We start from the raw sequence: 51,301 nt of genomic DNA on the forward strand, positions 1-51,301 counted from the left end.
TTTGATTGTTTCTTTCCCCTATTGATGGAAGCACTAAAGGTGCGAGGCTGAAGTAATATTGCATTCTTTTATATTTTTATTGTGCCAACAGGGATACTCAGACATTAATTATGTATTTTATTTATATTTTTTTAATTTTATTTTCCTTACTCTTAGAAAAACAAAAAAAAACAGTCTAGTGAAATCTTATCACATTGTTTTTAACTTCTTTTTTTTTAATAAGATGTGCAGCTTAAAGATGAAAATACTTCCACCCAAAATAATTTTTGGATACATTTAAGTGCATTTTATAAGATCAACCAAACATTAAATGAGAAACTTAAATTGTTTACAAAACAGCAATAAGGGCTTTGCTAGCATAAACCCATTGTGGGACAAAACTTTCATAAACACGTCATAAAAGTTCAGACACATAAAAATATTGAAAAATAATATTGGGATATGGTCCTTAAATTCCAGACTAAGTACTTTCCCTCGAAGAAGTTCACAGAAGTTTCATGCCACTGCAGGTTTGCTATATTATGTTCCTAGCAATAAATGATGAACAGTTCAGCCAAACATTGCCAATCTCTCTCTCTCTCTCTCTCTAATTTTCTATAGGAAAAGGGGAAGAGGGAAACCCCTGAACTGTTACAGATGCTGCCCTTATTGCTCCATGCCCATGACCCCCTCGGAAAAATAATAAACTGTTCAACTAACATTGCCAATGTTACTTTTTTACACCTAAGAATCTTATATAGGAAAGAAAGAAGGAAAGAGGGGGTTAACCCTCCTGAACTATTACAAATGCTACCCTCACAATTCCAAGCCCTTTCCTCCCCATAGAAGGATCCAAAAGATGGTAGATTAAATTAATTGAACAGTTAAGATCAATAATTAGATGAAAGGCATGTCTAAAATAATACCTTCTTTATTTAAAGGTTCAAATGGGCAAATGTGTTGGGTGGTCTCCTTTTGTCTTGTACGTTGTTCCACTCCCACACAACCTTTTCTTAATCAACCAAGTAAAATAGTAAATTAAAGCATAGAGTTGAGAAAGAGTGACTGTAATAAAAAAATAATAACAAATTTAAAAGAAATACAAATTATAAAATGGATTTGTTTAAGGTGAGAAAGGTTTCTTTAACAGCCAGGAATTGACATTGATGGGTCGATGAATGGAGCCAAGGTGGTGGAGTGCTTCTGTTTGAGCTGTATTTTTTAAAGGAAAAAAAAATTGCATTTTCTTACTGGTGGGTATATAAAAATGTGGAGATTAAAATATGAGACAGTCGGTGTCGGCTGCAAAAACCAGTGGAGTTTGTAAAACTGACGGCCTAAGGTTCCCAAACCGCTTGGTGATGAGTAGGATATGGTAAGATTGCGGAGTTGTTTCTCTCTCTCTCTCTCTCTCTCTCTCTCTTGTCTCTCTCTCTCTTAATATGAAGAATAGATGAAAGTGAGGCATTCCTTCAGCTCCAATCATATTTAAAATAATAAGAAATCCCTTAGAAGTGGGGTTTACATGCATGCAAGGTCTGTCTCTCTCTCTCTCATAAAGAAAAAAAATAAGAGCCCATGATAATAATCCCCGGGTTCGTCCAATTTGTGAGTGTGGGCTTCTGGGTAGGCAGTTTTGTTGTTATGTGTTTAACAAGACAAGTTGTACTGTACCTTATGTGCTATTGAAGGTGACAACCACACTAATTTCCTCTGGTCCTTGGGTACTCATCTCTACCAAAAGTCTTGTGTCATACTACTATTGCAATGCATGCGTACGTACCTATTTGCATGGTATACAACCCCACCCTTTCTCTTTCATAACAAGAATCCAAATACAAGTACTTTCCAATATTTTATTTATTTATTTATTTAACCAAACTAACCTTATAGGAATATATTTTTTAATGCGACAAAGCTCTTCAACATGCAACCGATCAACTGGTGATAATTGATAAATACATAGTTTGGGTCGAGTTTTATTATGAAATTACTTGAAATTTCTCTCCATCCAAATATGAGAAACTATCTTATACAAAACAAGCTTGGTTGTACTAAGTACCAACCAGTAAAATCCGACCCCACTAAATCTCTTTGCAACCCGATTCGCCTCATCCACAATGGATTTTGGGGTAGAATCAAATTTTTCCAATTGAATCCTAGCCTCTTTATCTACAACATGGCTGCTTCTCCATAGCAAAAAGAAGATAGTGACCCAAAGAAAAGGGTTGGGTTACAAGGGATCACTAGGCTTCTCAGTGAAATGACTTAGTTGGATCAAATTCACAAGTTGGGTTCTCAATAACAATTATCTTCAAGGAATAGGAAATAGGATGAATTATGTCTATTCATAGCTAAAAAAGTTTTGACAAGTTGGATCATCAATGGCTATGCAGAATTTGAGTATTTTCATGCTTGCGAGTCAGCATAAATTGACATGACTGGTTAACAACATAAATCACTTATCTCAACACCATTTGTAAAACAAAATTCTAATCAGCCTAACTGTGACAAAATAAAAAGACGTCCTATTTTGATTGAAGTTGATCGATAAGGATTTGGCTCCAAGAACGCTTTCTAAATCCAGTGAATATTTTGTTTGAGTAGACGAGGCCAAAAACTAGGATTAATGAACTTCAATGCCAACAAAGAAGTTGGATCTTCAAGATATTTGCGTTGAAATCTCACACTTAACCAACCAATATGAGACGAGATAATGAAAGAGAAAGACTTGTAAGTTTTCATCAACACATACTAACAAAATTCTAGCTCTATGGATCAACTCAATTGGATCCATGGTTTTTACCATAAATTTAAAAATAATAAAACTGGGTCCATGACAGCCAGGCATTTTTTTTTTTAATAGGTAATATCAAATTTATTGAAAAAAAAAAAAAGAGAAAAATAATTTACAAATAAGAATGGAGATTCTCCCTAAGTCACTCAAAGACATGCCTTAATTACAAGAGTTAGGAGAATCCAATCCAAAACCAAATCGTACATGGGAACAAAAGGGGACCCACAACAATCTTGATTATTTTGTGCCCCAAGGGATTCACCCTATTCCTTGGTGTGGCAAAAGTGTTGAACTTCAGAGATAAGGATGAATCATATGTGCAATTTTTAGTTGGGAGTGGACTTCAGACTCGTCTATGGATCGATTCTTGGCATCCTATAAAAATTGTAATCAGGGAGCCTTCGATCTGAGTCTGGGTCAGGTTCCCTCTTCGAGGGGTTGTGCATTCCTCCCTCTCTTTTTTTTTTGCTAAAAGGGTCAAAAATTCATTAAGAGAAAACAAGATTTACACAAAAGAAAGAAGCATGATTTTTAAACTCCACCTTCAGCATTGCCATCAGCAGGGAAAAAATCAGCAGACACAGAAACAGTACCTAGGTCTAGTATGAGCATCAAGATTAATCTCTTCCCTTATATAATTGGGAAAGATAACATCTCTCTCCGATGTACTAGATTTAGCCGCTTCCTTCGCTAAGAAGTCAACTATACAATTTACCTCTCGAAAGCAATGTGAAATTTCCCAAGATATTGAGTTCAAATAAGACTGCAGAGATGTCCATTTTTGAACAAAATGCCAAGGAATACTACAAGCTTGGACAGCAGTCACCATCGAAGCTAAATCAGATTCTATCCATAGAGAGCTCACCTCTAAATCTTTAGCCATTTGGATACCTTCTATTAAAGCTTTAAATTCAGCGAAGTAATTGGTCTGAATTTCAAGAAAAACTTTGAACGACCCCACAACTACTCCATTATTGTCACAAATAATACCACCTGCCCCTGCCCTTCCAAGGTTTCCAATAGAGCTTCCACCCACATTGAGCTTCGCCCATCCCATCATAGGTTTACACCAAAAAATTTCTAGGATCTCAGGGGCACGACTAGGAGCAATATTTAAGCCAAGACGACGACCGCAAATAAGGTCTATTGGGTGCTTCACCTGTCCTTGCAAGGTGGCTTTGGCGTCTAGGAAATCATGTCTAATCTTCCCAAAAATGCAAAAACAATCAAGCTTTTTGTCTTCAGATCTTCGAGCATTCATTTCTTTCCATAAGTTATCAGCCATGATGATCAAACCCATGGACCAAGGATCTTTCATAGAGATCACCCTATGCTTCCTTAGCCACCATTGAACTAGAAGGCTGAAGTTTGCAATGTGAGTCCATGACAAGGCAAAGCAATCCAGGAATTTTATCCATATCATCACTACGACCCTGCAGCTCATGAATAAGTGATCAAAGGTCGTAAACTCCATTTTGACACTAATAAGACTCCCTTGGCAGAAACATCCCTCCTGCTCGAGGGGTATTATCTTCTTTCTCCCTTCTTAGCTCTAACTACTTGAGGTCATGTCCCATTTTCTTTCTTAACGATAGAGGAAGATGGGAAAAACATGATTCTTTGAAGCCACCATCTAGAATTGAGGGCCTAGAATTCTATTAGGGAGCCCAAATCTGGTTAGGGGATCGAGCTTGATTTTGAATGCTTCATATATGGTCTTTACCAAAGGTACAGGTTTGTGTCAAGTTGCGGGGGTGGGAAGATGTTAGGCACCCAACCTGCTCAAAAAACCGAACTATCTACTAGATGCTCAGATTTCGAATATTCTCCCCAAAATTTAGCAAAGTCCTAAACCCAGATGTATGGCTATATTTGATTGATCATGCTGGCATGCTTCATGCAAAAAATTATAAATAATAACAATTTATACTACTTTATTTTAACATATGGCATTTAGTGAATTCTACATTATACCTACTAGGATTGAAAAACTTACCTGAGTTCAATTGTTGATGATGGCTAGAAAAGGGGAGACCCCTTTGCTCAAAACGATCTTTTAGCGACTTTTTCAACTCAGGAGCAAAGGCGTAGCCTTCTTCTCTCTTTCTGGAGAAATCGAATTTTCGGGACTTCAACAAAATTTCTAGGATTTTTTGAATTTTGGCGATTTTCAAGATTTCTACAGAGGTTCGGCACTTTCTGGGATTCTTTGACGATTTCTACTAAAATTTTGGACTTTCTAGGGTTCTGGGATTGAGAATTTTGGGGACTTCCACAAAACTTCAGGATTTATGGAATTTCTAAGAAAATAAGGATATCTGGGATTTTCTAGGATTTTTTGGGATTTTCTCTCGATTTTTTTCTCATATTTTCTTAAGAAAATAATCCTTATTTATAATGTTGCAAGGGACAAAAATCCTGAGCCGATTTTGCTAAGGCTCTAGGTGTATCTGCCTAGGTCTAGGCGGATTTGCCCATAAACTTGGTGAGTTGGCACTTTTTCCACGGGGAATTTTATAGGTTGGCCAGTTTTGAGACTTCCAGGAGGTATTACAGGTTATCCAGCAGTCCAACTTCAACATCTAATATATTGATGGAATAGTCTCACCGAGTACTATCCCATAATGTGGAATTGATCTCATTCTTAGCTTGAAAGTTTCCATTAAACATGAAACAAGTGATTTTTCCGTATTCTGGTAGAGGAGGGATCAACTATTGTTTTCTAGGTCATCCCCACATCATTGGCTAATATTCCGCTCGAAATGTCAATCATCGACACGCCAACATCGGACCTCATGGATTCAATGGTTTGGATAGGCTAGGGGTAATTAGGTTCTACCTGAAAATCGGATCCTCCTTGTGAGAAAGAGAGAGAGAGAGAGTGCAAGTTTCGTCCTCGCCCGATATTCATTATCGTCTAGAGTGGACAAAATTATGTGTCTATAGAATCTCACTCTTTGGCCGAGCCTATGCAACAACCAAAGGACAAAGAAAAGATCACTATATTTTGTCGTGCAGAGCATATGGTGCCGACATCTTACTCAAGAATGGGGAAGGTGTAATGCAAAAAACGAGCAATAGATAAATCTAAGATGATAAAATCAGTCAAAACAATAAATTGATATGAGGGTACTTCCAATTGACTGGTATATGTATGTCTCAACATCAGAATGGATCATACGCAAATGTCCCAGATGTAGTTAGAGATCTAAGGGAGACAAACACAATGGAATGTGAGTGTGCTCATCAGTACTTCTGATCTATAAATCACATTGGTGAGTTTTTTAAACACAACTGCAACAAAGGTACAAAATGTGCTTCACTAGGGAGAAATAAGGGGATACAAGTGCAATAATGTGCAAAGTATACTCAGCTGGCATCGGTACTTCTAACTGGGAAATTTGGTAACACAACTGCAACGAAGGTGTAAAGTTTACTCGGCTGGGAGAAACAAAGTGAACACAAGTGCAACAAAGGGGCAAAGTGTGCTCGACTAGCCTTGGTGCTTCTAACTGGGAAATCTTGGGAACACAGATGCAACGAGGTGCAAAATGTACTCTAATCTAATGGGGAATTTATAAAAGAAGTTACCCACTTGAGGTTGGCGTCTCACTGAGGATATGGCACTTTCTAGACCAAGTGGTGAAAATTATAGAAACTAAAAAGATTAATTACCAGCATTTGAAGGAAATTTGGAACTACAATTGGGCACAACCAACAATTGAGTTTTAAGGTTTATGTTACTCCAAGATGCCTGTGATTCTTTTCCTTACGTTAACTAATTTTGATTTAAGTACCACCTAACTAATTAAATAGTATTATTATTAAAGTGATGTGACTAAAGCTTGGACAGACAACCTTTAAATCATCTAAAAGCTTATAAAGTAATGACCTAGACCTAAACCCCCATGGTTAGAGATTCTCTCTCTCTCTCTCTCTCTTTCTCTTAAAACTCTTTAGGAATTATTACAGTTGTACTTTCGTCTGTTTTGTTGATCAGATACATTTTACGCCCAATCGAGGCATGGAGGGCGCAACTAAACAACAGGATTAAGAACAAGAGTGTGAGATCACTTTGCCCTGAATGAATTTTTAACCCATCACCATCAACAAATAATTCCCTTATACATAATGAAAAATTGTAGATGTCATTGACTCACCCATGACTCATGAGTTAACATAATCCAATTCCCACCTCATATATTGTGAGAATAATCATGCATGTCATCAAACTTTCTTAATGATTAGTGATCACTTTTTATTTATTAATTTACTCAACAAACCACATACTATACACTCCTCTCTTTTTGTAGAAATAAAACCCTAAAATGATGCCTGAAATGAATAGAAAATCACGAATAACAATCACATGCATAATCACACAAAGATTTACATGCGGTTCAATTAGATTGTCTACTTCCACAATGAAGTGAGATCCTGCTTCACTATAAATGAAATATGGTTACAGTTGCTCGTTCTTATATCTCTCAGATTACTCACAAAGAAAGAATCATTGCTACAAATATAATGAACCATATACAAGAAATTTACCGATATACCCATATAGTCCCTTCAGACCTTTGGCTTCTTAGTGGCTCTTCAGAATAAACCCACTTTTACAAGCGACGAAATATAAGACACCATACCCCTTACACTCCCAACCTTGTAAAAGAGTTGGGGGGGGGGGGGGGGGAGGGATTAGGGTCACAAGACACATACATATACGCTCACTATTTAATTGGGGAATTTTCACCCAAAAAATTTTTTTTATTTAATTCAAGAATGATAAGAATTTATCATGGAATATAAATTAAGTCTAAATCCATGGACCTAACCATACGCTTCAAGCCTTAAATGAGGCCATTTGCCAATTTTTTTTTTTTTTCAGCCTTCCTATTACTACTTTGTTTGAATATAGGTTAGAGAGGAAGACATTCCCCAAAACTGGCACACACTTACCCAGAATGGAGGCACAACCGTACTCTTTTTCTAAGGGTCTATAGAACGTAGTAAGCAAAGATATAAGGACCATAGAGTGAGAAGGCTCCACATCTCCACTTGATAAGTAAGCAAAAAACTTCCCCTTTTGCAAAGTTAGGTCTATTGCAGTTTGGTTTCTCCCATTATCCAAGCACATCCCCTCAATGTCTCAACAGTTTCAGGGCATTAGAATATGAACATGCAAGAAATAATGAAAGAGAATCCAATTGAAGGCGCCCTTGAGGGGTCATTGGCTTGATCTTGGACCCAATTGAGATCTATATGATTTAACCTTTTTTTTTCCCCCTTAACCCATTAAAGGATTGGTTACCTCAAAATACCCATAATGTTTGTCAACCCAATAATGCAAACAAACAAGGGGAAGTTTTTCTTTTCACCCACGGTGAAGAGTTCAACACGAATCTATTGTCATCATTAATCTTCCTGATAAGTTGTATGTCTAAAATGTACTTCACTATTCATCTTCAAGTGCAATGATGGTCATCGATGAAAGATTTTCTTGCTTTTTCACCGTGACTTAGAGAAAACTCTGTCCCACAACCCCCAACACACACACAATAATGTTATGGGAGTATGTTTTATATACGATTATATTCATATGGTATCTATGGACAATCCACTTATTTTACCACATCAATCAAAGTTGGTCAAGTGAAAAACTTAAAGGACAACTAAGAGAGTGCATGATAATGCTTAAACTACCAAGTAGACGCATAAATAGGACAGTATATGATTGAATTTAAGTATAGAATTTAATAAGTGATCAATCCAGGCTATTCTCTAAATATCTAATGGTTGAAATTGCCGCATCTCTACATATACCACAACTAAGTGGGTCATCAATATATACTTTATGGACAAGCGGGACCATCCACAAAACCATTTGCCTTTACTTATTTGAATCAACCAAGGAATGGTTATGGGGGAGGTCTCACCTGCTATTAATATTTTATTTTATTTTTTTCTTTTAAGATAAACTATTGATATCTTTGTTTGAAGAGCAGATGATAGATCCATGCAAGGAAAGACAGAATAGAAAGTTTTATACTGAATTTCTTGAATACAGCCATTGTGGTTTAGGATTATTAATTAGCAAATAATAATAAGTAGTTGCTTGTTAAAATAGTGAAGTTTTTTGCATTGATGCATTGGATGGTGACCTAGAGATACGTGCTCCTTTAATTTAAAGATTTAGAATCAACTTATATTAAAATATATATTGATATTGAATTTAAAAGGTCATTATCATTATTTATTATCTATATATGTTAAAATCTGAGGTATGTGGAAGGTGACTTTGAGGGGATAGTTTTATTTTTATTTTTATTAAATTAGTATTATCTTTGCTTTGTTTTAAAAGAAAAACACGAGAAAGCAGGGAGGTTTGCCGGTTACATGCTTCCCTATAAGCTTGTCTGGAAGCCACCCCGGAATATTCCAACTACTTTGAATGAAATATGGGACAAACGTCCTCTTTTCTCCTCCTCCTCTTTATACCTCTCTCTCTCTCTCTCTCTCTCTCTCGCACACACAAAGGAGGAAGCAATACGTAACGTAGTTTCTAAGACCAATATATGGGGAGTTGGAAGTACCCTCATGCCTCTTATGTTAACTTGTAGCATAATTATATAATAAACTTAATCCAAATGAGGAGGAGACATGGATTATGTGGCACACTACTACACGTAAAACTAAATACACAAAGATATCTAGAGAGAGAGAGAGAGAGAGATAATCCAACTACTACGCATGTTGCTCTATCAAATACGTCCATTTGTCAAGATCAAAACAAGCCACATATCAGTTCCCAATGTCTTACCTGGCCTTACATGGTCATAAGGTTTTGTATGTGTGTGTTTGAGAGAGAGAGAGAGAGGCACCAGCTGGGCCCTAACTTATGGCCCAAATGCCTACTCCAAGGTACTTCATGGGGCCTAAATAAATAATCCAAACAGTCAAAAGCCCATTCACAAGCGTATACCCATAAAGACAGGTGTGGGACCTTATAGATCTTTCGGAGAAATATGGTTACGATTTTTGGGATCCTCCTCAAAACAACTGGCATAACCCCTTTTTTATCTTTCCTAATGAAGAAGGATCCTTGATACAAGATCTAAAAGGAAAAGGAAAAAATAAATAAATAAAGAATGAATGAAAGGATAATAACTTCACTTATAATTAGGGATGTAAATAGATAGTTGAAAATCTGAATTTGATTTCTATCTGTATTTTATTAGTGATATTCATATTAGGTCAAAGGTTATTTGGATCCGAATTTAAATTATCTGAAAAATAACGATTTAATTTGATTAGATAATTAATTAATGATTTTGAGGATTCATAAAGTTTAGAAAGGTTCTAGAGAATGAGAATGAGAGCTGCGACAACTTAAAAAGATGGATTGAATGCAAATTGTATTTAATCTAGGAAGAAAGGTCCTAATTACACAAATCAGAGATTTAAACAGATAATCGAAAATCTAAATTCTATTCGCGTATATATATATATATATATATATTCGTTTAGAAGTATTCATATTTGATCAAGGAATTATATCTAAATCCGATCCATATTTAATCCGTTTACAACGCATGCGAACTCCGAATACAATCTGAGTTTTATTAGCATCCGTTTGGTTAGAAGCAAAATGAGTGACAATGAACTCTTTCCACTGTACTTCCTTCCTACAAACAGTCATTTTCTCTCTTCCATTTAATTTTATGTTATTTTATTTTTCTTCCATTCCTCTAACCTAACCAATAGGGTCTTAAGCAGGTCATTCTGAGGATGTTTGAGCCCCATACACATTCCTGAAGTTGAACCATAGTTGGACCTGGGCCAAGACAATAATCTCAAGCTCATCAACCCAGCTTTAACTTCATCCCTCCACCTACGGCATTGCCATCAGCATAGAGAAAGAATACACCCAATGGAGAACCTAAATGGGCAATCAATCAAGAAACCAATATCTGAGTCTTTCTTCTAGATCCCATCTAGAAATCAATCATGACAAAAATAGGAGGCACATGCCATTCTTTTGACAACTTAGACAAAGCACCCTTCTTAGACAAAGAATTCGATACCATATTATCTTCATGGTAGCAATGTGTGATTCCCCATGGATTCGAGTCTAAGAAAAGCTTATAAGAAAACCATTTTTCCCAAAAACCCTATGCGAAAATTAAATTAGTGACGCAAGTAACTACCGCTGTCGAATCGCATTCCATCCAAACATTAGTCAATCCAAGCTCCTGTACCAGTTTAAGTCTATCAGAAAAGGCCAAAAAAATTGCAGTGAAATTAGTACGATGCCCACATAAGGTAACTCAATTTCTGTTACAAGTGGAAATAATATGGAAATTAAACCCATCATCCTTTTTGTTCCTAATTTTTTAATCAAAATATTATTTATCTATATAAATAAATAAATAAAAAGAAGAAGAAATTACAACAACAGACTGAACAAAGCCAGACACTGCAACAACTAAGTCAAACTAAACTCTCACAGCTTTTTGTTACATAATTAATAAGTTTGAACATAATTGTGCATATACTAAGCGTGAGCCACTGAAGATCACTTGCAGCTGGAAGAAATTTCCACTCATCTTAGTCAAAGAAGAAGAGGAAACCCAAAAGGAAGGAGATAGCAATTATGAGCAATCAAGTGATCCACAACTTTATTCATCCCCCAAAAAAAAAGGTGATGCATAACCAATCATCCAAAGAAAGAGAGAGATCCCATAAGTCCCAAAACCACAAACCCTAAAAGTTTTATCAAGTGGAATGCTAACTCAACAAGCACTAGAAGGGGACTGATCATACAAAGCTTCCATCCCCCCTTAACAATGGGAGTTTTGGGCCCATTCCCCTCCCGGGTTTGGAATCAATCCAGGTGTCTTTTTTACACGTGCATCTTGTGAGTAACCACTTCTTTTGTTTTTGGTAGACTTGTGGGTAACCACTTCATTAAGAGAAAATACATTGATCTTAATAGAGTAATGAATCCATTTTTTCTTAAAACAATTCATTCACCACAGGGCTTTAGATGCACATAGGAGGATATTGGGAAGGTATTTTGAATAACATACTAAAACCCTATAGGGGTTTTTGAACCCTTGAATGATATGTTGAACCTTCCCGCAAAGTGAAGAAAAACGTTTTCCTAAAAGAATAATATCCTAAAATCAGAATCTGAAAGAAAAAAAAATAATAAATAAATAAATAATAACAATGATCTCTGTTAAGACTAAGACTGACCTCTTGACGGGTTCTTGAAATAGTTTGATTTTTCTAATTTTTTTTAGGATACAAGTATTCAAATCAAAATTTGAAGTGTCAAAAAGATCTGAAAAAAAGTATAGCACTTGGGCCTTCTTATTATTTTAGGATTTTATTTGCATGTTTGATTGTTTGGCTACAAATCTTGAAGTTGCTTCTCTACCAACTCTAATTCCCTCCCCCACCCAAGGCCAATAATGTTGTGTTTGGATCTTCAGAATCAGGTAGATAATACCATATCATATCATATGTATTAACAAATAGGAATTCAAGTCTCCACCTAAACTCTTTATGAAATTTGAATTCTTTTATGGAGTGCAGGACTTGCCTGACAGCTAAAACACACCTTAATTGGAACTGGAGTTGGGTTTTTTTTTTTAATGGATTTAATTGGGAGAAAAACTAAGTACAGTGTAAAAAACTAGCTAGTTAAAAGGTTTTCCTACCGAATTAAGTTTCATTTGGATTTTTCTTTTTTTCCACTTTTGGTAGAAAATCAATTGTAGTACAAAGCAAGATTAATGGCCTATTGATTTGAGTGGCTAAGTAAACTTTTACATTCTTTCACTGCCTAATTGGTTCTCTCATTCCAACAAAAGAGGTCATTGACTATGAACCTCAACTTTAACCTGGTTTTTCTATTAAACCCAGACAAAGTAATTATGATTGAAACTACCACTCACCATCTTTACTTGAGATAAGAGTCCAAAGCTATGATCAACAGATCATCAAGTACCTTTCCACCAACACCATGAGCACTGTGTTGGTTGTTTATGAGGCAAACAAAACCTAATTTGAAGGGTAATGTTGTGTCTATATATATATGTTAAAGATTTATATATGTAGACAAAATGAAACATAATCAAGTATTAAACGCGTTTCTTTACCGCTGTTTTATGTAGACAAGGCTTATATATATATATATATATATATATATGTATGTATATATAACCAAATCCTCCATGAACCCAAACTAGATCTTTGTTAAAAGTCTTGGGTTAGCCTCAGCAGATCTACCATATATCAAACTCAGAATCAACTGCTCTCACCTACCAAATGGAAAAGAGAAAGCAATTTCAAGACCCTACTCTTCATGTCTTTATTCAGTAAGTGATTTAGAATATAAGATCTTTTGAGATCAATAATAGAGAGAGAGAGAGAGAGAGATGTCACTTTCTTCACACACCTTCCATGTATGATCTCAAAGACACTAAGGCATTTGGTATAGGGAGTAATAAGTTCTTAAACACAGATGTGTCCTTCAGATCTTCTTTCCAACTCATCAAAGTCAAGGGGTTGTCTCATTACTAACACCTTTGGGTCCATCAGATCTCGTTAATTAAAGGAGGTTAAAGGTGGCAAAATCTGACCTGATAACAACTGCCAACCGAACTGGCTAGGTGTTAGCATCATTCTACATACTAATATTAGTGATCAATAGATTAAAGAAAAACATATCAACCCAACCACTTAAAATCCATTAACTGTTGCTTTTGAGGGGGGGGGGGAGAGGAAGAGGGAGGGAGGGAGGGAGGGTCAAAATACATCACAGAGGATCTACATGCAAAATACACATCAATCTTCAGGGGGACCAAATCTCTCAACTCGTTGGGTCTCATTATACTTTCCTTGTTGCTGATTTATATTTGCATACAAGTCCGGATCATCTCCTTGGCCCAAGAGAATATTTACTCTCCTCCAACCCTGGAGATTTTAAACGTGGCAAGGGAGAGACCGGAAACCTCTTCCTTCCTAGGCCTTCGGTTTTGTTTTGTTTTGTTTTTGTTTTTCTTCTTTTTTTTTTTTGGTCTTTTACCCACAACTAAGTGGGTCCCACTTTTTCTTCCTATGAACACCCTCACCCATCTCATCTTCTGCTGGGTGGGAAGGTACGATGTCTTGTATTCCATTTGTGGCAAAAAGAATATGATTCGTTGGATTGGTTCGTGAGTTGAGATTAGAGCAAGGTACGGTGTTACATTGTGACAATCGAAGTGTCATACATCTTACAAAGTTTCCATTGTTTTATGAAAGAACAAAGCATATTAATATAAGGTTTCACAAGATTAGGGAATTTGTATCAGAAAACAGTATTCATTTCAGGAAAATTCATACATATTGTAATCCTGCAAATATTTTTGCTAAGCTAGTCACATAGAGAACTTTGATTCCTAGTTGGACTTGATTAATGTTATACGTTGTTGAAGGTAAGTGACGCACCAGGCAGGTGCGAGCTCGTATATTTATGAAGGTACGGGGAGGAAGGCATATACAAGTTATTTTTATAGGAGACTCAATAGAATTCAAGCCAAGATGAAAAATTGTTTTCCTTTGATGTTTTGTATTCCATCTGTGGCAAAAGTGGGTTGATTCCGAAGGGTTATGAAGAAGATGAAAGCTTCGAGGCCTGGAGGAATTGGCCCACCCTACGTGTTATCATTGTTATTGGATTGGTGTGGCCTCAACAAACTGGCAGGTCCATGCGGGGTTTCAGGGGTGATCCTTGAGAAAGGTTTTTTAGGGTCCATATGGGTATTTCGGTAAATTATCGAGGATTTAGCTATTTATTTGTACAAAGATTCTTTCTCTATAAACAATATAAAAGAGGTGTGAGGACAAGCGTTGTAACCCTATTCGACATTGATAGTGAAGCAAGTCTCACCTCACCGTGAACATAAGCAATCCTGCTGAATGACATAAAACTTGTATGCGATTGTGATTGTTGTTTATGTTTTCCAATTGTTTTCTACATCTTTTTAGGGTTGCATTTCAAAATCTTCTTCCTTCCACTTCCCTCCATTCCACTGTGAATATCTTCCACCCCACCCCCACCCCACCCCACAAGCCAACCCAACCCTCCCCTCCCCTGCCCTTCCCTCCGCCCACGAGGCCACGACCCAATACCCTCCCTTTAATACCTGTCCCACCCCACAACTGCCCCACTATAACATGTTGACCTCCAAGCCCGCGGACACTAGCCCACACCCATCGCTGCCTCTATTCAACCATTTCATTTTTTATTTCTTACTTCTTATTTTTATTCTGCTTCTTCCTTGCAACCCTGTCCACCGTCTACTCGCCTCACCCCTTCTTGTGTGCTCACTTAGCTCGCATAAGGCCTTTGACCTTGCAATTTTTGTGTAATGTAAATTAGGGGTGTCAATCGGTCGGGCCAAGCCGTTCACAATCAAGCCTAGCAGGGCATAGCAGGCATGTACCTTTGCACTCTTACCTACCTATTTAAGAAATGAGTCGGTCTTAGTCAGGCCCGGTCAAGTTCAAATCTTTAACCGGGTTTCTACTAATCAGGCTAATCAAGCCGTAACTAAGCCCTTAAACAGGCTTTAATTGTCTTAGATTTCAAAAAATTTAATATATTAATTTGTTATATCATCAACAACTTAGAAAAGACTTTACACTTAATTACATTCAACAATTGATAAAAGTATCAATATACACCTTATTCTACCCACAAAAAAAAAAATCAAAATCAAAATCAAAATATACATAGAAACGGCCAGGCTAAATGTATCGGGTTTGCAATCTATTGTTTCACTTTTGAGGACCCGTACGCCATCTGCAATGATGATGCATACTGCATCAAATACAAAGTAGTGAATAAGGTTTCGACCTGTTAACTAACTACACTTGTTGTCTCAAAACATGTCTATTGTTTAATCAATGTTTGGACTGCTTGTGTTAAGCATATAGATGATTGGTCTTTCAAAAGAAAGAATTGATACTTGTGGATTCTTTCTCAGTCGGCGTGCTTTCAACTGAGCCACGGGTACCGATCAGGCTTACACCATGCACTGAGAACAACCAATTATAAATAGAACGGGCTTGAGCCCAAGACATTTATTGATTGGTTTGGTCTCTGTCAAACTTTAATTGGGCAAGTTTGATCAGACTTGTTAGGCCTACCCTAAAATTGACACCCCTAGTGTAAACAATGGTTCTGAGTACTTATTACTCATTTTATCGTAGCGAATCCTTTTTGTTCTATTGTTGTGGGGGTTGCAAAAGGAGAATAAAAACTGAAAAATGAAAGCGATTTAACAAAGGCAATATGTGTGTGGGCTGGTCTCCGCAGGGCTAGGGGTCTACATGCTGCAACAATGCAACGGTAGGTGTGGGGTAGGATTTCAAGCGAGGGCAAGGTGTTGGGGTGGAACAAAGGTAAGGGAAGGGGCGAGGACAGGGGAGGGTTGGGTTGTGCGGTGGGTTGGGGATTGGGGGCGGAATAGAGGAAAGAGAAGTATTATGTTAAATAAAAATAAAGCTTGATTTTTGCCCTCCAATCAACTCTATTCAAACTCATACTTGATACAAAGCATAAGTTATGCATGTCTTGCCTCACCACTTATCCTAAGGTCATTTTGTGTTTGCCTCTAGCTCTCTTAGATCCTTTAATTTGAAATCACTCCTCCATACTAGAGAATCCAAGAGCCCCAACTGAACATAACCATGTCACCTCAAACAACTTTTTCGTAACTTATCATATATTGGAACTATTCCCAAATCAGATCTAATATGATCATTCCATACTTTCAAGGACTAGTCTCTATAAGGTGAAATGTAATACCTCTGATTCCAGTTTCCTTTCTGAAGCTCAAAACTTTTGGATCTGGTGGCAAGGGTTTTGGTGGTAGCATCTGGTTATTACGCAGTCCTTACATTATTATAAATCATGTTATCACTAGATCAGATAGGTTTGTTCCAGTTTTGTTAGTGACAATGGAATCTGTAATCAATGTAGTTAAAACCCATGAAGTAATTCATTATCTCAACAATAAGAAAAAGGAGCTACATGGCTTTAAAAGTTGATACGTCCAAAAAAAACTTATAAGACATTGGAATGTGGAATGGGGTTTACTTAGGCTATCTTCAAATTTTAGGTTTCAGTACTTGATTGTGTGATTTAATGGGCTACCTCTTCTCATCATGTTCTTACTCTATAAGCATGAGGGAAGTTGCTTTGAGACTATCGACCCATCACTTGGAATTAGACAATGATGTCCTCTAAGCCCATACATTTTCATTACTGCAATGAAAACCCTTTCATGATTCATCCGTGTCTACCATGATCTTAATCTTTTTTGTGGAATCAAAGTGGCTAGAGCAGCCCATGAAATCACCCACCTGCTCTTTGTAGATGGCACATTCATCTTTTATCTAGCCACTAAAGAAGTAGCAACCATTATGGCTATTCTAGAACTTCTTTGAAGACATTTCAGGGGTGGGGAGAAAAATTTATCTAAATGTGGTATTTACTTTAGTCAGAACACCAACGATTCTATTAAAAAAATATATTAATGATCTCTTGAGGATTGACAATATGGAAGCAGATGCCTCATAACTAAGGGACAGTTATTTCTACCCAAATTAAAAGTCAAACCGTTTCTAATATTATATGCAAAGTTAAAAATAGACTGATTAATGAAGATTGATCTTCTAAGTCAAGCAGGTAGAACAGTTTTGATTAAGTGCATACTATGTTCCACACCCTCCTACCTCATGTTATGTTTTTTGTTTCCAACAAAGACTTGTAAACAACTTTATTCAATTTGTGTTCAACTCTGTGGGAATAATTCTAAAGACAATAAGAAGCCAAAAAGTGCAGGTGGCCTAGGACTTCGATCTACTCAAATACATAATAGAGCCCTCTTATTGAAATTAGGATGGAGATTATTGTCGTATCCCAGAAAATTTTGGGCCAGGTTGGTAAAATCCAAATTCTTTCATTGCCGAACCTTTTCCACTTATCTCACAAGGAGGGGTCATTTTAGTTTTCTACCAAGTTAGAAGCCTTATTTCTTCTGTAACTACATCTTGTGTCTACCTCTACACAAGCTACCAAGTTTTGGAAAGAACTTTGGAAGCTTAGTATCCATCCTAAGTTTAAGAAAAAAAAAAAAAAAAAATTGGAACTCAGCCACTTTCTTACTTTGGACAATACCTGTCTTTTGTCACAATGACTTGAGACAATCTGACGTTTCTTGTTTTTCTGTAGTTTCTCTAAAAGAATAAGGGCAGCAGGGCCATTGGGATTAAGAAGAATACTAGCCTCCGACTTCATTATTTACAGAATTCAAGCATAACTACTCAGTTGAGAGAATTGGATTGGCTGTATTCATGTCCATTCTTTCTTATCATTAATATTTTTTTTGTGGCAATGCTTTAAATTTCATGTCCCAAAACCTAGACCCAAAAAATATTATGTACAGCATTTCCAAATGGATTTCTGAACTTAATATCATGCCTACATCATAAGAGTCATCAGTCCATGTGGAATCCCAATCCAAACAATACTTGCTGCACCCTGTATAACATACCAGCAATCATCCACTTATAATTTCTTATGGTAGTTTCAATTCAGTATCTAATGAGACAGGTACGTCCCAAGCCAAGAGGACAACAAGAAGGAATCCCAATCCAAACAGTACCTGTTGCACCCTGTATAACATACCAGCAATCATCCACTTATAATTTCTTATAGTAGTTTCAATTCAGTATCTAATGAAGCAGGCTACGTTTATGTACTTTATTGTAAATACAAGATTATTTTTGCATTTGCAGACTGTAGGTATGCAGGTAGTCCACAAGAAGCCAAGGCAAGAGGACAAGAAGAAGGATCCAGCGAGTAATGTTGTTGGGAAGCGACTCCATAGTAGCGTAGACAAATTCAAAGGAACCGGTGCAGTCGCTGTCAAGATGAGGGACTGGTGCATGGCCATGGGAGTACTTTTCCTTTTTGCTGGATATTTTTACTTCTTTGAAACATTTTCAGAATGTTAAGCTTTTAAAACAGTATAGAACTTATGTGAGTGAGGCTCATTATCTAGCCAATCATGCCAGAGTCAACCAATTTTATGGTTCTGTAACAGCAAGTATGTTGGACACTTTAATTATGGGATTTGTAATTAATTTTCTTTTCATAAAAGAAGTCCATAACCTACAAACTATGTTAGTGGGTTTTGTAGAGAAGTGAACCCTAAATCAAGATTCAAGCATAACCCAAAAAACTTCCTCGTCTTTAGCTATTTAGTTCACATGTATTGTATTTTTTATAAGAGTTATCATAAATGTCCTCCAATGACCTACAATTTATTTGAGAAGTGTGCCACAGTAGAGATATATTTCTATATTAACCCAATTGAGAACCATCCCCATCACCTACCAAACACATTTTTAAGGTAAGTTTCAAGCTCCTGCTTCCATGTCCTTTCCAGAGACTTACAATATGCATGACCTTTTAAGAGCAATCATAAAATTCCCTTCATACCAACTTTACTGTCTATAAATCACAAGTTCAGTTCAGTCTGAATGAGATATTGTATACTTCTTGCATTAGCAACTCTCATATGGAGATTTGTAATCATGATTGTAATCTAAAACCCTTACCATATTGGGTAAATATACTTTTCAATATAAAATTATTTTATTTTTCAAATCAAACGAATTTGATTGCAAAGTAAAGTAAAATTCAATAGTCAAATTTAATATGTTTTGGAGTTAGTTACACCGTGTGATTATATTAAATCTAAGTGGGGAGTACAAACTAACCTGTGATGAAGTGGAAAATCTGGGCCTTCCGTGTGATTATATTAAATCTAAGTGGGGAGTACAAACTATTTTACCTTTTAAGTCATGGGGTAACCTTATTATTTTTATAGAAAGTCTAGTTTCTGTTTTTAGACAAGTAGAAGTATTTGTAGAAGTTTATATTTCAAGGAAGTCTTTTGAGAATACAACATAGGAATCCTAAAGTTTGTAATAAAGCCACTATCTTTTGTATTTTCTATTTTTTCTGCATGAGTCTATAAATGGGATGTATCCCTTAAAAAAAGAAGAACGAGATGAGGAAACTTTGTAGAGGGAAATCGTTATTCATAAAATCTGTGGTCTTCCCAAAATTTCAGCTTGATGGAACTTCTAAGAACCCGACTATAAGAGAAGATAGAGGGAGGTACCCAAATTATTTCATGAAATATGGTGGAGGTTGGGGATGCCGCTAGCTTTCCTGGAGCTAGCAACTCAACCAATTTGGTGGGGGGGGTGTTGGATGGGAGGGGCAAGGGGGAGTTTTCCAAAGGGGCAACGAGAGAGGCCATCACAATGCTGGGCGCAGCGCTAGTGTGCCCAGCCTTTACCCTAATAATATCCATAACTAAGAAGTCTTTGGAGCATTGATTTTTTTGATTTTTTCTCACAGCACTGATGTGCCTGCAGTGTGAACACCCTAGTTTCAGTTGTATAAGAATAAGTGTACAGCTAGGCCCCACTACTTGTTTCACTCAAACTACAGTTGGCAACAATCCTTCGGTGGGGAAAGGGAACATTCCACAAGACCACCACTCTTAATTCTTAAAAGAATGAGCATAAATGCTCAAATTTATCATATTCACTTATCACTTGCATTTTTATGGGCAACTTCTTATAATTAATCTTTGGTGATTGCTAATGTTGCTAGAATAAGATAATTTCTACATTAGGTACTTATTAAATCTATTATTTTCAATCATATAATACTTGTATACTCGCTATAACACCATAATAATCCAAGTTTGAGGAATGAAAAGCAGCGGGAAATGATCAAACAGAAAATGATAGAAAACGAACTTGAGGTTACCTTGAAACAATTGATATCAAATGATGCCCATTAAGTTCAAACTTGCTGATAAAGTACAGCATAGATAATGATTACTTTGCTGACAAAGAGATAAAGTTGCATAATTGGATAAAAAGAACTTAGGACAGATGTTATTTCTGTTTAATGCCATAAGGAATCAACTCATATTTTCATGTCATATAATATGGCGACTAGATTTTAAAAACTGGTAGGCGTAGCCCCTCCCCATGACTTCCCCCCTCTGACCTCCGCCGGCTGCTAACTCCATGGCCGGCTGACACCCTCCGCCTGCAACTAACATTGATAGAGCCCTAATGCCCCCTCCACCTCCGACGGTTCCTGCCATCGTCACCTCCCCTGCTCCATCCAGGAACCTTCTGTCCCCTCTGAATCACTTACAGCCTTGCCCCAACCCAACTCCTACCACTCCTTCCTCCTTCCCCTCTCCAATCGAACCTTCTCCCCCTCTCCTTCGTTCCTGGTGCTCTATCGTCTCCACACCCTTCCCTCCCATTGTCCCTTCTTCCTCCTCCTCCACTCCACTTTCTGCTGGACATTCACTCTACTTCCAGCCCCCTATTATTAGAAATTCATCCCCTGTTGGCCTTTGTCCACCTGGTTTTCTAGAGTCTGAGATATCAAAATGGAAAAATTGTGTGATTTGTTCGTTTCTAGGCAGCTGACCTCCTTTCTCTATTGTGAAAGCATCCTTACTGAATCAATAGAAGCCTGTCTGTTCCTTGAACACGTTCATGCTGAAGAATGGTACATTCATCTTCAAGTTCGATGCGGATTCTGACAAAGCAACCGCCATTGCTAGAGAGCTAAATCAAATGATCCTGGATGGAAATATGGGTATTGGCCTGACGTATCAGATAGAAATTGGATTAAGTGTACCCTTTGTGCGAAGGATGTCAAGGGAGGAATAAAACGATTGAAGCAACATCTTATTGGTGGCTATGGAGATGTAGCCAAGTGTGTGAAAACAACAGAAGCAATTGCTAAAGAGATGAGAGATGCAATCTTGAAGAACCAGAGGAAGAGGAACCTTGATTGTTTGAATGATTTGGATGTTAGTGATGGACCTACAGAAGTAACGAGACCACAACAGAATATAGTATCCAATTTGGGGGTCTCATTTCCTATCCCTAGCCCTGGGACAACTTCAAGAAAATATAAATCTATCATTCAAACACAATCCAAACAACAAGTAAGGGGTCCCATGGATAAGCATGTGAGGAGGACTCCTGAAGAAGTGGTTGCAGATAGGCGGGATAAAGGTTCATATCAGACAACAATGGAGAACCGAGTAAGAGGAGAAGAAGAAAGAGATAAACTTCGTTCTTACTGTGCAAGGTGGGCTTATGAGAGTGGTGTTCCATTTAATGCTTTGAAGTTAAGGAGTTTTGAGGAATTGGTAGAGGCTATTGGTCAATATGGACCAAGTTTCAAGCCCCCTTCAATTCATGACTATAGGGGGCCTCTATTGAAGTCTGAAAAAGATAAAATTGATGAGTTAAAGGTGAAATATCAAGGATATTGGAGGAAATATGGGTGCACACTCATGTTTGATGGGTGGACAGACAAGAGAGAAAGGCACCTAATTAATTTTCTTGTCAGCTGTCCGGAGGGGACTTTTTTTTTGGAGTCTGTGGATGCATCTAACCAATCACAAATAGCTGAAATGTTATTTAAGCTACTTGATAGTAATGTTGAAGAGATTGGTGAAGATAATGTGGTTCAAGTAGTCTCTGATAATGCTGCCAACTATATTGCAACGGGTCGACTACTAATGGAGAAAAGGAAGAGGTTATTTTGGAGTCCATGTGTAGCTCATTGCATAGACCTTATGATGGAGGAAGTAGGCAAATTAGCTCTTATATGTCTGTTATATCGAAGGGCAGGAAATTAACTGCATTCATCTAAAGGCACACTCGTCTTCTTGAAGCCATGAGGCAAAAAACAGGAGGAGACTTAGTGAGGGCTGGAGTGACTAGATTTGCCTCTTCCTTTTTAACACTCCAGAGCTTATACAAGCACAAAGATTCTTTGAAAAAATTATTTGTTGATGATGAATGGTCCCGTTCTAAGCTTGCATCTACAGAGGCAGGGAAAAAAGCTTCTGAGACTGTATTTGCTACAACATTCTGGAATGCTGTGATGGATTGTATAAGAGCATCACAACCTCTTCTTCAACTCTTGAGGATTGTAGATGGTGATGAGTTGTCTGCTATGCCTGAAGTATATATGGCAATACAAGTGGCAAAGAAGAACATCAAAAAAAATTTTGGAGATGATGAAAGGAAATGGAAGAAAATCATTGCGATTGTTGATCACCGTTGTGAGACTATGATGAATGGATCAATATATTTAGCTGTCTTTTTCCTCAATCCAAACAAGTTCTTTAAGGCAATAGCAGATAATCCAGATAATGAGTTGGACTTAGCTCAAAAAGCAAGTGATGCCTTCAATAATGTTCTTACAAAGTTGGTGCCTGATGAGACCTTGCAAGATAAGATCATTGTCCAAGTTGACAAGTATACCACTGTTCAAGGAAGTTTTGCAAAGGATATGGCGATTAGACAAAGGGACAAGTTGAATCCTAGTAAGTATATTTCCTTTTAAAGTTCTAATTAGTTTAGAACTTTGTATATTGATTTTTTACTTAACCTATTTTTTTATATTATATATTTATAGTCTCTTGGTGGTCTCGACATGGAAGTACTGCTCTTGACCTTTCAAAGCTTGCATTGCCATACTTGGTCTTTGTTTCTCATCTTCTGGTTGTGAGCGCAATTGGAGCACATTTGAATTTGTAAGTATTGACTATTGAGTTCTGAGTACATGTACTTCACTTAATATGGTTTTATACTTTTATTGAAGATAAGTAGATAACCTCATATTATTAATGTTTTCAGATTCACACCAAAAAGAGGAATAGGTTAGAGCATCAGTGGTTAAATGATCTTGTCTACATTCAATATAATCGCCGACTTCAAGCAAGGTTCCAAGAAAGAAAAGAACAATGTAGAAACTACAATCCATTGTTGCTCGATGAGCTTAATTGGAGTAGTGAGCGGATGATTGGTGAATCAGAGGATGAATTAGTTCATCCTGAGAATGATCTCACTTGGAGAGATGTTGATAGAGCATTTGGAGCATCTTCATCATATCAAGGCCATAATAGACAAAGGAGGGCTCCAGCATCTACCAGTGAAACCAATCTTTGCTATACCCGGCATGGTAGGAGGGTTGAGCTTGAGGATTCTTCAAATGAAGAAGTGGATGAGATGAGTGAAGAGGATATTCGTGATGATGAAAACATTGAGGACGATTATGGCATAGCTCCAAATGATGCAAGCCAGCAACAAAATGCAGATGAAGAAGATTTTAATTTAATTACTGATTTGGATTAAAAGTCTTTAAATCTTAGAACTTTGACGTATTTTGAGTCTTTAAACTTTAAAGTTTTTTGAGTCCTTGAACTTTTAAGTATTTGACTTTCGTTGTTTACTAAATTTTTAGCATTTTAGTTTATTTTCTGTTTTTTCTTCATTGAAGTTTAAAGTTTTTTAGAAAGATTAAGAATCCCCAGGTTAGTCACTTCTCATCCATTTAATTTGGTATCTCGATTTTTACTTTCGATGTGTTTTAATTCTAAGTTCTTAATTACTTCTTTGACAGGAGTAGAAATATAGTGGATGACCTTAGGGCTTAGGCACTCATTATGGCATCATAGAGGTAAGTATAATAAATACTTGTATATTTTATGTCTTTTTTTCTTTATATTTATAATTTTGTTTCATAATTATGTATTTATATTATATGTTAATATGTTATGATGATTGATGATTGAATATTGATGATTGATGAAGATGAACTTAGTTTATTCACGTTATTGATTTGTTTTCTTAATGAATATCTTACATTGGTATGAATATAAACCTTTAATATTTATTTAGCATATAAGTAATAGGATTCAACTAGGATTTGAGCCAAATAGATTGGTTTTATAAAAAAAATTACACAAAAACGCTTTAGTCAATAAGGCGACGCTTTATGCCCGCCTTATTGCTAAGGCGCTCCGAAATGCCCTCAAACGCCTCCGTCGCCTTACTGCCTTAAAAACTATGTGGCCACCTCCACTCCCTCTCCCCTAACTTTCCTCCTTCCTCAACCTTAGCTTCCCCTCCCTCCTTATTACCCCCTCTTTGCAAATCTTAGTCTTCCTGCTTCAATCCGTCTGCTCCCTCCACTATGTCCCCCCCCTCGCAGTCACTTCTCCATGACAAGAGGATTGGCATGTTCCAGGAAGCCTCCTTTAATGATGAAATCTCTAAATGGAGTTTTTGTCTGGTTGGTCATTTTCTGGGCAGCCGACCTCTCTCTCATTTTCTACAATTGAAATCTCAAGGTCAAATGATAACATACCTTCTTGATAATTGTTTTTTCTCTTCAATTTCTCCATAGAACAAGATATGTGCAAGGCTATGGAAGGAGGTCCATGGCATGTAGGTAACAAACCTTTCTTCAGCAATGGAACAACTACATGGAAATTCACAAGCTCGACTATAGTTCTATACCACTGCAGATCACTCTCCCAAACATCCCCCTTCATTTTTGGTGCCAAAAAGGCCATATCATCATTGAGTTAGTTGTTGGAAAGACTCTGTTCACTAACATTAGAACCAGAAGAATGCAACGCCTCTCCTTCACAAGAATTTGTGTGAAAGTTTCAGCAGACATATCTCCTCCAACCTCTATCCTTCTCATGGATGATGAAGGATCGGCTTTTCACCAAGAAATCATTATGACTAGACTCTGCACCATTGCTCGGCTTGCAAAATCTTCGATCATTAGACGAAAAACTGCTTTAAGCTCTCGCCTCCAACCCTTGATGAATTAATGGACCTTCCTACTAATGTTGAAGCTCACTCTCCCCTCACCTCCCCCTCCACATCCTCCATCCCCTCCACCACCATGATCCTTCCACTTACATCTCGTCATCTACAACCTCCATCCCCCTCACCTCCATTGTTGGTCCCTAGACTCAACACACCATCACCCTTTACCCTCTGCCTCCCAACATTGCTACCATCTCTCGCAACCCTAACCGGGGCCAAAGATGGAGCAGGAACCGCCATCACCAAAAGCACCATCCACCAACCTCTATCACTCTTGCTGGTCGTCGCAATCTGTCGCCAGGCCCTTCCTTGGACCCCTGGTCCATAATTTTCCCTCTACTGGGCAAAATGCTTTTGGCTCCCTGAGATCTCTGAGCCTTGCCATTGTCGGCTCTTCTAACTCAATGTCACCACTCACCATCATCTAAGAACTACACCACTATTTCCCCTTCCTTGTCAACTCTTCTTCCCCCGTTAGCTGCTCAAGATTCACTTCCTTCTCAAGAATTCGTGAGTTTTACGGCTTCCCTCTTAGCCGCCCTAATCCTCCTCTTTCTTCAGCCATCCCTCCTCTTTTATCTCTCCCTTCCACCGATATTAGTCATTTACCCTCTATCACTAACTATTTTCCTTCCTCTAAGCCTCTTTTGGCCCATGCCAATGCCTCTCTCTAGTCCTTGGCCCAGCCTCATACTCAGCCCACTTACTCCCCTCTTCTCATCTCCTCTTCCTTGGCACATCCCTCCTTTGCCATTCTTCCTCTGGCCCATCACCATCCTTCGACCCACTCCATCCACCACCATCCTCCAGCCCACCCATCCTCCCATCATCAATCATTGACCCACATCATCGTACACCATCCTTGGTCACTCCTCTTCCTTGACCCATAACCCTGGTCTAACTACCCTCGGGACCCTCCGTCTTCACCCGATACCACTTCATCCTCCACTACCCGTCCTCTCCCTTCCCTGGGTCTGGTGTCAACTCCCTTGTGCTGCCCCCCGCAGCAACCCCCTTCTGGTACCTTCACCATGCTTTCGGCCCCCATAGGGCCTGCTTCCTTCACTCCAACAGTTTCAAGCATCGTCACACCCAACTGCTGCTACCCATCTCTCGCCTGCCATGCTCCCTTTGCTTTTGCAGGTCCATGCCATGTCGTCTTCAACTACTACTAATCCCTCTCTTGCATGTTATGCTTCCTCTGCATCAGCAAGACCATGCCACATCGTCTTTAATAACATCAATTCCCCGCCGCTCGCCTACTATGTTGCCTATGCAGTAGCAGTTTGTTGTGTCGATGTGACATGCACCATCCAGTAGCAAACTAGCAATGGATCTCCATCCAGTTCATTACATTTCAGAGATATCTACCCAAGGATAGGGAACCTCCACTATGTTGATGAAGATGGTAATAGGGCTATTGGGGCAAACTTCGAAGTATTACTTCCGACATACTATGACATGGCCAGCCTTTGTGATTCAATCAGAGCAAGACATGCTTCGACATCAACAACAACAATATGGTGGCTATATTGATATGGTCCGTCACTCATTTCAATACTAAGAATCTAGGAATCTAGGTCTCTAGGTCTAGGATGAGTCTAATATATCTATATGTAATATGTATTGTACCCATGGTTCAAAATTCATGTCGACCATATCGCAAGTGCCTAAGACACTATACCAGCGTACTTTTAAAAGTCCCCAGTTTGGACCCATTTCGACCAACTCGATGTGTTTGACAATTTTGGTCTAATCAACCCCTTATAAAAGGGTTTGTTTCCAAATGGTCAACCAGCCCCTTATAAAAGGGCTTGTTTCATTCGTGTAAACCTAGATCCATTCTCTATTGAGGGGGAGAATTCTCCTTCTAAAAGGCCAGCAGTGGCTAAGGACTTTTTTCCAAATGGAGGAGAATGGGCAAGAAAAAAAATAAGTGATCAACGGCTTCCGTGCCATTCCAACAAAGGCAGCAGAAGGGGGGTCAGGAATGTGGTGGTGGATAAGGAAGGCTTGGGTGGGAAGGCAGTTGGAGAGGGCGCACCAAACAATGAAGCTATAGTGACGAATGTGGCCTTTAAAACCAAGTGTTTTTGCACCAAGGAATAAGAGGGCGGGGAGATCGGACATGATTCCAAGTAGAGAACGAGGTGACGAGACCGGAAGGGGAAGGGAGCCAAGAAATTTTATTTTCACTCCTAGGGAGAAAAGGGGAAAGAGGGGGGAGGGAGGACCAGATAAGGGCCAAGGGGATTGGAGGAGGGAGGAGCCCAAGACTCCTCAGAGATGATATCTACTACCTTGGCAGATCTAGCAATACCAAGGGAGTAGACGTATCTAGCGCTAAGAATGGAGAGAAGCACTCTAGAAGGGTTCCAAGGGTCGAGCCAAAGGAAAGTAGAAGAACCATTTGTAATGGTGACCAAGACCAAACACCGAAGTCGAAGTACCATTTTAGGTTTGATTTAAAAAAAAAAAAAAAAAGATGTTTTCACTATGTTTAGAATAGGGTAAATGGCAAGTTTCAGGGGCCACCTACGCACATGTCCACCGCCTTAGGCCACCTTGTCAACATGACAACTATGATGTAGAGAGTGGGGGCTAGGAGTAAGGACGATGGTAGTAGTGATAGCATGAGATGGGGTGCATCCATTTGAAAAAAGTCTCTTCACTAATAATGGATAATAAGGTTGAAGTAACGTCATTATGTTCCACCTTTTCTACGGTAAGAGAAGGGAGCTGGCATTTCCAAAGCAGCATTCGATGACATGCAAGAGTTGTGACTGGTGAATGGCATTGTCACTGGCCTTGTTAACATAGTAGAGAATGGACACAGCAGAGAGCTCATGTGAAGATCACTTCCTACTATTAGAACCCTGAGAAATAGATGCTCATCTGGAAGAAGATGACTCTCCGATCTCAAGAACCTAAGGCCGTATAATCGGAATGGAAGTTCTTGATGAGCTTAAGGTCGTAGGAAGTTAAAAAGCATCTGAAACAGATTTATGGGCACGACACCTGGAGTTGTAAAAGAAGTTGTAGTTATAGATCAATGGAAGCTTTGATGAAGCTCCAAAAGTATAACATGTGGCACTGAAGTATAGAAAATTTTTAAGGCGGCAAGGAAAGAAGGAAGAGTAGAAGATTCTTAACACGAAGGTGCTTGAGAGAGAATGTTAATGAAGGGATATTGTTGCACCCCATCTCCATGTGCAAGGAGGGGTGGTGGCTACGGCGTGATGGCGATGGAATGGGTGATTGGAGGCGGCGAGTAATGCAGAGACAGCACAGTGGTGGGGTTCGGTGTGGAGGCAACGAGGGGGCAATGGGACGTTCGACTACACGTCTACACAACTAATGCAGAAGTAGGTTGCAAGTAAACTACCCTAGCAGTTTAAAACCCTAAACAAGACAAGTCAAGACTCTAAGCTAACTTTAGAATGCCCAGAATTAGACTAAAAGAACAAGAGAACATAAAACATAAATAGGACCAAGAAACAAGGGAATAAGACCAGCAAATAAACCCCCAAGGGTACAATAGCAATGCAGCAGCAAAACCAGCCCAAAACCCAACCCAATAGGAGAGAGAAGGACCTACAATAGAGCTAGAGAGAGAGAGGTGCAGCTGGGTTTGTGGGGCTATAATTGAGCGGCAAACTTGGTCGATTGTAGGGCCCAAGGAGGGTACAAAACCCCCAAATATGAAGAGCTTCTAACCGCTAGTTTGAGAATTATGCGCTTTCTTGATTTTCAAACCTAGGAGAGAGAATCTGAGAGAATTCTTCAAGAACTATAGTAGGCTGCTTGGGCAGCAACAAGAAGAGGATCAAGTGATCCTTAGGTGGTTGTGAACACCCTCTGAAAAGGCCAGCCAGATCAGAGATCAATTTGGGAAGGAAGAGGAGGGTGATCTCTCTTCTAATTCCTCTATGGGCGTTGGTCGGTTCTGAGCGGCAAACTCGGTCGATTGTAGGGCCCAGGGAGGGTACAAAAACCCCCAAATATGAAGAGCTTCTAACATCTGGTTTGAGAGTTATGCGCTTTCTTATTTTTAGACCTAGGAGAGAATCTGAGAGAATTCTTCAATAACTGTAGTAGGGCTACTTGGACAGCAACAAGAACAAGATTGAGTGATCCTTGGGTGGTTGCAAACACCCTCTGAAAAGGCCAGGAAGATCAAAGATCAATTTGGGAAGGAAGAGGAGAGCAATCTCTCTCTTAATTCCTCCATGAGTGTTGGTCAGTTCTGATTTTTGAAGTTCTGAACAGATCTGATTTTCTTAGGATTCTTCAATGTCAGTAAGCAGTAACAGAAAACACTAACAGTAGCAGTAAACAGAGAATAGGAGAGAAAAGAACAAGACAAGTGTAGGTGGGATTGGCTATCTCGGCATGTGCATCTCACACACAGCTATCCCGACTATTTAAGCAATTAACTGCAACCATTCATTATTCAAATCTGAGAATTGAGAGTACATAAGCACCTCTATACATAGAGGGCAGATTAGCAATCATACCATAACTTGGAGTTAAGACTCTAAGTAGGATTAGACCTTACATAATAGGAGTTGGACTCCAAATAAGACTAGACTAGAACTCCAACATAAAGTAAGTAATTAACTAGTCATTCACTAATAGGGAAACCTAAACTAACTAAAAACTGAAATAACAAAGGAAATAGACTCAAAATAGGACTCTAACTAAACTAATGAATTAAATCCTGTTTTCCTACTTTCTACCCATATTTTAGGCCCATTAAAGTTGCCCATTACAAAAAAAAGAAAAAAAACCCATGAAATCAAAGGCCCAACACCTAAATAACCCAACCTAAGGCTTATTTGCAATAAAATAAGCCCATTTAGTGACTTATCTGCATCAACAGTACTGCACAGATGCGGTGAGGTTCCCGGAAAGGGGAGAAGAGAGAGGGTGCGGGCCACGGGCTGCGATGGTGGGGGAGGAGGAGAGATCGAGGATTGGTCCAAGAGGTTATGGAGATGGTGGTATGGGTAAAATTGGAAATGTGAAAAGAGAGTGCCCCAAATGTAGTTTTTAAACATTAGGTACCATAGACGTAATTTACCCTAATTGGGGTAATTGGTATACAAAGGAATTTCTTGGAGAACAGTCATAGAATATAATTTAGACACAATAAAGCAGGTTCAGGAATACATTACATCCTGTTAAACAGAATAGAGGAATGAAAACTAACTAATGAGACTGATAAAGCACTAGCTAAAGCAGTAAAAAGGGGATGAGGGGGAAGAACAACTTTCAATTCCTGCAAAGGTTTGCCTAGAGCTTACCCAGCTTATTTATGCAGTACCGTATTCAAGATCACAAGCCTCTCCAGCCATCATTGTCCAATGCAACTTGTATTTTTAAACCCAATTCAAGCTTAAGCTTTATCCCAACTACTAGCAGTCAGCTAGGCAGAATCCTGCTCCACCATCACACTCTATTTAAGGCCTTGAATATTTACTCGTGTTCTCTTGGCACTTCAATGTAGATTGTGGTCAGCCTCCCCGTCATCCTTTAAATACACCAATTTGTAACATATACCCACCAGCATTCCTGGGAGAAAAATTAGACACTCAGCTTACACAAGTACAAGCACAGCTTTCCACTCAGATTCCATAATAACCAATAGCAAAATGACTAGTGCAGATAGATCTGAACCCATCCAAACCTATCTAGAATACTAAAAATTACCAGTTCCAAAAACTGTAAAGAGAATAATAATCAAAAAAATAAATACTGTAAATATTATTTGCATATGTAGGCTGAAGATAACTATAGAACCTAAAAAGCTGAAATTAAGAGGAATAAGTCATTACTTATATAACTATAGAACCTAAGAAGTTGACATCAATGGGAATAAGCCATTTCATATAACCAGCAAAAATTAGTCACTTCTGTATGCATTGTTGAAAATTAAATCAGAGGCCTAGTTTGTTGGTGAGATGAGGGAACAAGTTTGGAATGCCAAGGCTACACATCTGACATATGGCTATTGAGGTAGTGTGGCCTGAAATAGATCCACATATTTCTGAGTTACTGATTGCTGCACTGCAGAAAGGAAAATTATTTCAGCCCAGACTACGGCCAGATTTGGTATGATTTCTATTTAAATTTCGGATTTATTTCATGAAACAGTCAACAAATAGATTTTTATCAAGAAACTGAAATTGTTTTGGTTGCATCTATCTCAAATATTTCAAGAATAAAAAATCCATTTTGTAGTTCAGTTTATGAGAATAGATTCTCCATATTTCTTTGGGAGAGGGTGGTGATGGTGGGAGCGGGGGCCGAGGTGAGGACCGGGGAGGGGAGGGACAGGGCGGGGAAGGGGAAGGGGGTATTGGTGGTGGTGGGGAGGTGGTGGTAGGTGCGGGGTGGTGATGGTGGCAATGGTGATGGTGGTGGCGGTGGTGGTTCAAGAGAACTTTGAATAAGAGGAAACTGCACAAACATTGAGGCATGGGGCTGATATGGACAAGGGAACTGCACATCCAAATGGTGCAGATCATCTGCCAGAGTTTATCCATGAGGCGACTGAGCCGCAGCTAATACAATGACAAGAGACTGGGAAAGAGCATACTGCACAATTATGGGAACCAGTGAATTTCCTTTTCAACCCCTCTGAACGCCTTACAAACAAACCCCATCATAAACCACTCTGCTCCCATCTTCACAGGTACAGAGCAGTCTCCACCTCCCATGCCCGGTGCCCAAGATTGATGTTTTTCATGTACCATGTAGGCATGTATAGCAACCCTTAATGTTTGATCAAGGTTTGATAGATTCACCCTCTGAAACAAGAAGTTCTGATCCTAGAGGTATAATATCAACTACATGGGGTCCATCCGATTTATCTGCTGCTATGGTCATTTCATATCCCCACTTTTCTTTCCGTACTATTTGGCTTACTATACTGCCGTTGTAGCATTATAGACTGTATTGTTACTCTTGCTCCCATCGGGATAAATTTGACCCCTACCCCTGTTTCCGGCTATGTATACAAGATATTTTTCATATTTGTCAAGGTCCACCTACATACTATCTTCAAGAAGATTCCAATCCAAATTATTCTGATTTTTTTAGTTATTTGTATTAATAATTGTTTCTTTTAATTAATATTTTTCAATTTCATAAAGATCTATATTATTACTACACATTTTTTTATTTCTATCATAATTTTTTCATTCAATAAGTTTGACCCCTCCCTCCAATTTTCTTTCCTTTGTTTTCATTTTCGAGACTTTTATCGAATTTGAATGCGTACATAGAAAGATTCAAAGCCCCCAGAAAAAAAAAAAATGATTCAACATAAAGTTTGATCAAAGTTGAAAAAAACAATGTGGACGAGCAATTAGCATAAAATTTAAATAGGTGAACACCAAAGAGAACCTTCACTAAGTTAAAACTAGTACATTAACTAAATCATTTCATTAAGTTCACAAAGTAAAATTTACAGTTTCATTTCTCCATTCAGCATGAACATATTCTCGCATCAATTTTCTCAAGCAAGTTGAGTCCAAGCTTCCAGCCATATCCACTTGCGGTAGAAATTGAAGGGGTAAACAGTATACCCATTAGGAATCTTCTTATATATCATAGTCCAGGACCAACCAATATAGATTCTACGATAAAACTTCAAGAGACATTTAAATAGGACTTGGCCCCAAAAATTCTCTTCATCCACAATTGGTGAACTAAGGGCCCGTTTGATAACGTTTCTGCCGTTTCTGTTTCAAGAAACGGCAGAAACATAAATTTCCGTTTCTAGAAATAGAAACGGAATTGAAGGTGTTTGATAAGTCATGTTTTTAGAAGTCGATAGTAACCAATGAAAAAATGGCCACAAGTCGTTTCCAGAAACGGCGAACAAGTTGAACTTGTTTCGCCTGGGTCGTTTCTTGAACCATAAATAAATAAAAATTTATATTTCTATTTCTGAAAATAAGTGAAACGAAACAGTTTTATCAAACGCTTTTTACTCCGTTTCTGTTGTTTCTAGAAACAGAAACGGTAGAAACGCGTTTCTTGAAACGTTATCAAACGGGCCCTAAGAATAATGATGAAATTTAACTTGTTAAGTTAAAGGCACTCCATCAAACAAAGAGGCCCTATTAACACCAGACATTTTTAATCACCAGAAATACTAATCCTGAAGTAGTGATTAGCAACTGCAAATGACTACCATTATTAACTACTAAATAACCAAGCCTTGATTATTTTCTTTCTCATTTCTAATCTACACAAGGTAATAGGTCTCCAGAAACAACCCCATTACACCATACAAAGTCCCATTGAAAAGGCCATATGTAGCCAGCCAAGTTCCCATGTCTTTTCTTCTTTTTTTTTTTTTTTTCTCCTTTTTGGCAGGGGGTGTGTGGGAGGGCTCCAGAAAATACTACCATGTAAAGGCTGCTGCAAAAGGCATTGATTAAGTTCCCTCATCACCAACTGATCCCCACTGAATTAAAAAAATAAATAAATAAATTATACCTCCATCTAGACCTCATAAGAAAGGACAATAAATGCAGAGATGGTAACAACTTAGTACCTCATATAATCCAAGACAATACTTGGAGTTATAAGACTTCTGGACATCGGATGATTGGCCAAGATGTGATTGTTGGCTGCATTGCCACCCAAAAAAAAAAAAGAAGATTCAGATTTGTAGGGCCCCTTTTGGTCCATACTGAGCCAACGGTAAAAACCTGATTGTTAAACCAAAAAAGTCTATAATCCTCTCATCCCATATTGAAAACTTGGGTTTCAAGGATAATACAATCCGGGGTTTGAAAACCCTGGTTCAGATTGCTTTTAAGCCCACCCAACTGACCCAAGTGTTAAATAACTCAATTAATAAGGTTGATGGCAGTTCTGAAAACCCTGGTTCAGATTACAATACTTGGAGTTGTAAGACTTCTGGACATCGGATGATTGGCCAAGATGTGATTGTTGGATGCATTGCCACCAAAAAAAAAAAAAAGAAGATTCAGATTTGTAGGGCCCCTTTTAGTCCATACTGAGCCAACAGTAAAAACCTGATTGTTAAACCAAAAAAGTCTATAATCCTCTCATCCCATATTGAAAACTTGGGTTTCAAGGATAATACAATCCGGGGTTTGAAAACCCTGGTTCAGATTGCTTTTAAGCCCACCCAACTGACCCAAGTGTTAAATAACTCAAATAATAAGGTTGATGGCAGTTCTGTAAATTATCCAAAGTTCATAAAGAGGAGTGGCATCTGGTAAATAAGCAGAATCTTAAGGGTCTACTTAGGAAGACAACGAAGGAAAGGATAGAAAGGGAAATACTAATTAAAGAGTAAGGACAAACTAGGAATTAAAATAACCATAGGGCAGGAGGGGTTGAATTAGAAATAAAAGCAGGGGTAATTTTGAAGTAACATGATATAGTGACATTTAAATAGTGTCACCAATGGTCATCTCCTTCCTTCGAAGGAAACCAGAAAACCAGCAGAGATCTCTCCCGATTTCGATGGATGAAGCTCACTCGATAGAGTGCTGTTTCATTAGAAATTTTAGGCACAGGTTTGCAACTCCTAACCCTCTTAAGAACTAGCAACAGCAGGCCAAAGAGATCACATATTAGGATAATAAATCTTCTGCAAACTAAACCTGGCGTTAGAGATGAAATCAAGTTTGTTCTCCAGTCGGATATCTCACAGCTCCAGTAAGATTTTAACCTAGGGCTTTGCAAGGTGGGTTGCCCAAAGGCGTAGATTCAAATCTTAGTGTGTTGAACTGATTAGTGAACAACTGAAGAAGTCCAACGTTTCTATTGCTGAGCCTGCGTTACACCAGGACAGAGAGAACAAAACAGCAAGAGAGTAGAAAGGATGAAGAAGTAATTGCACGCAAGGTGGAAGGGAAAGAAGGGAGAAGGGAGCATGCAACACTCACACCATGAGTTCCAACCTCAACTTTTCAATATTCCATATTTAAATCTGAAAATCTCCATTGAGTCACATACTTGTAAATATACTCATAATCTCATACTAAAACAGAAATTAACTCAACTAAGGAAACCAATTTAACTCAACAAAGGAAACCCTCCATACATATGCCATAATGGAAGTAACCTGTTACAACTAAAGTAAATCAACAGGGCAAAAAAAATTAATAATAAAGAAACTAATATCCTACCTAGATCCCCCATGATCCTGGTATTAAGAAAACCAGAAATCTCCAATCTCATGGGTTGGTTTGGATAAAAAATTGGTTCAATGATGAACAGGACAAACCACAAGAAGCAACTCAAGCACTTCCCTAAGCCGATTCTAAAGAAATTTTTAGATTATTTTCATGAGCACGTTGCACAGTGACATAGGTCTGAACTCCTCAAAGACCAAAACTGTTGAGCACATGATGCATTAAGTTAGTGCCGTTATTGTTGTCAACACACTCAGTTAAGGACAGAGTATGCATAAGTTTGACTGAGCAAGTAACGAAGTGAGTTGGCCAAGCATACAAGAGCATTGAGAGGTTAACCAGTGTGAGGTGAGCAGGTTGATGTACGTGAGTTGGCCAGCTGGAAGCTTCTGGGCTCAAGGTGAGATTACAATGGAAGACCAGGGTAGCCATGGAGCAATTGCAATGTCCTCATAAGCATCATATACAGGTGTCAATGCAGTGGGCAGAAGCTGTGGAGATGTGTTGTTGATAGTGTGGCAGCTGCTGAGCAAATGAAAGGGCAGTTGCTAGAGAGTCAGACAAATTGAAAAGACTTACTACGTTATGGTATGTGGCAGCGGCAGTGAGATGGCTCAATTGGCATAGCTGGAGAGTTGACTAACAGTCGGCAATAGGACTGGTACAGTTGGCATCATCACGAGTTGATGATAGGTTTGCTATATTTGGCATGGTGACGTGGCAGCTCTAAGCCTTTGAGTACATCATGTATGTTGTCAAAGGTGAAGCGGTGTTACCGAAGGTAAAGGTTCAGTTATGTGAGGAAAACTGCAAGTTTTTGTTGGAACAGGAACTTTATGGGTGTTTTGAGATATCCTTCATTAGGAGTTCGTTGAAGCTCAAAACCAGAAGATTCTAGTCCTCTGAGTAGGCTTCACAATGGCACAAGAATCTGGCTAATCTGAGCTCAGATCAGGGATCTATAATCTCGAATAAAGATGCCGCATATGGTGCCGCATATGGTGCCCAGATTCTGTTTTATACACCATACAGAAGCTTCGGGGACCTTTTTTTGAGCTGCCTTCTAGTTGGAATTTGTAGAAGCTCAAATCATGAGAAATGTAGCCCTTCAAGTCAGCTTTATGTAGGAAAAATAATCAAGTCATTTGGAGTTAAGATGAGGGAGATATGACATCAACACTATCTGTGGCGCAGAATTTCCAGAATTCCTGTTTTGCATATGGTGTGACTTGAAAGGCATTTTGAGGTGGCTTAATGGTAGATCTTGAAGTAGCTGAAAGCATGAAAATTGTAGCATTTTGAGTCTAGTTTCATATACAAAAGGAATCAGGGCCATTGGAGTTATAAAGAGGGAGTTATGTCATCCGGACTGAGCAAATGTCAGTCTAACAGACTTGGAACCGGTCTGACCAGCTCCGCCCAAAAACGTGTTTTGGGTGGTTTTAAGTTTCTCTTTTGATTGTGGTTGTCTCTATGACCTAGTGATGCAGCACTGAGGACATATTCCAGGAGGCAGAAGAGGGCTGTCAGCCATGCTGCTTAGGGGCTCCCAAGCAGCGCACGATTTTGTCTAGATGGGGTTTTTTTATTTGGTTTGGTTTACTATTTGGTTTGGTTCAGTTATTGGTTCAATTTAAGTGATCTAGTTGTTCTTAGAGGACAAGTAATATGAGTCCTTAATTTCCCTTTTCAAACAGTTTCTATTTCCAGCTTTTAATAACTATTGTTTTAGGAGTTATTTAAGGTTTACTTTATGGAACCTTCTATTATGTAATTCCCTTCCACATCTCTTATTACAAATAAAGCATAGGAGGGCCACAAGCCTCCCACGATTTTTACAAACTAATTTAATGGCTGTTGCTGTTGGCTTCTCTACTGAGAATGGATCTTGTGTCTGATCGGGAGTGTGGAGCTGGTGAGATCTAGCTGACTCTCTGCGGTGTGAAGCCCGAGAGGTCCTCTCCCTTAATTTATCTTCTTCTCCTCTCAATTACTCAAGGTTCTACTGCTGCTGCAACTTCCTACAGGTATTAAATTCAGTTTTCTTTCAGTTCAGTCCAGGAAATTACAATCCTGTCAGAAAATTTCAATATCTGTCCTGAAAATTACACAATCCTGTCAGAAAATTTCAATATCTGTCTAGCCCAACTGAACCATCAGAATCAGACGAATTTTGGATCGAAGGTAAGCCCTACCTAGGGGGGAACTCGACCCAAAAGGGAGACCTTCCTGACCAGGGTTTGAGAGATATCAGAAATCTCCTTTTTTTATTTTTTTTTTTTTTTTTTCCTCTCTCTTTTAGTAACCTGTGATGCCTTGGGTCTGAAATTGATAGGAATTTAATGGCCTGTCTTGATTCCTATGTTCTTCCCTGATATTATCCATGTTATTTGGATTGTTTAAGGTCTATTTCAGTACCTGTTATGTACCTTCATGCCAGATTAATCTGATCTCAAAAACCTTCACTTCTGGAATCGATAGCCCTGATTTCCAGAACTGATTCCTTAGTTCTGATCTGTTTTGTATTGCTGTTCTACCTTGGTTATTGGTTGTTCATTGAATAAGTAACCTGCAGTTTGAGGACTTGGTTGACTTGTTGATGCAGATCTGAAGACCTACATCCGTAGGAAGAAGGCCAACAAGAGTAACTAGCATGTGGCCTTACCTTGTTGATGCTTATTAATTTCCATACTCAGTTTTAATTTCATGTTTTATGTCTTAGTTTAGTCAAAATTGAACCATGGTCCATGTTGGTCCAATATCGGTTCAATTTAAGTGGTTAAAAGTTACTTTTACTTTTACTTTTTACTTTTTACTTTTCTAAAAAGGGGGGATCAATTCACTTTTGTAAGTGATGATGGGTTAAGACTTTTCCACCTTTGGTAGTTGGGGGATGAAGACTTTTCCATTGCAACTTTAAGAGGTGAGGATTTTTCCACTTTTGATAGTTGGTAGGTAAAGACTTTTCCAACTTTAGTAATTGGAAGGTGAAGACTTTCTACTATTGTTAGTTGGAAGTTGGGTATGTAATGTTTTGTTGAGTTGATCCTATAACTAGAGATCAATTGTAAGCATTCAAGGACAACTCAGAATTTGAAAACAAAGTTTGTTTATGCAACTCTCTTCTTGTGTTTGATCAAAAATCTCTTGTGTTTGATCAAGAAATCCCTTGTGTTTGATCAAAGTAGGTTGGTGTTTGATCCAGTCAATCCACTTTTGCGATGTGAAGCCCGGGTGTTATTTTATTATTTATTGTTCCATCATTTTCATCTTTCAACAATTTTTAGCAATATTCTATTCTCCATATCTAGAATTCCCTATTCTCTGAGAAAAGATCCTACCCTTGTACTGTTTTGAGCTTCCTCAATTACAGTATTACATCAATTGGTATCAGAGCATGGCAGAGAATGAGTCACAGTGGCCGCCGCCTCCACCTGATCCAATGGCAAAAGTCATTGAAATGTTTCAACAACTCTCTGCTGATCAAAAAGCTATTAGTGAGAGGTTACTGCGACTTGAGAACCAAAGTGTTACTCCAATACAAGGCAGCAATGTACCATTCGAGAGGGAGGACAGGTATCAACTACAATCTGTTGTGCATCGTCAACATAGGAGAAGTGCTGAAAGGGCACAACAAAGAACCCCTACAGCACCACCTACCTTCGAGGAGCATATAAGATCTTATTTCAATGGTGATCTTGAAGCACCCCGTCGACGTACTGATGATTCACAAAAAGTCAAGCTTGAATTAAAGGAGTTCAATGGAAAGCATGATCCACAGGTATTTTATGATTAGTTGGCTGCTTTAGATGACTATTTTGATTGGTTTGAGTTGTCTGAGTCACGTAAGATGAGACTAGCGCGTACTAAGCTAGTTGGCTCAGCCCGCGAATGGTGGAGAACTGAAGAAAGAGATCTAGAAGATCGTGGTAGAGCTCCCATTACTTGGGAAGAGATGAAAGAAGATCTTAGTGCCAAATACTTACCACGACACTTTAGATCACAACTGCAGGATAAGCTGAATACTCTTCGTCAAGGGAGTATGTCCGTTGCAGAGTATATGGAGCAGTTTGATTCACTCTATTCACACACTGGCATCAGGGAGAATAAATTACAAGTACTTTCCCGCTTTCGTTTAGGTTTGAGATCTAATATAAATCGTGTTATTGGCGTAGTAGATGTATCTAATGTCAGGGAATGCTTCGAGAAGGCAATACATGCAGAGGAGTTACTAGCTCCTACGGGTAGAAGGTTTGGATATCAAGCTGGAGAGATCACAAAAAAAAAATTCAGCAAAGAATCCTACTTCTTATCCTCCACGTGCTGATCACAAGGGGAAAGCACCTATGCCTAGCACTACCACAGTGCAATACTTTCATTGTCAGGAGGGGGGACATTATGCCAAAAATTGTCCTACACGTCAAAAAGTAGCAATGATGGTTGACGCTGACGATACTCCTGATGAAGATAGTTCCCATATCTTTCCAAACCCATTAGAAGAAGAAGACGAAAATGTTGATTATTATGATGGGGCTGAAGCAAATGAAGATGACTCCTATGGAATTCATGTGGTTTCTCGCATATTGGTGGCTGAAACCAAAGGCAAGGAGTGGCGACGTACTTGCATATTTTACAGCCGCATGCGTTCAACTGATCGCATTGTACAGGTGATAGTTGACAGTGGCAGCTGCGTTAATGTTGTCTCTAAGTTGTTTGTGAAGAAGGCACATTTGAAGGTAGAGAAACACCCGCAGCCTTACAAAGTATCCCTACTGAATGGCAATACTTTAGAGGTCAATCAGCGATGTTCTGTTCCATTACAACTTTCTCGATATGAAGAAAAGGTATGGTGTGATGTTATTCCTATGAAGCTAACTGATGTTCTTTTAAGGAGGCCATGGATGTATGATAATGATGTTCTCACTAGCAGAAAGAAGAATCAGTGCATATTTACCTTTAAAGGGCAGCGCACTATACTTGAGCCTATCAATGTACCAGAGGAGATGCGCAAGAGACAGACATTGAGGACTAACCAGAAAGCCACCACCGATACCAACAAGATGCTGGTCCTTCCACAGACGAAAATCTTAGTTGTTCCACAAAAGCAGTTTGAGCGAACCAGCCATGATGCAGGCATGATATTAGCCCTGGTTACTAGAGAGGTCACTCCACCACCAACAGATCAGCTCACACGGCCTATTAGAGAGCTTCTATCAGACTTTTCTGATTTAGTACCTGACGACCTACCTAATAAGCTCCCTCCTATGCGCGATATTCAGTATGCTATTGACTTGGTACCTGGTTCTGTGCTTCTTAACCTTCCAGCTTACCGTCTCAGTCCTACAGAACACACTTAGCTCAAAAGGCAAGTTGATGAACTACTACAGAAGGGGTTTATCATTGAGAGCCTTAGTCCTTGTGTTGTACTAGCATTGCTTACTCCAAAGAAGGATGGCTCATAGCGCATGTGTGTTGACAGCAGAGCAATCAACAAAATAACGGTCAAGTATAGGTTTCCCATACCACGACTTGATGATATGCTAGACATGTTGTCCGGTGCAAAGGTCTTTTCAAAATTGGACCTTCGAAGCTACTACCATCAAATTCGTATTCGGCCAGGAGACGAATGGAAGACCGCCTTCAAGACCAAGGATGGACTGCTCGAGTGGAAGGTCTTGCCCTTTGGTCTAACGAATGCACCTAGTACGTTCATGCGAGTTATTAGTTATGACACAGGTACTTCGTCCATTTATTGGTCGATTTTTGGTTGTATACTTTGATGATATCTTAGTTTACAGCAAGCATCCAGATGATCACATCGACCATTTGAAGCAAGTTTTGAGGGTGCTCAGTATGGAGAAGCTATACATTAATCTCAAGAAGTGTTCTTTTATGCTGCCCAAGGTTGTATTCCTTAGTTTTATTGTCTCATCTAAGGGGGTTAAAGCTGATCCTGAGAAGATCAAGAGCATCACCAACTGGCCTACCCGAAGACAATCACTGAAGTCCGTAGCTTCCACGGTCTAGCCTCATTTTACAGGAGATTCATTCGAAATTTTAATGCAGTCATGGCACCTATTACCGAATGTATGAAGCAGAGTAAAGGCAAGTTTGAGTGGACAACAGCGGCGACAAAAGCCCTCCATCTTATCAAGAAGAAGATGATGGAGGCCCCGGTATTACGCCTGCCAGATTTTGATCGTGTATTTGAGGTGGCAACTGATGGTTCACATATTGGGTTGGGAGGTGTGCTGATGCAAGAAGGGCACCCTATCACTTTCTATAGCGAGAAACTTAACGATGCCAAGCGACGCTACTCGACTTATGATTTGGAGCTCTATGCTGTCATCCAAGTGTTACGCCACTGGAGACACTATCTTATTGGTAAAGAATTTATTCTTTACACCGATCATGAAGCACTCAAACATCTCCATTCTCAGAAGTCAATTAGTCAGAAGCATGCAAAGTGGGTTGCTTACCTACAAGAGTTCGTCTTTGCGATGAAATACAAGACTGGTAAAGAAAACACGGTGGTTGATGCTTTAAGCCGAAAAGGTCACTATCAATACTTTTTCAGCACATGCCATTAGTATTGATCAGATACGAGATGAGTACACGTCTGATAAGGATTTCAGAGTCCTATATGCAGAGTTACAGCAAGGTGGGCAACACCCTAAATATTCTGTCCACAATGGTTATTTGTTCTTCGGAACGCGATTATGCATTCTAGACTCCTCCCTACGACATCACATCATAAGGGAGTTACACAGAGGAGGTTTGGGAGGCCACTTTGGCAAGGACAAGACCATCATACAGGTGACTGATCGGTACTACTGGCCACACATTGCAAAAGACGTAGATCATGTCATCAAAAGGTGTCGAGTCTGTCAACTTGCTAAGGGAACCAAGCAGAATACAGGCCTCTACTCCCCACTACGGTTCCTCATGCACCTTGGCTCGACATTAGTATAGATTTTGTACTTGGGCTGCCACCTACAAGAGAACGGTACGATTCCATCATGGTTGTAGTAGATCGCTTCTCTAAGATGGCTCACTTTTTGCCATGTCGAAAGACCTTTGATGCCTATCATATTGCAAAGCTCTTCTTCAAAGAGGTTGTTCGACTGCATGGGCTGCCAAGTACTATTGTCTCTGATCATGACGTCAAGTTTATGAGCTATTTCTGGAAGACATTGTGGCTGAAAACTAACACAAAGCTACAGTTTTCAACTGCATTCCATCCACAAACTGACGGTCAGACAGAGGTTGTTAATAGAAGTTTAGGGAACTTGTTGAGGTGCTTAGTTCGAGATTATGAGAAGACATGGCCAGCAATCCTTGACATAGCTGAGTTTGCCTACAATAGCTCAGTGAACAAGACAACGGGGAACACACCATTCGAGATATTACCTGGAATTCAACCGCAACACCCAATTGATCTTGTTCCACTCCCACTCCAGGCTCGAATCAGCCTTAAAGCTGATGAATTCTTGCGCCACATCACAGAGGTGCATGCAAACGTGGGACGACGTATTGCCTTAAGTAACGATGTCTACAAGACTACAGCTGATCGTCATCGACGTTATGTGGAGTTTAAACCAGGAAACATGGTTCTGGTTCGCATAAATCCTGAGAGGTTCCAACCTAGTGTTAACACAAAGCTCCATCCAAAGAAGATGGGTCCCTACAAGCTGCTGAAACGTGTAGGACCAAATGTTTATGTGCTCAAATTGCCTGAGGAAATGACCATAAGCGATGTCTTCAATGTAGCTGACCTAGATCTTTATGTGGGACATCATTCAAATGATGGTGACTTGGAACAAATGCTAAGGTTGCCCCAACTTACAGCACCTCTTGAAGATGTTATTGAAGAGGGTTTGGATGATACTAACAAAAACACTCGTCGTGGCACCGGTTATCACACTTTTCTTGTCAAATGGAAGGGACAATAATGGACTGATTGCACTTGGATTCATGTTGATGACGTCAAGCGACTCGATCCTGACTCATATGAGTGTTACATGTCTTTCACCCATTAGTCAGAGACGAATGTTTTCAAGTTGGGAGGAGCTGATGCAGATCTGAAGACCTACATCTGTAGGAAGAAGGCCAACAAGAGTAACTAGCATGTGGCCTTACCTTGTTGATGCTTATTAATTTCCATAGCTTTTATTTCATGTTTTGTCTTAGTTTAGTCCAAATTGAACCATAGTCCATGTTGGTCCAATATCGGTTCAATTTAAGTGGTTAGAAGTTACTTTTACTTTTACTTTTTACTTTTCTAAAAGGGGGGGATCAATTCACTTTTGTAAGTGATGATGGGTGAAGACTTTTCCACCTTTGGTAGTTGGGGGATGAAGACTTTTCCATTGCAACTTTAAGAGGTGAAGATTTTTCCACTTTTGGTAGTTGGTAGGTGAAGACTTTTCCAACTTCAGTAGTTGGAAGGTGAAGACTTTCCTACCCCAACTTTAATAAGTAAAGACTTTCTACTATTGTTAGTTGGAAGTTGGGTGTGCAATGTTTTGTTGAGTTGGTCCTACAACTAGGGATCAATTGTAAGCATTTAAGGACAACTCAGAATTTGAAAACAAAGTTTGCTTATGCAACTCTCTTCTTGTGTTTGATCAAGAATCTCTTGTGTTTGATCAAGAAATCCCTTGTGTTTGATCAAGGTAGGTTGGTGTTTGATCCAGTCGATCCACCTTGCGGTGTGAAGCTCGGGTGTTATTTTATTGTTTATTGTTCCATCCTTTTCATCTTTCAACAATTTTTAGCAATATCCTATTCTCCATATCTAGAATTCCCTATTCTCTGAGAAAAGATCCTACCCTGGTACTGTTTTGAGCTTCCTCAATTACAGTATTACATCACTTGTCAATCTAGTTCTACATTACATCAGCCTGCAATGTCCGATAACGGCGCTGAAGTAGTGAATTTAAGGCTTCAAGATTGATAATATGGGAGATATTCTTGAGCTCGACAGGAGTGATTTATGAGGAGAGGAATCTCTTGTTGGTGTATGATGTCTTGTATTCCGTCGCAGTTTAATCCAGGGAGTACTGGTGCAGTCCCACCCCCTCCCCTGATAGAACGACATTCACATTTGATAGTGAAACAGAATCTCATCTCACCGAAGACATAGGCAATCTTGCCGAACCTCGTAAACATGTGTGCATTGTTTATTCTTGTTTTTCCATTACCTCCTGCATCGCTTTTAGGGTTGCATTTCTCCAGCTCCATTGATCTGTAATCCAAGAATCCCCAAATCTTTTGTGCTCCATTTGTTTTTCAAGCTTTCAAATGACGATTTGGTGAAGTGCATTCAAGAACACACTCAAGGAATTGAAGAAAGGTTAAGATTGAGGAAGATTTTTGAAGAGTAAGAGAAAGCTCCCGAGAGATTGAACCCTAGTTCTCCAAGCTTCAAGCTCCATTAATGGTTTCAAACATTCATGTGAAGCTTTGGTGAAGTTCTTCAAGCAACATATCATGGGTTTGTGAATAGAAGAAAGAAAGGAAGGAAAAGGAAGAGGAGGTGTGGGCCCCACGATCTATCTCCTTAAACCCCCACTATTTTATGTATTTGTAACCTTGTCCCTCAATTCGCAAGAAACTCTTCTCTTCTACTGTTGCTTTTCTCCTCTTCATTATTACTTATACTAATCTTTGGTACCCCCGCTCTAGATCAATTTTCAGATTGCATTCTACTTCAATATCTCTCCAGTTACTGATCTGGTTTACTTCAAATTTCAAATACTAGATTCTGACTTCATTCTCTCTGAAATTCTGAATCTGTTCCCCAAAGAATTCCGATTGATATTCTATTCTAATTCTGCTATTAGTTTTTCCAGGGACTTCTAAGCAGATCCCTATTCTGTTGTCAGAATTCTATCAAATTCTGCAGGTCTACTCCACCAACAGATTTGACGACGACTGAAATATTGGGATTCTCCGATTTCTCAATTTTAAGCTATAAATCTTCTCCAATTTGTTCCCTATTTTGCAATCCTGTTATGTGCTAGTCTCTAGCAGGATTTTTTCTGGTTCTAGCTTTTTTGTATACGCACTCTGCAGGTACTGAAGCACTGTAATGTTGATTATACAGCCATTCTGATTAAGATTTTATGGTCCTTTATCCTTGCACTTTTATGAAATACTTATATAATTTAATATTAAAAAATAAATAAATAAAAACAAACTATGAGTCAGAAATCTAACTAACTAGAAATAGCTATATTGTTGTAGAATAACAGTTAAAGCTCAAGCACCAAAGCATGTGCAGACCACAGAACACAAAACTTAAAGCCTACCTGCCACGCAGCTGCCATCTCAAAATTCCCAGTAAGTATTCCCCTCAGCATTGAACTCAAATGATGGAAAGAATAGCATGGCAGCCATCTTGAGAAAAATCTATTTATAAATTTCCGAGTCTCAGTCAAACCCCACGAAGAGATAACTCTAACTGCTCAATCCTCTTAGCCAGGTCATGCTTCCCACAGTTCTTCAATCCATCAGTAACCATATCGAAGCTCTGCAGCCTGGGGGACATATTTAATTCAGTCATCTCGACCAAATAATTGGCAGCTTCAACAAATCTCCCACCACGCCCACACATCTTTATCAACATTGTATAAACAGGCCGATTCGGTGGATGACCCTGGGCCTTCATATCACTGAAAAAGCTAAATGCATCATCAAATTTACCTATCCGGCAAAGTGCTTTAAGAATTGGAGCATATAAACTTGGAAATGGCTTGTGACCTTCCTCGATTGAGCAATTGAGAAGCCTAAATGCTTCATCAATCCTACCCACTTTCGATACAGCCGGTATCATGATCTTGTAAGTGTTAGTATCAGGACAAAGCCCCAATCTGCAAACATCATGCAGAAGATTAATAGAGAAATCTACCTCTCCAGAGTTGCAAATAGCTTGCAAAAGAGCATTAAACGTCGCTATATCCGGCAAAAACCCTTCTTTAGTCATCTTCCTAACCAATCCCTTCGCTGATTCGAGATAACCCGCATTGAGCAAACCTTCTATCAAAAGATCACGACCACGAACAGGAGGATTGAAACCCTTTCTACTCATCTCTTCCAAGAATTCCTGTGCTTCTTTGAGCTTTCCAGCTGAGCACCACCCATTAACAAGAATGGCATAAGTCTTCTTATCAGGAACGCCTCCCTTCCGTACCATCCGCCTGATCAAAGCATAAGCCCCTTCAAAATTCTTAACCTCGCAGAGAGAGTAAAGCAAGGAATTATAGACCTCTGTGGTCTGAGGGCAATTGAAGTTCCTCATCCGATTAAATACCTCAACCGCCTGATCAACAAGCCCGTGCCTGCCATAGGACTCGATAATCAACGAGAAGGTCTCAGGAGTGAGGACAAGTTCTTGCTTTTTCATCTGTTCTGCGATCTTCCACATGGTTTCCCAGTTACGGGTTCGTCCTAGGGTTTTGATAAGTTCTTCGTATTCAATGGAGGTCGGTTCGTAGCGGGGCTGGTTCCGAGCCCAGTTGAAGAAACGGAAGGATTCAATGCCGGACTTACTGCAGCTTCTGAGAACTCTGTAAACGAGTTCGGATGTGACATTGATTTGAAGTTTGTTGAGGGTCCGTTCCAAGTAGAAATCGCGGCGAACGATGTTGGAGATGTGGTGGATGGCAGCGAAGTAGTCGTCCTTGGAAGCTCCTGCTTCGTTTTCTCCAAGGAAATTGTTGTATTCGGGTTCGGAAGGTATGGAAGTTAGGGTTTGTAGAGATCGGAAGAGATGAGTTGTAGTAGAAAAAGACGATAGGGACGGAAGATTACCTTGTCTGCTCGAGGAGATGAACCTCCTGAGAAGAATAGCAGTTGCAGAAGGCACCATAACGGAGAGCAATCGACCGTTCAGTATCACCGAGCTTTTGACTATTGTTTCTACGAAAAGGAGGCGTTGGGTTGAGCAAATGATCCGACAACCCTATCCAGATCCGAACTCTTTTCCTCTTTGTTTAGGTTTTTTTGTTTTTTCAATGAAGAAATCACTAAGGCTATGTTTGGAAGCCAATAATAGAAAAGAAAAGAAAATCCAAAATTTTTGAATTTGAAGAGAGAAGTTAACACATAAAAAAAATCATCAATAATTATAATTTTTTCTTATTATGTCTTTTGTAATTTTCTTTTTTTTCCTTCTTGGCTACCAAATATAGCTTAAACATTTTAATCAAAAATAAAAAGAATGGTTTACACTCCCCTATCTTGAATGTTTCATCTGTTACACTCAGACCCTCTATGAAATTTATAATTACAAATGTATCTTGCGATATTAACTATTAGAATCAAAAGTTAAATGTCTTTTTTACCCCCATCCTCTTTGTGTAAACACAAATCAATTTTGGTTTTAAGGTTCCTGTAAGTATTCTCTCGATGTAGCAAATGGGCAAGAGGTTGGCAACAGACAGGTTCTGCTAATTGGATTCCAACTGAATCCAGGTCAAATCCATAAAAATTGATTCCTTTTACTTGAAACATGGCTGAATTGACTCCACTCAGTGAATTGTTCAACAGTATGAAAGTAGAATTATCAAGTAGAGAAGTTTTACCCAAATTCAAAGGATCTATTGCCCTAAAGAACTAGGTTTTTTTTTTTTTTTAAATCCCTTAAAGGATTGGATCAGAAATCCCTTTATCGGTCTCTGTTTCTTTCGGTGGTATTTTACTTGCAATGGTTCCTACAATTTACCCATTGATTAAAGATTCAAAACCCAGTTGCAAACAAGACCCATACCCAAAAATAGCAGAGACACGAAAAGAAAAGAGGTTATTTGCACTGATCTCTCTCTCTCTCTCTCTCTCTCTCTCTCTCTCTCTCTCTCTTCTTTTTCCTAGGCGTGTATTCCTTTTCTCAGGGCGGTTTTTGACAACAACAAAGGCTGAAAGCTTACACCCTTTTCATCTCACACTCTCTTTGGATCATGGAAGTTGAGTTTGGAGTTTGGAGTTTGGACTCTGGAAGACTCTTGGGCATTAGACTTGTCCTTTTCTCCTCCCTATTTCCTCTTTTTGTCCACTCGTTTCCCCTTTCTTCTCCGTAAGATTTTCCAATTTTTGCTCTCTTCATTTCCAAAACCATAAATCCCTCTCTTTAATTTCAGAATCGTAAGTCCAAGTTCAAAAACCCTAAACCCCAATCGGTTGGTTAATGGTTTCCTCATGGAAAAGATGACAGTAAAGGTTGAGGGCAAATAGATCATCTCCATTGGATCAAGGGTATTTTGGAGTTTAACGTAATTTTGTAACACATGATTCATCACTTAACGGTTTCTCACTCACAATCAGGGTACGGTTGATAGAATCTACAACTTAGGAGAGAAAAAATTGTAATTACAAACTTCGTAAGGGAGGATTGTGTAATAAATAAAGCATTCAAAGGAGGGGAGTGTAATTCACTCAAATAGAAAAGAACATAGCTAAACAAAAAGACAAACATCCATATAGAATGATGAGAGAGTTTTCAAATCGGAACCCAACGATTAATATTGATAATAATCAACAAGGTTTTTTTCGATTACCAAAAGAAAAAAAAAAGTTTTTTTTTTGTCAATATAGACAAAAAGAGGGTTAAGGGTTTACAAAAGTGGTATCGTTCAAACTACCGTTTGCCACATTTTTTAGGTTAGAATGGGTAGCGGTTCTACTACCGTTTGCCAAAGTTGCTTCTGCAATGGAAGCAAAGAAAGAAACCTGTTCAGAAGTGGGTACTAACTAGACTGCACTTTACATCAGTTAGGACTTTATACATTTTCAAAAAGTAGTAGGAGCCATACTTAAAAGGCCACAAAAAATTCCCTAGATCAAAAGAGAGCTACTAAAGTATCTCTAAGTTAGTCCATATTTCTATGAGATTTACTCATTGACCTATGGTATATTCTACTCCAAACAAAAGGACCATGGCGCTTCCTTTAGTAGGATTTCTTGTCATTAAATAATCTAGAATTAGTAACTCATCACCATTTAGTAAGCCTATAGCCCATCCCGTTAAACCATGTTTCAGCTTATGTATAACCATGCAAATTGAAATATGGTTAGGATGATTATATACTAGATTGTGAATGTTGTGGGTGATGCATTTATTCGAGTCAAAATCGGGGGCATGGAACTCACGACTCGAGTTATAAATCCATTGAAGAGCTAGATTCAAAATATCATGGGGGTTGGGTTTAACCTTCTTAAATATTATATTGTTCGGTTCCAAATAAAATAGCAGACTATAATAAAAGTCTGAAAAAAGTGTTCCTGTTAATGCATGGCCCAGTTGTCAAACTTATAGAAAAACATACTAATATTCTGAAAAGTTGGAGCTTGGAGAACCGTGGTATTTAGTCCTAATGAGCATGCTGCCCATATGCGTCTAGAAAATTTGTATGATAGGAATAAATGCCACATGGTTTCTTGATTCAAGTTACAAAGGACACATTGATCGTCCAAAGGTCTCCATTTTTCTAGCTTATCCCTTGTTGGAAGTCCACCGAGGGCAGCTCATCAGAAAAAAGTCTTAAATTTTGGATGAATATTTGTCTTCTAGAAGAAATGCCACCAATGCGAGCATAGAGAAGAGCATGAACACCTGTTAGATAATCCAATAATGTTAGTAGGTGATTCATTACTCAAAAACTTAGCAGCCAGTTTGGCGGAAAGGACTCCCGTTTTCGATTTATCACATCTCCATTGGTCCTGTATATGATCAGTTTCAACAGAAAAGATAGAAGAGACATAGTGATCACGGAGAAAATTTCTAAGAAAATTGACATCCCAACCATCATTTATCATGTAATCACTTGCCTTCTTGTCCTGCAAAGAGTTAGGAATAGGAACATTCGCAGTGCCCAGCGATCTTGTGGATTGGAATTTGGTGAGGACTGGTATCCATGATGCGTGTACACCATCAGGATAGGGTAGGGAGAACAGTAGTGATACTATTCCACGGCCAAGACCCTTTCTTTTTCAAGGTAGAAGGATGGAACAAGCTTCTATTTGGGAAGTATCTACTTTTTAGAATACGGGCCCAAAGGGAATCAGATTCAATGTGTGAAACTGCCACCTAATTTTTATGAGACCAAATAGAATAAGTGGTGATAGACATGACACTAAAAAGCTAATGAAACTTGGTCAAACAAAGAAAGATTCAAACAAGATTTGGACTAAAGATTGAGGTGAGGAAAATGTGGAGAAATCAAATCTACACCCTAGCAGCCCAAATACTTTTAGAAAAGAACATAGCAACCCAATGCACGAGGCTCCACTACTACAGGGTCTCGGAGGGACATATGTATGTAGCCTTATGGCTCTTTATGTAGCCTTATGGCTCTTACCCCTGCTTCATAAAGAGACTATTTCCGAGTTTCAGATATATGACCAACATGTTTTTTTTTTTTTTTTTTTTTTTTTTTTGAAAACAAAAATTATATTCAGAAAGGAGAACTAGCAATGTACAGAACGGGTAGCAGGGAGTCTATCATTAGTCATATTCGCTTCCGCT

General features: G+C 38.8%; 2 protein-coding genes across 6 annotated transcripts; both read right to left on the minus strand.

Moving 5' to 3' along the window:
• Positions 1-3,347: 3,347 nt before the first annotated feature.
• LOC122089706 lies at positions 3,348-4,250 on the minus strand. The gene has a single exon (XM_042659405.1). The coding sequence runs from the start codon at positions 4,248-4,250 to the stop codon at positions 3,348-3,350; it is 903 nt and encodes a 300-aa protein (XP_042515339.1).
• Positions 4,251-15,587: 11,337 nt separating this feature from the next.
• LOC122089319 (pentatricopeptide repeat-containing protein At5g18390, mitochondrial) lies at positions 15,588-47,780 on the minus strand. Of its 5 annotated transcripts, XM_042658954.1 has the most exons (4): positions 46,092-47,780; positions 30,898-31,165; positions 20,688-20,732; positions 18,179-18,511 (listed from the first exon to the last, which is right to left on the minus strand). In XM_042658954.1, the coding sequence occupies exon 1, from the start codon at positions 47,648-47,650 to the stop codon at positions 46,217-46,219; it is 1,434 nt and encodes a 477-aa protein (XP_042514888.1). In that variant the 5' UTR covers positions 47,651-47,780; the 3' UTR covers positions 18,179-18,511; positions 20,688-20,732; positions 30,898-31,165; positions 46,092-46,216. The 5 variants fall into 5 exon arrangements, with proteins under 5 accessions (XP_042514890.1, XP_042514888.1, XP_042514889.1 ...); XM_042658956.1 differs by lacking the exons at positions 18,179-18,511; positions 20,688-20,732 and adding an exon at positions 15,588-15,650; XM_042658955.1 differs by lacking the exon at positions 20,688-20,732.
• Positions 47,781-51,301: the final 3,521 nt, after the last annotated feature.

Source organism: Macadamia integrifolia, chromosome 9, assembly GCF_013358625.1.
Source record: "Macadamia integrifolia cultivar HAES 741 chromosome 9, SCU_Mint_v3, whole genome shotgun sequence".
Classification (NCBI taxonomy): domain Eukaryota; kingdom Viridiplantae; phylum Streptophyta; class Magnoliopsida; order Proteales; family Proteaceae; genus Macadamia; species Macadamia integrifolia.

Excerpts from the sequence above, each read along its gene's own strand:
- LOC122089319 (XM_042658956.1), bottom strand. The coding sequence starts at position 47,650 with ATGGTGCCTTCTGCAACTGCTATTCTTCTCAGGAGGTTCATCTCCTCG.
- LOC122089706 (XM_042659405.1), bottom strand. The coding sequence starts at position 4,250 with ATGGAGTTTACGACCTTTGATCACTTATTCATGAGCTGCAGGGTCGTA.